Below are 72,089 nucleotides of genomic sequence, written 5' to 3'. Positions count from 1 at the left end.
GTGAGAAAAAAATGTATACATGTATGTGTGACTGGATCACCTTGCTGTATAGTACAAAACTGACAACACTGTAAACTAGCTATAATGGAAAAAATAAAAATCATTATTAAAAAACCCCCAAAGGTATATATGTACTTAAATAGCTTATGACTAAAATAGTTCTTTTGAAAAATGATCTCATGCAGGAAAAAATTTCCTCCTAAATAATCCTAAGAATCTGCCATATATGCAAATTTCTACTTTCAAAAGAAATATGCCTTAGTCTTGAAAAATATTTTATTCAACCTGCATTAATTATAGAGAGCTGAAAAGGACTATTGCAGGAGGTCATTGAGAGCATGCAATTGCTGGTTGACCCATGAGGTGGACTTGGTCTCCTCACCCTCTCTCTGTGCTTGGAATGTATACTCTGTGCATGATTCCCACAGTGAGAGCTGTTCCAAGGACACAGCCTTGAGAGAACATGGTATTGTTGAAACCATCTAGACTGAATACATCACTAAACCCAGTTAAGGCTTCTCTTTATTTTTTTAAGATTCTGGAGTGTGGGGCAGATCCACTCATCTTGCAGCTGAAGAGATAAGACTTGTATGCACATTCCATTGCTTTAAACCTGTCACCTACCAATCTGGAGTGGTCTGTATCTTTCCTCAGTTTCTCCTTGTCCTCTGTGTCCAGTTTGCAAACCAGCAAAAACCAAATCTAAAAACACAGCCTCTAGAGCCAGACCACCTACGTTTCAACCCCTCAGCTCTGATGCTCACTCTCTGGGAGATCTCAGGCAAGTTTCTTAACTTCTCTACACCTCTGTAATTTTTTTAAAATATAGAATGGTATCTACCTCATTGTTCTATTCTGAAGGATAGATGAGTTATTTTATGTTATTGAATATCTGCCAAACAGATCTATCTCTTACACTAAAAATGATCAAATACCATGGTTGGGTGAGGTTATGTGATTTCTGCAAAGTCACAAAGTTAATAAGCATCAAGGGTGGGCTCAGTGGTCAACTCACTTTGTGTTGTGTCATCTTTGAGACTATAATTTTAAATTATACAATTGTTGATAATATCAACTTTTGCATACATTTTCTAACTATATGCAGAGGTAATTCCTCCTTCTTGGAAAATATGATTTTCTAAAATGGGCAGAGTAAAGGGCCTTGAGTCTGTGATAGTGCATTGGTTCAGTCCATGTTCAGTATATGGGCTGGATGACTGAACAAGGACAAGTAAAGGGGAGAAGCAAGAGGCTAAGAGCTTCATGATTTTAAATTATGAGACTATTTACTTTCTATTCAATGTCAAATATTGCATAAATTCTCGGTTATATCCAGAGGTAACGTCTATGTGTAAACCACATGCTAATTACTCCATATTAAAGGGCAGAGAGGAGACAAAAAGAGTTGCATCTCATCCTAAAGTCTTGCAATAACTTCCTTCACTCTTACTGTCCACATACTTGCTATCCCCCCATCCTTTTATTTTTTTTTCAATCTAACTTTTCCTCAGTGGATTTTTCCTCCCACCTTCGTCAAAATTTTGTACATGAATGAGATCTCCTGGGAAAATCTTCCTGTAAGTCCTCACAGAATGAATTAGCAACTCCAAAGAAACTTCTATTTTGATACTTAGAAAATATATGTGGCCTCCGATGTTTTATAACAGTTAAATGTGCCCAAATGGCACAGAGAGGTGAGTTCCTGCTGTAGCACAGTGGGTTAAGAATCTTGGAGTTCCTGCTGTGGCTCAGCAGAAAGGAACTCCACTAGTATCCATGAGGATGTGGGTTTGATTCCTGGCCCCACTCAGTGGGTTAAAGATCTGGTGTTGCCATGAGCTGTTGTGTAGGTCACAGACATGGCTCAGATCTGGTGTAACTGTGGCTGTGGTGTAGACTAGCACCTGTAGCTCTGATTATAACTCTAGCCTGGGAACTTCCATATGCTGCACTTGAAGCCCTAAAAAGGAAAAAAAAAAAAAAAGAATCCAATGTCAGTGCCTCAGTTCCCTGCAGATGCCTGGGTTTGATCCCTGGCTCAGCACAGTGGGTTAAAGGGTCCAGTGGCTAAGGTTGCAGTTGCAGCTGGATTAAATCCCTGGTATGGGAACTTTCATAGGCCATGGGTGGGGCCATAAATTAAAAAAAAATGGCACAGAGAGGAAATGACCAACTCAAACCCCAATTTTCTCCACTTTTTCCCTCCCTGTTGCTCTGCTCCTAACATCAGGTCCTCTGTTACCATAGCAACAATGCTGGCAGAAGTTGTATGTACTTAAAAAACTGACTGTCCAAGTATTTAGAGAATGGAGAAAATGAGAATAATCTGGAAAACATAAAGCTGAATCCCTTTCAGCAAGTGATGGGCTGGATTCCCCAAGCACCAGATTTAATTTTTATCTCCCTCTCTTCTCTGTTAGCTCCTAACAGTGAGCTTGGCAAAGAGGAAGCCCTTAGATACTATCTCAAAACAGGCACAGTTCCTGCCCCAAGATGGGCTTCAGGGAGTCCACAGCCCTTGAAGTTGATAAGTAATACATTGCATGTATTTGCATTAATACGTCTTTCTGAGATAAAAATCTAGTTTGATTTTCAATCTCAACATAATCTGTGAGCTCAAATTGCCAAAAACATGCCAAGAATCCTCCTCCCCTCAGCCTAGGCTCCCTACAGGTATTGTTTTTAGGTCAACACCACAAAGACCAAATTCTGGCTTTGTGGGATTAAAAGAAACAGCAGGAAGGGAGAGAGACTGACAGCATGGAGAAGGTACTCAGGAGGCCAGAGCTGAATGGAAAAGTTCTGAAATCTCATTTTCTCCACTTCTTCCTCCATTTGTTAATTTTAACATAGCAGTTGAAACGAGAAGTGGTTTCTCTTTTCCAAAACAACAAACTCCCTGTTTGGTGATTTATTTTAAAAGGTCATATTGAGGTAAATTTCTTATATTCTGGTTACCTGAAAGTGTATTAAGGTGTTGTTTTCAGGTGTTTTATTTGTGAGGCTCTCCCTTGTTTGTCAATTCTTCCTCCATGAAAAAATTCCATTTCTTCAAGAAGAGGATCTAAAGAGATCAGATAATTTACTCTTAATTAAAAGTTGATTTCTCATAGCAATGAGGGAGTAGAAAAATTAGGGGTTAAAGAAATGACCTCTTGGTCAAGTTTTCTATTTATCTTTGTCAACCCATAATAAAATAGAAAATAAGCCAAAAACAATATGTTCCCCCACTTCTAGAACAGAAGCTGAGATTCATAAATCAAAGCAGAGAATACTCTAGGAGTTGAGTTCTCGAAATCTCTTCCTTTGCCCCTTCACTCCTATAAAAATGGCCTGTGGAATTTTCCTCACCAGTCTATTATATATGATCTGCAGAACCGGAACTTAAAAACAAAACCAATAATAATAATAATAATAAAATTTGTATGTGCTAGATATTAGTGTCATTCGAATATATTAACTCATGCAATTATAATTCCAGGGGGAAAATCATTATAATCCTTATTTTATAGATGAGGAGAACAAAGAACAAAAAAATAGTACTTAATCATTATATCAGATTTTCTGAACTACTTAAATAAATCATGAGATAAAGATTGTGCTATGTTGCTAGGAACATAAATTGGTACAGCCACTGTGGAGTTTCCTAAAAAAACTGACAATAGAGTTGCCATAAGATCCAGCAATCCCACTCCTGGGCATACACCCAGATAAAACTATAATTCAAAAATATACATGAACCACTATGTTCATTACAGCACTATTTACAATAGCCAAGATATGGTAACAATCTAAATACCCACCAACAGAGAAATGGATAAAGAAGATGTGGTACACATATGCAATGGAATATTATTCAACCATAAAAAAGAGTGAAATAATGCCATTCGCAGCTACATGGATGGATCTAGAGAATATCATGCTAAGCCAAGTGTGTCAGAAAGAGAAAGATGGGAGTTCCCTTCGTGGCTCAGTGGTTAATGAATCCAACTAGTAACTATGAGGTTGCGAGTTTGGTCCCTGGCCTTGCTCAGTGGGTTAAGGATCTGGCGTTGCCGTGAGCTGTGGTGTAGGTTGCAGACTCAGCTTGGATCCTGCATAGCTGTGGCTCTGGTGTAGGCCGGCGGCTACAGCTCCAATTGGACCCCTAGCCTGGGAACCTCCATATACCGTGAGATCGGCCCAAGAAATGGCAAAAAGACAAAAAAAAAAATGATATCACTTATATGTGGAATATAAAATACAACACAAATGAACATGTTTATGAAACAGAAAAAGACTCATGGATATAGAGAACAGATTTGTGTTTGCCAAGGGAGGGGCAGCGGGAAGAGAAGGATTGGGTGTCTGGTGTTAGCAGATGAAAACTATTATATACAGAATAGATAAACAACAGTCTTTGTATAGCACAGGGAACTAACTATAATGGAAAAGAATATGCAAAAGATATATGCATGTGTGTGTGTATAAAACTGAATTAACACAATATTGCAATCAAATATACTTCAAAAAATTTACAAAAAAGATCATGCTATGTAAACATAAGGCACTATAAAAATGACATTGGTTACTTTATATTTCAGTTAAATTCTTAAGATTTTCTACTGTAAAGTTAACCAACATGCCAACAATAAAAGCACCTCAAATTCTCTGAGTATTAACATCCACCTTCTCAGTTAATCCGATCCAAAACCTCAAAGCCCTAAATTGCTTCTTCTTAAAGTTCACCCTCCGTAGTTAATTAGTCCTTCAACCTTGTTGATTCTGCCTTCATAAAGGCTCTTCAGTCTGTCCTCCCTTTTCTATTTTCCATGGGATTTCCTTATTTCAGGCCCCTGTTATCTCTCCCCTTGATTATTTCAAAGGCCTATGTCACTGGTCTTCCCAAATCCAGACTTTTTCCTCAATTCCATTTACTCCAGGAGCGGTCCCTCCTTAAAAAAACAGATCTAATCATCTACCCAGCACCTTCAGTAGTACTCACTACAGTCACAGGTAGCATCTTGGTTAAGACATTTGTTTAGGTCAAAGGATTTTAGACCCAGTTTTAAATCAACCATGTACTGTTTCTATGATCCAGAACAGGTTGTTTAACCTCTTTGAAGCTAAATTTCTTTAGGCATATAATATGATTATGTGATATTTGCCTGACCAACATATAGGCTATAATATTTTTTTAATGTTTGAGAAGACTCTTTGAAAACTATGAAATTTATTTCAGATATGTAGCTCTTCCCAAAGTTAACATCCAGGTTTCTTGACCTGGCATTCGAAGCCTCCAAAATCTGACCATGTGCTACATATCCAGATGACCTCGCACTACATACACACCCAGTCTCCTCTCCCCACCCCACTATCCCCCCACAATGCTCTCTAGGTCCTTCATCTATACACTTTGAAATGTCTAAATACACAGCTTCCTCTTCTCTGAATTCCTTTCCCTCCCATGGCCACTATCAGACACTTGCTCAGTATTTAAGACCAAAATTAAATCTCACCTTCTCCAAGAGTGTGTCAGCAATTCTCCAGGCAGGACTTGATCTCTCCCTCCATGGATTCACAAACCACAGAGTTACCATTTTGTGAACTTTTGCTATATGTCTGATATCATGCTAGTGCATATAGCTAATTATGGATTTAATCCTCTATGCATATAGTGCTATAATCCTCCATGCCTATGATCCTCACACTGACACTTAGAGGTAAATATTATTATATCCATTTATAGATAGTGAAACTGGGTCTTTAGAACAGTCAATACATTGGCCAAGGTTACCAAAAATATAAAGGGCAGAGCTTGACTTGGCCAAGTCTATCTTCCTTGGGAGCCGCTGATCCTAACTTCGTGTATACTCACCCATAATAACCCTTACCAGAAGCAGCCTGGAAGTAGTAAAAAACTGCATGTATCCACCTCTCTTACAAGTTTGCAATCGCCTGGATAATGAGGGAATTTTCTTTCTTAGCCTTTTGTACTACAAATGACAACTATATACCTTACATAGAGCAAGATGATCAATGAACTGGGCTGAAATGAACATATAAAACCTTTATTATTCCTCCAGTTAAAACTTTCTCTCCCAACCCTTGCTAACTCTCTCACTCTTTCTCACCCTCTTGCTCTCCCTTTTTATCTTCTTACCATCTAGTGCTAAACTAGGGTGAAAAGAGAAAATACTCACCATTTGGGATATGGATAGCAGGATGGAGGAGAAGAACCACTTGGAAATTATCATTTTCCCATCGATTTTCTGATGTTTTAATTGAAAATAAATATCCTACTGGGGTCCCAAGCCCTTCATATAATACATAAACACTTCATAACTTAACACTGGCTCTAGAGACCAAAATATTTACATTGCAAAGAATTGTTACTATTTTACATTATACCCTTAAAATGAAAAGAGCTTTATATAAAATTTCTTCTAAAACAGTAATCATACTAAGATAATTTTCCCTCTTCTACACAATAAAGAAGAAGACAGACTCACAGTTTCAAGAAACAATTTGAATTCACAGTTTTTAGAATAAAAGTTCAAAAATCCTATTTCCTTTTGAACAACAGGAGAAAAGATTTCTCAGCTGACGGAAGTAGAAAAGACACAGCTCACATTAGAAAAGATTACAGTTTAACAAAAACGACAGATAGAATTTGTGTCTATGGGTTCTCTCTGGAATGCACTCCCTTGAATGAACGAAGTGCTTCATGTAAACCTTAATAACCAATGGCAGTCTACAGAGAGACAGAACAAATTTTGATGTCTCCTTTGATATTCTAACGCAGATTCTGAAGGAAGAAAGCTGTCCAATCAGTCATAAAAAGCACTCACAAATATCTCCATTGTACCAAGTCTCAAATTAATCTTCAATATCCATTCCACAGCCTCAATAATTTTTTTTTTCCTCCTGGAAGTTTAAACTCCTATTCTAGCATGTTACTTACAAATAAAGGATCATGTACAAGAAAATATTTCCCTTTATGATTCTAGGAAACGTAGAAAAAGGGAATATGAGAGTCAAAGAATATGATTTCAGTTTTCTAAACCAATTTGAAAATCATTAAAAAGATGACAAATGTCTAGTATACAAAGTTCTAGTATATTTAGAAGGGGCCATATGAGCTCTTGTAGTTTTACAGATAAGCAAAATGAAATCACAGATATCAAACAACTGACATAAAGCCTTAGTTATTTAATGTTAAAATGTCAAAGGCCAACTGGGGTTCAGGTTCTTTATGTTTATTTCAGTGTTTTTATCAATATAAAATACCATCGATTTAGTCAGAGACTTCAGAATCATAATATCTATTTCATATACAATTAATAAATTTTAATCAGTTTTGGTGCTATCAATGACTTCTGTCATTAAAAGTCTCAGAGAAGGATCCTGTCAAGAGTCTCAGAGAAGGAGTTCCTTTGTGGCACAGTGGATTAAGGATCCAGCATTGTCACTGCAGAGGCTTGGGTTCCTGATGTAGTGTGGGTTCAAGCCCTGGCCTGGGAACTTCCCCATGCCATGGGTGTAGCAAAAAAGGTCTCAGAAAAGTTTCAATTTAATAATAAAGGCTGATCTTCAGTGTGTTTACTAGCTGCTGGTCCCTGTGCAAAGCACATTCCATGTTTCATCTTGCTGAATCCTTAAAATAACCGTCAGAGCCATAACTCTTTTCTTACAGATGAGGTTGAAAAACTTTCTTATCTAGGCACTCAGAGTTGGAAAGGGTAGATTCAGGGCCCAAACCCGAAATGAATGCAATTAACTAATTTACACCCCATACGAATAACATAAAGTTTTGTTTATCCAGCATGTTTTCTTTTATCACGTTATCTTTTATTCACTGTGTATCTGAAGTCTGCAATCAATGATTTTCATTTGTTTGTTTTAATGGAAGTACAGTTTATGTACATTATTATAAAAGTTCCGGTATAAAATATAGTGTCACAATTTAAAAAAATTTAGTATAGTTGATTTACAATGTTCTGCTGTATAGCAAAATTACACAATTATACATACATATGTATATACATATACCCATTTTTTTCTCATAATTATCTTTCATTATGTTCCATCACAAGTGATTGGATATAGTTTCCCATGCTATAGAGCAGGACCTCATTGCTTATCTACTCCAAATGCAATAGTTTGCATCTGCTAATCCCAAACTCCCAGTCCATCCCACTTCCTCCCCTCCATCCTTGGCAACCTCAGGTCTGTTCTCCAAGTCCATGAGTTTGTTCCTGTTCTGTAGATAGGATTATTTGTGCCATATTTTATATTCTACATGCAAGTGATATCATGGTATTTGTCTCTCTCTTTCTGACTTAACGTCACTTAGTATGAGAATCTCTAGTTCCACTCACGTTGCTACAAGTGGCATTATTTTGTTCTTTTTTATGGTTGTGTAGTCTTCCATTGTGTATATGTATCACATCTTCTCAATCCATTCATCTGTTGATGGACACTGAGGTTTCCATGTATGTCTTTGCTATTGTGAATAGAGCAACAATGAATATAGGGTTGCATATATATATATACATATATATGTTTGGTTTTTTTTTTTGTCTTGTCTTTTGAGGGCCGCACCCATAGCATATGGAGGTTCCCAGGCTAGGAGTCTAATCAGAGCTATAGCTGCCAGCCTATGCCAGAGCCACAGGAATGCCAGATCCAAGCCACGACCTACACCACAGCTCATGGCGATGTTGGATCCTTAACCCTCTGAGCAAGGCCAGGGATTGAACACATAGCCTCATGGTTCCTAGTCAGATTCATTTCCACTGCACCATGACGGGAACTCCTGCATGTATATTTTTGAATGAAAGTTTTGTCTGGATATATGCCCAGGAGTGGGATTGCTGGCCATATGGTATTTCTTTTTTTTTCTTTTTTTTTTTTTTTGTCTTTTGTCTTTTTGTTGTTGTTGTTGCTATTTCTTGGGCCGCTCCCGCGGCATATGGAGGTTCCCAGGCTAGGGGTCAAATCGGAGCTGTAGCCACCGGCCTACGCCAGAGCCACAGCAACGTGAGATCCGAGCTGTGTCTGCAACCTACACCATAGCTCACGGCAACGCCGGATCCTTAACCCACTGAGCAAGGGCAGGGACCGAACCCGCAACCTCATGGTTCCTAGTCAGATTCGTTAACCACTGCGCCACGAAGGGAACTCCTGGTATTTCTATATTTAGTTTTCTGAGGTACCTCCGTACTGTTTTCCATAGTGGTTGTACCAATTTACATTCTCATCAACAGTGAGGGAAGATACACTTTTTTCCGCATCCTCTCCAGCATTTAATTTTTGATTTGTTAATGAAGGCCATTCTGACCAGTGTGAGGTGATACCTCATTGTAGTTTTGATTTGCATTTCTCTAATAATCAGTGACTTTGAGCATTTGTTCCTGTGCCTCTTGGTCATCCATGTGTCTTCTTTGGAGAAATGTCTATTTAGGTCTTATGCCCGTTTTTCAATTGTTTGTTTTTTTGCTGTTGAGTTTTATGAGTTGTTTGTATATTTTGGAAATTAACCCCTTTTTATTGCATCATTGGCAACTATTTTCTCCCATTCTATAAGTTGTCTTTTTTGCTTTGTTTGTTTTATGGTTTCCTTTGCTGTGCAAAAGCTTATCAGTTTGATTAGTCTCAATGATTTACTTTTGTTTTTATTTCTATTGCTTTGGGAGACTGACCTAAGAAAATGTTTGTACAGCTGTTGTCAGAGAATGTTTTTCCTATGTTTGCTCCTAGGAGTTTTACGGTGTCATCTCTTAAGTCTTTAAGCCATTTTGAATTTATTTTTGTGCATGGTATGAATGCATGTTCTAGTTTCATTGATTTACAGGCAACTGTCCAGTTTTCCCAGCACCACTTTGCTGAAGAGACCACCTTTTTCCCATTTCATATTCTTGCCTCCTTTGTTGAAGATTAATTGACCATAGGTGCCTAGGTTTATTTCTGGATTCTCTATTCTATGCCATTGGTCTGTATGTCTACTTTTGTACCAATACCACACTGTCTTGATTACTGTAGCTTTGTAATATTGCCTGAAGTCTGGGAGAATTATGACTCCTGCTCCCCCTTCACCCAGGATTGCTTTGGCAATTCTGTGTCTTTTATGGCGCCATATAAATTTTTGGATACCTTGTTCTAGTTCTGTGAAAAATGTCATGGTTAATTTGATAGGGACTTCAGTAAATCTGTATATTGCTTTGGGTAGTGTGGCCATTTTAAGGATATTAATTCTTCCCGTCTAGGAACATGGAATATCTTTCCATTTCTTTGAATCCTCTTTAATTTCCTTGATGAATGTTTTATAGTTCTCAGCATATTAGTCTTTTACCTCCTTGGTCATGTTTATTCCTAGGTATTTAATTTTTTGTGCTGTAATTTTAAAAGGTATTTTATTTTTATATTCATTTTCTAATATTTCATTGTTAGTATACAGAAATGTGACCAATATTTGAATGTTCATCTTGTATCCTGCTACTTTGCTGAATTCATTGATCAGTTCGAGTAGTTTTTGTGTTGAGTCCTTAGGGTATTCTGTATATAGTATCATGTCATCTGCAGAGAGTGACAATTTTATTTCTCCTCTTCCAATTTGGATACCTTTTATTTCTTTCGTTTGTCTAATTGCTATGGCTAAGACTTCCAATAATACATTGAATAAAAGTGGTTAGAGTGGGCATCCTTATCTTGTTCCAGATTTTAACAAAAGTCTTTCAGTTTTTCTCCATTGAATATTATATTGGCTGAAAGTTTGTCATAAATGGCTTTTATTATGTTAAGGTATGTTCTGTCTATAACCACTTTGGTAAGAGTTTTGATCATAAATGGATATTGGACTTTGTCAAATGATTTTTCTGCATCTATTGAGATGATCATGTGATTTTTGACTTTTCTTTTGTTAATGTGGTATATGAAGTTGATTGATTTGCATATGTTGAACCATCCTTGTGAACCTAGGATGAATCCCACTTGGTCATGATGTACAATCTTTTTTATATGTTGTTGGATTCGGTTGGCTAAAATTTTGTTGAGAATTTTTGCATCTATATTCATCAAAGATATTGGCTTATAATTTTCTTTTTTGGTAGTATCTTCATCTGGTTTTGGTATCAGGGTGATTGTGGCTTCATAGAATGTCTTTGGAAGTGTTCCTTCATCCTCAACATTTTGGAAAAGTTTAAGAAGGATTGGTATAAGTTCTCTGTATGTTTGGTAGAATTCACCTGTGAAGCCATCTGGTCCTGGACTTTTGTTTGTAGGGAGTGTTTTTATTACATATTTAATTTCATTTCTAGTGATCAGTCTGTTCAATTGATTTATTTCTTCTTGAGTTAGTTTTGGTGGGCTCTGTGTCTCTAGAAAGTTGTCCATTTCTTCCAGGTTGTCAAATTTGTTGGCATATAATTGTTCATGCTATTCTCTCTCTCTCTCGCTCTTTTTTTTTTTTTTGCATTTTTGCAGTATCTATTGAGAGTTCTCCTTTTTCACTTCTTATATGGTTAATTTGTGTTCTTTCTCTCCACTTCTTAGTGAGTCTGGCCAGAAGATTGTCAATTTTGTTTACCTTTTCAAAGAACCAGCTCTTGGTTTTATTTTTTTCTATTATTTTTTGAATCTCTATTTTTTTTTTTTAATGGCCACACTTAACGGCATATGGAAGTTTCCAGGCTAGGGATTGAACTGGAGCTACAGCTGATGGCTTATGCCACAGCCACAGCAATGCCAGATCCTAGCCACATCTGTAACCTATACCACAGCTCACAGCAACACCAGATCCTTGACCCACTGAACGAGGCCAGGGATCGAATTTGCATCTTCATGGATCCTAGCTAGATTTATTTCCAGTGAGCCACAATAGGAATTCCTGAATCTCTATTTTGTTGATTTCCCCTCTGATCTTTATGATTTCCTTCCTTCTGCTGACTTTAGGTTTTATTTGTTTTTCTTTTTTCTGATTCTTTTAGGTGGTAGGTTAAGTCTTTAATTTGAGATTTTTCTTCTTTATTGAGGAAGGTCTTTATCACTATGAACTTCCTCTAAGAACTGCTTTTGTGGCATCCCCTCGATTCTGAATTGTTGTGTTTTCATTATTATTTGTATCAAGGTATATTTTAATTTCCCTGTTTGACCCATTGGTTTTTTAGCAGCATGTTCTTTAGCCTCCATGTAGTCAGTTTTTTTCATTTCTTTCCCTGTGGTTGATTTCTAGTTTCATGCCATTGTGGTCAGAGAAGATGCTTGAAATATTTTCTATACTCTTAAATTTGTTGAGGTTAGTTTGGGGCTCCAATATGTGGTCAATCCATGAGAATGTTCCACGTGCACTTGAAAATGCATAATCCGGTTATTTTGGATATATGTCCTGAAAATATCAATTATGTCTAAATGTTTTATTGTGTCAGGATCACTGTTGCCTTACAGATTTTCTGCCTAGAGGATATGTCATTGATGTGAGTGGGGTTTAAAATCTCCTACTATAATTGTATTTGCATCAATTTATCCTTCTATATCTGTTAGTATTTGTTGTGTGTATTTGGGTGCTCCTATATTACGGGCATATATATCAATGAATGTAATATCCTTTTTTTGAATTGATCCTTTTATCATTAAAAACTATCCTTCTCTGTCTTTATGGCCTTTGTTTTAAAGTCTATATGTTTTCTGATATGAGTATTGCAACTCCTGCTTTCCTCTTTTCCATTCATATGAAATATCTTTTTCCATCCCCTCACTTTCTGTTTATATGTTTGCCCTAAGGTGCATCTCTTGCAGGCAGCCTATTGTAGGCTCCTGTGTTTTTAATCCAATCTGCCACTCTATGTCTTTTGACTGGAGCATTCAGTCCATTGACATTTAAGGTAATTATTAATAAATATGTATTTATTGCCATTTTAAACCTTGTTTTCTAGTAGGTTCTCTTTCCCCTTTGTTCCTTTCTTTTTTTGGTTCAATGATTTCCATTTGTTTTATGCTTGTGTCCTCTTCTTTTTAGTTTTTATGAATGTATTGTTTGGTTTTGACTTGCGTTTGCCCTGTTTTTTCAAGTCTGTTAACCCCTTCCTGTAGCTGCTTGCTTCAGTCTGATAGTCATATAGGCTCAAACACATTCTAAAAAAAAAAAGAGTCTAGATTTTCTTACTTCCCTTCCCCAAATTTCATGATTTTGATGTCCTTTTTTTTAAACATCTTCATGTTTATCTTGTTGCTGTTCCTTGTGCTTACCTTCACTTTTACAAATAGCTTTTTTTTTTTTCTTTTAGATCTGTATACTGGCTTAATTAAGTGATTACTTTCCATTCCCCCAGCCTATGTCTTCTTACTTCTTTCCTATTCCTTCCTATTTATGTGATTTTTTTGTCTTTTTTTTAAAAAAAAGGGCTGCACCAATGGCATATAGAAGTTCCCAGGCTAGGGTCAAATCAGAGCTTCAGCTACCAGCCTGGCTGCAGCCACAGCAACTCAGGATCTGAGCTATGTCTGCAACCTACACTGCAGCTCACAGGAATTCCAGATCCTTAACCCAATTAGCGAGGCCAGGGATCAAACCTGCATCCTCATGTATATTAGTCAGGTTTATTATCTCTGAGCCGCAATAGGAATTCCCTTCTTTTCCATTTACTGGAGACTGTTCATTATTTCTTTTAGAATGGGTTTAGTTTAAGTTTTTGTTCTTGGAGAAATACTTTATTTCTTCTATTTTAAATGATATTCTTTCTGGTAGAGTATTCCAGGCTGAAAAAATTTTCTTTTTAGAACTTTGAATATATCTTGCCCCTCTCTTCTGGATTGTAGTGTTTCTGTAGAGAAATCAGCTGAGAGCCTTATAGGCATTCCCTGCTAATTCACTCTTTGTTTTTCTCTTGCTGCCTTTAGAACTTCTCCTTATCTTTAACTTTTGCCATTTTTATTTTAATATGTCTTTTTGTAAGTCTATTTGAGTTCAACTTGTTTGGAGCCTACCATGCTTCCTATATCTTGATATCTGTTTCCTTTATATTTGGGAAGTTTTTGGCCATAATTTCTTCAAATATATGTTCAGTCTACTTTTCTTTTTCTTTACCTTCTGGAATCCCTATTATATATGCATAAAATGGCCAGCTATATATGATCCCATAAATCTCTTATACTGCATTCATATTTTTCATTTGATTTTCTGTCTGCTGTCCTGATTGTATGATTTTGATGATTCTATCTTCCAAGTCACTTATTCTTTCCACTGAATTATTCATTCTGCTCGTCAATTCCTTTAACTCAGCTTGCATCTTTGCAATGAATTTTCTAATTTTTCTTGTCTCCTCTCTGTTTGCTCCCTCGGGAGAGTTCTCCTGTTCTTTTAACTGGGAATGGTTCCTGAGCTTTTTCATTTTTTCATATTTTTCTTATTCCTAAAGGCAAAACAACTGCATTAGTCTTGTAGGGCTATTTGTATGTGAGTGCCCCTGGGTAGTTTGTGAGGGCTTACTGTGTGTGTGTGTGTGTGTGTGTGTGTGTGTGTGTGTGTGTGTGTGTGTGTGTGTGTAAGGGCTGCTTTGGGTTTGGATGCATGCTCTCCCTTTTCTAAGTGTGGTAGGCTGTTATCCCCTTGATAGGGGGTGTGCTGGTATATAGCCTGTTGATGCTTCCTGGAAGATGGAGGCAATGGACTGGGTTGTTGGGTCCTTGATAGTGGGAAAGACCCATGGGGAGGTGGCTCATGCTGCCCCTGTTTGCCCCCACCACCTGTGGCCCATGCAAGAGGTGCCCTGCCACCTGTAGCCTGTGTAAGAGGTGTCCTGTGGACCGAGAGCCCACTCATGTGCAGAGAAAGATATTCCTATGGCAATACTGCTCCTCCTCTTCTTGCCCTCCCCAGCAGTGGCATCTTCCTTCTCCTGCAGGCCCAGGCCTCCTACTTTACTCCCTCAGCTGTGGCACTCTGCTTTCCAGCCATGTTGCACTGCTCCTTAGCCCCTCAGCTTCTCTCCACACAATCAACCCTAGTCCTTTCCCCAGAACTTACCTCCAGAGCCTGATTCTCATTGCACAATCCATGCCTAGCATCTCAGGCTGTGGCGTTTGGGGGAATGGTACTGATGGCCTGTGTGGCTCTCTCTCTACTTTGCCCTCTTCAGTCCAGCTGCTATGCTTTTCTCCAGGGCTTTGAGAGTCCCTCTCCATCTTGGCTGATCTCCCAGTCAGTGAGGTGGGCTCCCAGTTTGTGGATTCCTTTCCTTTTTCAGAGCTCCCTCTCAGGAGTGCTGTTCCTGTCCTGATTCCTTTTTCTTCTCTTCTCTCTCTCTCCTTTGTTTCCCCCCTTGTGTTAAACTACAGCTAATTATGTGGAGGGTTTCTTTTTCTTTTTGGAGATTTAAGGTCTTCTGCCAGTGTTCAGCAGATGTTCTCTGTGAACTCATCTCCATGTAGATGTGTTTTTTTGATGTGTTTGTGGGAGAAAGCTAGTGCCACATCTTACTCCCTTACCATCTTGATCCCATTCCTGATTCACAATTTTTAAAGGTTATACTCCATGTAAAGGTACAGTAAAATATTGGCTATATTCCATGTGCTATACACTATATCCTTATATCTTATTTTATACATAATAATGTGTATCTCTTAATCCCCTTACCTATATTGCTCCTCCCCACTTCCCTTTCCCTACCAGTAACCACTAGTTTTTTGTATTTTTTATATTGCATATATAATTGATATTATACAGCATTTGTCTTTCTCTATCTGACTTATGTCACTTAATGGGATACCCTCTGAAACCATCCATGTTGTTGCAAATCAACAACATCATTCATGTATCTTTGGTATCTTCTTAAATTAGAATCATTCCTGACAAAGGGTTGGTACAAAATAAATGTTCATCCAGAAAAGAATGAATGTAGGCAGTATGCAGTCCTGAAGCGCCTTCTACAAAATATTTTTAAACATGAATATACTATTGGGTACTGAAAAGTAAAAGGGAATCCCATGTAGAACAGGCTTATTCAGAAACCCTAAGTGAAAACAGCTGATCCCAGAAAGAGGGTAACACAGCTGAGAGGGTAAACCCTAGACCAGCCAATTCTGTGTTTGCAATTGGATGAGTAACATAGTCTGGGGCTGTATCTCTACTCTCAGACATCTCAGATTTAAAGCAGAGGAAAAGAAGCCTCACTTAAGCCTTTAGCCCAAACCAATTTCATCAATGCAGCTTTGAGGAGAGGGCCCCGAAAACCAGGGATATTTCAGGTGTTCTGAAGTCCAGTTCGCTTTGTTCTTTATATTTACCTTTGTTAGCCAAAAATCCCACCTAGGGGAAGACTAAGCAGAAGGGTAAAGAAGTATCCACCTTCTTATGATTCCTCCTAAAACCCAGAAACACCCAAACATTCATCAGCAGATAAATAAACAAATTGTAGGGTATTTCCAAACTCAGCAATAAGAGGAAATAACTACTGTTACCACCACATGGATGAATCTCCAAGTAACTACTGATTACAAAAAGCTAGACGCTGAAGCATATACCCTGTTATGATTCCACCTATTTTATTTTATTTTATTTTTATTTTATTTTTGTCTTTTTGCCATTTCTTGGGCCGCTCCCGCAGCACATGGAGGTTTCCAGGCTAGGGATCTAATCGGAGCTACAGCTGCCAGCCTACGCCAGAGCCACAGCAATGCGGGATCCGAGCTGCATCTGAGACCTACGCCACAGCTCATGGCAATGCCGGATCATTAACCCACTGAGCATAGGCAGGGATCGAACTGCAACCTCATGGTTCCTAGTCGGATTCATTAACCACTGCGCCATGACGGGAACTCCGATTCCACCTATTTTAAATACTTGAAAAGACAGGTCTCATCTATAGTGAGAGAAAGCAGATCAGTGTTTGCCAGAACAGCAAGTGGATAGAAGACTGACTAGGAAGGGACACAACTCACTTTGTGGGGTGATGGAAGTATGAGGAATTCTTTGGGCATTGGTAAAAAAGTTCTACTTAATTTTGGTCCTGGTTACATGGTATATACTTTGGCCAAAATTCATAGAAATGTATGCTTAAGATGGGTGAATTGTTACTTGGGATTTTGGGCTGGATCTTGGGCCAGAGAAAGGACATTAGTAGGAATAGTGGCAAGTTTTGAATAAGATTTGCCTATTAGCTAATAGCATTGTATCAATATTAATTTCCTAGTTGGTACAATTTCTTTTTCATTTTTTTCTCTAAGTTTAATTAATTTCAAAATAAAGAGTTTTTAAAAAACTAAAGTCCATGTGTTTCTTGAACAGAGTTCATGCAGAGGCCAAGAAAGACATTTTGCAGCCTCAGCTTCCCACAGACCATAGCTTGTCCTCAAATAAATCACCTCATAGTTAAGGTCAAAGTCCTTGGGCAGAGTAGGTGGCCCTGGTAAAACATGGCACAATTTAAAGTGTATAAATTGGGTTGATACAAAAGAAAACAAATCTTTTTTTTAGGCCAAGCAAACTCATCCAAAGAACAGGTCACTTTCCTCTTCCTGCTCTCAAGGTGGCTTTAAGATATTGAAGATTTGATTATCATTGCAGATGGGGCCAGCAGGTGGAGAAAAAGTCATTCTCTGCACAGTCTTGACAACACCTCCTGGGCATATCTTAACCTGAGTCCCAGTTGGTTACAGTGGCCAAAGACAAAAGGGCATGGAGAGGGCAGAGATGCCTGGACAAAGCGTTCTGTGGGTCTTCACCTGTACTTCAGATTATCTTTACTTTGAGGACAAAGAATTGTTTTATGTTTAAAATAGCCTGTAGATTTTAAGACTTCCATTCTAAAATATTTGATGTGTATTTCTTTTGATATTTTATTTTGAATTTTCACTCACACAGAAAGCTAGCTCCTTAGGAGAGTGCCATATAAAAAATAAATAAAATAAAAAAAATAAAACATTTTGGAGTAGAAAGAAGAACCATATTGACCTCACCACCGAACATTTAAGATATACATACAAACATTCGTGTCTGATTAATACATCTATCAGTAATGCAGAAGCAATGCACGTAGCGTAATCATGGTTTATGTAAAATAATATGCTTCTTTTCGTTACATAATTTGTGATACTTCCTATTTCCTCCATAGATCTATTAAGTCTATGTTGAAGACATAGAAAGGAAGTTTATGTTGGAAAGCTGCCTAAAATCTAGAAATTCTCATCTATTTTATTATGCAATATATTTTGCATAATTGCTTTTAACTTAACATTTCTAATCAAATCAACCAAAGTATAATATATTTCCAATGTAAAAATCAGAATTCAGTGGAAAATTCCCCAGTTTTCCGGCTATAATGTTCTATATCTATGATGTATCCTGAGAATGAGGAAGTCTGTCTGCAGAGCCCTACCCTTGACCCTGGTCTTCAGGTGGTTGGATGTGGGAGCAAACAGTAACTACACGGCCACATAGCCTGAGGGCACACACTAAAATATAAATCTGGATAAAAACAAACAACAAAGGCCAAATTTATCCCTCAATCTATCCTTATCAGAAATTGCTTTTGGGTTTTTTTTTTAATGCAGACATTATCTCTAGATTTCCAGATGACTTACATGTTGAAGGACCCAAGTGATCTTCACTCTAACCACATGGCAGATATTATCCCATTCTCTACTGAAAAATAGAGAGTGGTCATGCAACCCAAAGTTACATGGTACACAAACAGTAGATTAACATGTCACTCTGGTCTAGTTGATCCCACAATCCAAGCCTTTATCTATGGAAATGGTCTGTCTCTTTCTAGCCCCTATTAAGTAACTACAAACTGGTCCAAGCTATTCACTCACTGGCTTGCCTAATGATGGCTGTGTTCTGATCTTAAAATATTTTAATCAGGACTCTTTCAGAAAACTTTTTAGTTTTTTTCTTTTTCTTTTTTTTTTGGAGAATAGTTACAATATTGTGTTAGTCTCATATGCATAGTAAAGTTACTTGATATACATACACATCCTTGTCTTGTTCAAGAATTTAGCAGGAAGGCTTTCAATTTTTCATCACTGAGTATTACATTGGCTGTAGATCTATCATAAATGGATTTTATTGTTTTGAGATGTGTTCCCTTTATATCCACTTTGGCAAGAGCTTTTATCATGATTGGACATTGAATTTTATCAAATGCTTTTTCTGCATCTATTGCAATGATTATGTAGTGTTTGTTTTTTCTTTTATTGTGGTGTGTCGCATTGATTGATTTGTGTATGTTGAACCATCCTTGTGATCCTGGATTTAATCCAACTTGATTGTGGTGTATGATCCTTTTTATGTATTGTTGGATTTGGTTTGCTAACATTTTGTTGAGAATTTTTGCATCTATATTCATCAAAGATATTGGCCCATAATTATTTTTTTTGGTAGAGTCATTGTCTGGTTTTGGTATCAGGGTGATTGTTACTTCATAGAATGAATTTGGGAGTGTTCCCTCATCTTCAATCTTCTGGAAGATTTTGAGAAGGATACGTGTACATTCTGTTTGTTTGGTAAAATTCTCTAATAAAGCCATCCAGTCCTGAACATTTGTTTGCAAGGAGTTGTTAGTTTTTAATTACAGATTCTATTTCACTTCTAGTAATTAGTCTGTTCAAAATATATTTCCCCTTGATTCAGTTTTGGAAGGCTCTATGTTTCTAAAAACTTGTCCATTTCTTCTAGGTTGTTCATTTTGTTGGCATACAACTGTTCAAAATATTTTCTTTTTTTTTTCCAAAATATTTTCTTATGGTATTTTGTATTTCTATGGTGTTGGTTTTTATTTATTCTCTTTCATTTCTAATTTTGTGTATTTGAGTCTTTTCTCTTTTCTTCTTGGTGAGGCTGGCCAGTGATTTCTTGAATTTGTTTATCCTTAAAAAACAAAACAAAATAGCTCTTGATTTTATAGAATTTTTCTATTTTTTAATCTCTAGTTTATTTATTTCATCTCTGATCTTTATTATTTACTACCTTTTTCTGACTTTAGGTTTTATTGGCGCTTCTTTTTTTTCAAATTATTTTAGGTGGTAGGTTTATTTGTGATTTTTCTTGCTTTATGAAGAAGGCCTCTATTGCTAACTTCCTAATTAGGACTGCTTTTGATGCATCACATAAATTTTTATGGTTGTGTTTTCATTGTCATTTCTTTGAGATTTTTTTTTTAAATTTCTTCTTAGATTTCTTCATTGGTCTATTGATTTTTTGGTAGCATGTTTAGTCTCCATGTAATCATTTTTTCTCATTTCTCTTTGTGTAGTTGATTTCTAGTTTCATGGTATCATTGTCAGAAAGGATGCTTGAAATTATTCCTATACTCTTAAATTTGTTGAGGCTTGTTTTATGTACTAACATGTGGTCTATCATAGAGACTGTTCCATGTGCACTGGACAAGAATATGTATTGTGGTGTGTTTTTTGTTATTGTTATTATTGTAATGCCCTGTCCATATCAATTAAGTCTAACTGGTCTATTGTGTCATTTAAGATCACTGTTGCTTATTATTTTCTGCCTGGAAGATCAGTCCATTAATATCAGTGGTTTGGTGAAATCTGCTATTATTGTATTTCTGTCAATTTCTCCCTTAATGTGTGTTAATATTTTTTTATACATTTAGGTGCTCCTGTATTGGCTGCATATATGTTAACACGTGTGAGATCCTCTTTTTATATTGATCATTTTATCATTATGTAATGTCCATTTTTGTTTCTCTTTATGGCTTTTGTTTTAAAGTCTATTTTGTCTGATATGAATATTGCTATCCCCACTTTGTTGTCATTTCCACTTCCAGAAATATCTTTTTCCATCCTTTCACTTTTAATCTTATGTGCTTTTCACCTTAAGGTGGGTTACTTGTAGTCAGAATATTGTAGGTTCTTTTTTTATTATCCAATGTGCTATTCTATGTCTTTTGATTTGAGCTTTTAGCCCATTGACATTAAAGTAATTATTGATAAGTGTGTATTTATTGCCATTTTGTACCTTATTTTCCAGTTGATTTTGTATTTCTTCTTTGTTCCTTTCTTCTCTTTTGTTTTTCATTTTGTAGTGTGAAGGTTTTCTTCTTATTAACCTGCTTAAATTCCTTTCTTTTTTAGTTTTTTGAATCTAATGTATGTTTTTGATTTGTGGTTACCCTGGTTTTTAAGAATGTTAACCCATAACTATATCTACTTGCTGTAGACTGGTAGTTACATATGCTCAAACACATTTTAAAAGAGTTACATTTTCTTTCTCCCTCCCCTAGATTTTGTGATTTTTTTGGTGTCCTATTTTACATCTTCATGTTTATCCTTTTGCTGTTCATTGTAGTTATAGTCAGTTTCACAGGTCTTTTGACTGTTTTTTAATCTATGTAATGGCTTATTAAAGAGATCTTCATTCCTTTTATACATTTGTCTTTCCTATTGTGATTTCTACTTACCTATAGAAGACTTTTTAATATTTCTTTTCAGATAGGTTTAATGTGCTATATTCTTTTAGTTGTTGCTTTTATGAGAATTTTTTAAAATGTCTCTTTCTATTCTAATTGATAATCTCACTGAGTAGAGTATCCAAGTTTGCAGGTTTTTTCCTTTTCAGGACTTTGAATATATCTTGCCACTTCCTTCTGGCCTGCAAAATTTATTTAGGGAAATCAGCTTTAAAGCCTTATGGGGAATTAATTGTAACTGATTCTTTGTTTTTCTCTTGCTGCCTTTAGAATTCTCTTTTTATCTCTAAAGTTTGCCATTTTAATCATGATGTGTCTTGGAGTAGGTGTATTTGGGTTCATCTTGTTTGAGACTCTCTGTACTTCCCTGTCTACATCTGGATATCTATTTCCTTCTTTACATTTCAGCCGTAATTTCTTCAAACATGTTTTCAATCTTCTTTTCTCTTTCTTCCCCTTATGAGATTCCTCGTATTCATAATTTGGCATGCTTTATATTATCCCATAAATCTTATATGTTACTTTGATGTTTTTATTTATCTTTCTGTCTGCTGTTATGATTGGGTGATTTCCATTATTCTGTCTCTCAGATCACTTCTTCCTTCCTCTGCATTATTTAGTTTGCTATTTATTGCCTTTAGCTCTGTTTTCATCTCAGCAACCCTATTGTATAATTTCTATTGGCTCCTCATTATAGTGTCTACTTCCTTTTTAGAATCATCTGCATTTCTATCAATAGACTTCTTCATTCCTTCAGCATTTTTATTACCTCTCTATTGAACTCAGGGTCTGCTAGACTAGAGAGGTCTGTTTCACTGTTCCTTCATTCTTTTAATTTTAAGTGGTTCCTCTGCTTTTTCATTTTACTTGTATTTCTCTGAATCTCTGAATTTAGGAAAAATAGTTATTTTCTCTAGGTCTTGAAGGGTTGTGTTTATGTGGGAACAACACTGTGTAGACTCTGTGAGTCCTATATTTTTGTATGAGGGTTGTTTTTGTTAAGGATATTCACCACATCTCTCTTCAGGATGTGCTGGCCCTTGTCCCTTTGATAGAGAGTGTATTTGGTGTTATGGTGAGCAGAGTCTGCACTGGGTATTTTATGGGGCCTCCTCTTTGCCCCATGTCACAGCCCTGTCAGGGGTAAGGTCTACCCCCCGATTTGTTGAAGTAGAAACTCCCAGATCCAGATCTAAGCTGCAGTGTGAGGTAGGTGAGACTGGAGTCCTCCCTCTGGGAAAGGAGCCATGCATGTTCTTCCCCAGAGCTGTCCAATGGGGCATATGACTCAGTGATACTACCTGTCATCAGGTGTGCATGCCCACAAAGATCACTGTTGCTGTCACTGCCTTCAGGGGCCACCTCTGTGGGGGCACTGGTCATTGGGACAGATGTCCCTCAGAAAAGTGTGTGTGCTCACAAAGCCACCAGTGTGGAAACCTGCTGAAGCCTGCCCCTGTGCCTTCTGGGAGCATGCTGATGATGAGGCTGCTATGGTGGACTAGCATACTCTGTCTAGTGTGCACCCCCACTCACATCCTGGGCCACATTCCATACCCTTTGGTTTGTCTATGAAGAGCCAAAAATAAGTCCTCTACCCAAGTTTGTTTTCTCAAGCCTGAGTTTCAGCACTCAGTTGCTGCAAACACCAGCAGGTATGCATCTCAGGCTGGGAAGTGCAGGGACTTGGCAAGGACTATTTTTGCTGGTCTCTCTCTCTACACTGAGGGGGCCACAGGCCAGCTTCTACACTCTCCACTTGAGCCTCTGAAGCTCCCTCTCTGTCCCAGAGGGCCTTCCATCCAGTGAAGGAAGTTCCCAGGGCAACGGAAATTTTCTTTCACATCTCCCTCCAAGGGGCTCAGGTCCAACCCCAATTCCTCTTCTGCACCCCTTTCCCTTTGTTCTACCCAGTGACATGGGGCTATTTCTTGAAGCTTTGTTGTATGAGATGTTCTGAAAGCTTTCAGTAGGTATTCTGTGAGAACTCTTCCACATGCAATTGTATACTTAATGTATTTGTGGGAGTGGGCGAGCTTCACATCCCTCTACTCTGCCATCTTGATCTCACTCCCCACCTTTTTAGTTTTAATTCTGCTAGTTTAGGCAAGTTCTCAAACATCCTGGGCCTTCATTTCCAGAATGATCTCTAATGCTTCTTCTCATTCAAAGTTCTCAGAATTCTGATAATTTCCTCTTTACTGAATGGAAAAGGACAAGCATTTTTTAAAAAAAAAAAAAAACTATTGTAATTCAACTATTAACATTTTCCTTGGTAATTCAGCTTTTATACTGAGCTCAGACCACTACAGTGCAGCAGTGCAAGGGTGCCCAGCTGAAGTGACAAATGTGGGCAGAAGATTAAATTAGTCCTGGGAAAGCTTACATACTAATGCACAAAAGTTGCCCTCTGCCCACCAATCAGGGTCTCTGTACCCACACTTTAATCTAAGGCACACACAGGTACACCAACTCTACTATTATTTAACACTTAAATAATAATAGGACCTAAGCTTCATATTACTAATGACTTCATGGAGACTTATTTTACCTAATGTTTCCATTTTGTTTGCAACCAATTTCATTTTCTCACTAATGTGCTACCACATTGTTGCTGTATTTCCATTCACCAAAACATATATAAATTAATGCTTGAATAAAAAAGTCATTTAATTTTTCTAGCTACTTAGGAGCAGTGGGTGTTTCTATCCCAGCCCAGGGTTTTTCTTAGTAAGCATTAATTCATCCAACTGAATTTATGGAAAAAAAAGTTCCATTCTTACCCTATCTTCCAAAAGAATTTTTGGCTAAATCCAAACTAATGCCCAAACCAAATTTCCTATGAAAAATTTCCACCATAAAGTTGTAGTTTCTAAAATTGTGCAAGTGAGACTAAATTTATATCCTCCAACAAATGAGCACAAAGCGAAAGAATCAAGCAATAAAGACTATCCAAAAGAGAAGAACTAACGTTTTTTTCATGTCCTGAACTTGTTTTTGAGATCCACAATTCATCTACTGTCTATAAAAAGTGTATAAAATGCATGTGTTTCTCCTGTGAAAAATAAATACTAACTGGTTTCAGCTTATTCACTCTGAAAATAGAATAACTAGAATTTTCTCATCTACACTTTATTGCTGTTGAACAAATTCTTTCAGCATATTGAAATCAGCCAATATAACATACTTTACACTTAGCAAGAAAAAATGATAGAAGTGGGAAAAATGAAAGTTTAATAACTTCTAAGACTATTTGGAATAAACTATTATGTACAATCCAATAAGTTTTAAGGCTTTTACTTAGTGAACCAAAAATCTGCTTGATTACTTACACTAAAGTTTAATATTTTAAGAGGTGAACTCAAATATAACATACATTATGGGCTAAAATGTGTTTACCATTAATTTTATTTAAAAAAAATTTTTATTTAACATTTAAACTTCATTTATTTATTTTTAATTGTTATTTCCCCATTTTTTTCTCCTACTGTACGGCATGGTGACCCAGTTACATATACATGTACACATTCTATTTTCTCACATTATCATGCTCCATCAGAAGTGACTAGACATTGTTCTCAGTGCTACACAGCAGGATCTCATTGCTAATCCATTCCAAAGGCAATAGTTTGCATCTATTAACCCCAAGCTCCCATCCACCCCACTCCCTCCCCCTTGGCAACCACAAGTCTATTTTCCAAGTCCATGATTTTCTTTTCTGTGGAAAGTTTCATTTGTGCCTTATATCAGATTCCAGATATAAATGGTATCATATGGTACTTGTCTTTCTCTTTCTGACTTACTTCACTCAGGATGAGAGTCTCTAGTTCCATCCAGGTTGCTGCAAATGGCATTATCTTGTTCTTTTTTATGGCTGAGTAGCATTCCATTGTGTATGTGTATCACATCTTCCTAATCCAGTCATCTGTTGATGGACATTTGAGTTGTTTCCATATCTTGGCTATTGTGAATAGTTCTGCAATGAACATGTGTCTTTTTTAAAGAAAGTTTTGTCTGGATATATGCCCAAGAGTGAGATTGCTGGATCATATGGTAGTTCTATGTATTTTTACAATTAATTTTAATTATGTCTCTCTTTTTTTTTTTTGTCTTTTTGCCATTTCTAGGGCCACTTCTGTGGCATATGGAGGTTCCCAGGCTAGGGGTCTAATGGGAGCTGTAGCTGCCAGCCTACACCACAGCCACAGCAAGGCGGGATCCAAGTTGCATCTGTGGCCCAAACACCACAGCTCACGGCAACACTGGATCCTTAACCCACTGAGCAAGGCCAGGAATTGAACCTGCAATCTCATGCTTCCTAGTTGGATTCGTTAACCACTGAGCCACGACAGGAAGTCCTTAATTACATCTCTTTCTGTACTGGACATTGTGCTACCCATGTAACATTAATCCTATTTTAAAAGACAAAACCAAACCAAACCACACAATTTGTAATGTATATACATATGTAACTATATATATATAATATATTTTTTTACTTATGAATCAACTCTATTTGGTATAATTTAATGCACACATTTAATACATTCATTTAGGTTCATTTAGACAGATGTATACATTTTCATCTCCCGCAAAAGTGTCCCCTATGCAGTCATTCTCCACCTTCCCCTGCATGAGGATCAGCACTCTTGTCTCAGACGTGGACACTCTTGCACAGACCTCTGATATTAACCTTCACTGTATCACCAAATCCAAAGAAACATCTCATTCTTGCCACAGTCTTTCACTATCATGAAAATCTGAATACCTCTGTTAAAACTTGTTGGAGGCCACCTCCTGTCTGTAAATTCAAGAGGGAAATGAGGAAGGAAGGGATTAAAATCTTATCAATGGTATGAATCCTCCACACTCCAGCTGTGAAAAAACTCCACACTCGGCATTCTCTTCAGGAAATTTCTGCTGCTTTATTAGGACTAATAGGATAAAGAATTTTGACTTTTTGTTAGGTGGGGATATAAATATACCCTTAAGACTGGAAATAATAAGCTATGTGCACCAGTAGAATCTTTATGGACCTCACAAGATGCTCAACCTAAGAATGTCCTATTTGTTCCAAGGTGGGAGTGAGAGGAGATGGAGGAACAGATCTATGGACTAAGTAATTATTGTATTTTAACCAAATTTATAGTAGGGCAGTTAACAGCTGTACAGAACAAAATCTGCAAATTTCTCTGGTGTGTCAAGCAAAGAATCTTTGCTTGCATGAAATTCTTCCCTTTATGGTTTAGATAAGATTTTATTACTTTCATTGAATTTTATGAATTTTGTTTTTCATACATTCATTTGTATGAAAATGAATACTTCAACTTGTGGCAGAAAGCACCGTAAAGATGAAGGAAACAAATGAAATATTAATGTATCTTATAATAAGAATCTATGTGAGAGACAAAAATTGTTCTACTACATCATTAAATATTTTCAACTCCCTTTCAATTTTATTTTATTTTGAAAGGCTCCACATTTAATTCAACAAATTAGATAATTGAACAAATTCTCTTTGCACATAGTTTAATTTTAAAATGCATATAATTGTAACTGACAATTTTATTTTCAAAATTAATTTCTTTTCAAAAGCCAAGAGGTCCCTAGTTGTTTTAATTCATGTCAGAAAAGATTTTAAACTGGTAGGGTATTCAGTAAGAAATATTCCCACTCCCTTAGTTGGTTGTCAAGACATCTTTGTGTTTTTTTTGTTGTTTGCTTTTGTTTTTGTTTCGCTTTTTAGGGCCACACCTGTGGCTTGTGGAAGTTCCCAGGCTAGGGGTAGAATCGGAGCTACATCTGCTGGCCACAGCCACTGCAGTGAGGGATCCAAGCCACATCTGTGACCCGCACTGCAGCTCATGGCAATGCTGGATCCCCAACCCACTGAGCAAGGCCAAGGATTGAACCCGCATCCTTATGGATAGAAGTTGGATTCATTTCTGCTGCACCACAACTGGAACTCCAAGATACCTATTCTGAAAGAGTTCTGTTTGGGGAAATTAATCTTAAATATCTAATAGTCCTTTTCTGATCTCATATCTAAACTTGCTCTGCCACATCTTTAGCCTGTGATTATCTCAAAAATTCACAGAAAAATCTTTCTGGAATGTCAATCATTCTCACTACTTCCATGCTTAACATCTTTAGTGTTTTCCCATAGAATTCAGAATAAAATTCAAATGCCTTACCGTGGCATACACAATCCTTCATGATTTGGTTCGAACAGCATTTCTGTCTTCCTACATTTATAGAGGCAGCATTTTCATGAGGACAAGAATCCCATCCATGAGATTTTTTATCTAATGTCCCACACCTAGCAATAACATTTAATGCCCTTAAATAGATGAATGGGTTAAATGAATGAATGAATGAGTGAATGAATAACTAATTTTACATCTTTCAGGCTTCTGTTGATTGTTTATTGGTGGTACTCTCATTGGAAATTATTAGTATGATGTTTATTAAAATGATTTCATACTTCTGGATTGGATCCTGGGAAGTTTGATGTATTTGCATATCTATATAGTTTCAATAGCATTTTAGGTAAGAGCAAGAGCTTCAGATTGTTTTAAATTAATTAATGATGGGGCTTTAAAAACAATAACTTCTCAAAAATTATTGAACAAAAATAAATGTTGCTCATGTTTTCTACATATCCTCTTCTTACGCTTTCTAGAAATAAAACCAATTTATGAGGCTGTTTTGTGTGTGACATTATCAAAGAGGAAGACTGAATTGTGACATGAAACATTAACTGAGTTTTTGGTGCCCAAACAGCACCCCCACCACCACTACCTTTCAGAGAAAGGTGTGTTTAATGGTCAGGAAGAGCTTCATGGAGAGACTGGAGCCTGATCTGATACTTGCAGGAAAGGAGGGGCTTAGATGAGGAAGGAGGTGTGCATTTCCAAAAGGGCAAGAGCTAAAGCAGCCAGGAATGTTAAAGGCAGAGACTAGAGCAAAAGTAATACAATCCTATACACCCCTCATCGCTATTCCCTTTATGTTGAGACATTAGTATAATAGAATTACATATTCCTTCTGCCCAAGGATTCTACTTTAATTTTATCACCATTCTAAAGTCATTAAAAATGCACTCCGGCTCCTCAACTGAGTCACAACACTAATGAGGAAGTCCCATTAGCATCAGGGCTTAGTCTGAAGTAATTACTTCAAGCTACATTTTGGCTTTTTTACTGAAACATGGGGAGGTGAAGAAGCAATTCTGAAAGTACTTTAACGGGATTTAGGACAGATGCTTTCATCTGGAACACTCACTCCAGGAATTGTCAACCACATGGGAACGGTCATCCATAAAATTGATTATTTCTGTTCAAAATGAGGTGACTAAAATCAGATTCACAGTTCCCAAGATTTTGTTGACACTATTGATAACCCTTTTCAAGGGTATTTTTGGTAAACTTAAGTTTCTTTGCTGTGGTTTCTCACTCTACAAAGCACTCCCTGATCATTTTCTGTAAACTGATGGGATTTTAAAAAAATTATCTTCCTTGTTTTGTTTTTAAAATTGTGGCAAGAAGAAGAGGAAGAAGGAGGAGGAGGAGGTTGTGGAGGAGGAGGAGGAGAGGAAGAGGAAGAGGAAGAAGGGTAATGGAATTGAAGCCTGTAGATCAAGTTTTCTTTATGATATGTGATGTGGGAGGAAGAGCAATGAGGGACAACATCAAACTGTTAATAGGAAAGTGAGCTTTATTATGTGTGGAAAAGTTTGTGACTAGGAGTTGTGGTGGATGAAACTGTCAGCATTTCTGCCCTTGAGAGGATGAAATAGTCATATCTGGGGTCCATCTTTGGTCTCCAGACAGATATATATGTGGGATGGTGGGATTAGAGGGAAAACAACTACTGGGCAGAGGGCACAGTGACCCCAAATAAACACAAAGTGGTTGCTTAGGGGTTTTGCTGGGATGTCTTGGTTTAGTTACATTGCTGTATCAACCACATATGCAATCCACCCAACTCCAAAGGGCCTCTCTCCCTTAATGGGCCAGTGGTGGTCCTTCCTTGGCTTGGCTGCTTCCCCAGCCATCCTTTCTTCCATTTTGATGAGGTTTATGAGACACTTAGATAATGCTTGGATCATAGATATCCTGTCTCCTAGAATAGAGCTTGCCTAGCTGTCATTACACATTTCTTGTAACATCTCACCCTTATGCTCCCACATGAGTCTCACTCTCCTCTGCTCTCCATCCTGGGCATCCTGTGCTCCAAAGCAATCATTCAGAGCCCTGCTCTTGCTCCCAATCATTCAGAGCCCTGCTCTTGCTGTCCTTTCTTCTATTTGAAAACCTTGTCCCATCACAAACTTCCAACAATCCCCCAGCCCTGCCAGGGCTCCAGCTCTTTATCTACTGACCTAGGACAAAGCACTTGTTTCTACTGCCTGAGGAGAGAGGCAGAAAGGGCACAGCAATTGGGAAAATTCCACAGGCTCTCATGTTATCTTTGCTGTGTTTTCAACATCATTTTTCTTACTTATCCTGCTCTTCGGGTGACCTTGACATGGTCTCTCTCCACAATTCCTTCTCCATGTCAGACCTCCCTCCACTGAGAAGCCTTCCTTTCTAGTGGCCCACTCTCCCTTCTGCTTCTCTCCATCCCCTATAGCACTTCACTGAGAGATATGTGTTTGATACTTCCTTTTCCTGGGCTGAACTTTATAGTTGAACTTTATAGAGTGCAGCAGCTCTCTGGGGTAGCATATGTTGTATTTCTTCTTTTCCTACCCCTCCAGCACTCTGTAGTGAGTGCTTGTTTGCAGCAGATACAGAATGAGTCTCATTTTCATACTGGACACTGTTAGGAGATGCAGAGACATATTCATTCAACAATGATAAGGGGAAGGATCAAGATGGTAGAAGAGTAAGACATGGTGCTCAGCTTCTCCCACAAACACATCAAAGAAACACATCTATATGTAGAACAATTCACACAGAACATCTACTGAACACTGGCAGAAGAACACATACCTCCAAAAAGGGCAACAAACCTTTGACATAACTGGGTAGAACAAAAGAAAAAAAGACAAAATAGAGAGAGAGAGAAGGAATTAAGTCTGGACTAGCATTCATGAGAGGGAGCTGTGAAAGAGAAAAGGAACCCACACTCTGGGAAGCCACCTAACCAATGGGGAGATCAGCCTAGATGGACGGACCTCAAAGTCACTGAGAAAAGTGCAGCAGCTGGAATGAGGAGGGCAAAGCAGAGCAAGAGCAACACAGATCATTGCACCACTGCCTGGACACCACAGCATGAGATGCTTGGGCAGAGGCTGGGCACTGAGACTCAGGCTCTGGAGATCACTTCCAGGAGAGGACTAGGTTTGGCTGTGTAGAGACAGCCTGAGGGGCTAAGGAGCAGTGTGCCATGGGCTGGGGAGTGGAATACCACAGCAGAGGCAACTCAGGAGTAGGTTTGGGTCCACAGGAGAAGCAAGGCCCCTTGTTGGGGAGGGTGAGAGGAGGAGGGGTGGACCACCATAGGATCTCAAAGGGTGGGGTACCTCTGGTGCAGGCTAGGTGTGGTGAGAGGCCACTTGCTTGAGCTATGGGAGACCAGGCACTTCTTGTGTGGGCTGAGGGTAGCAGAGAGCTAAGAGCGACATGGTACCTCTTGTAACATCTACAGGTGGCAGGGACAAGCTACAGCTGTCATTTCAGAAAACAGAGGGAAGCATGGTCTGCCACCACTAGGGGTCTGTGAACAGGCTCCACCTACAACCCAAGTTAACTCAGAGGCAGGCAAAAAAGAGGGTGCTGCAACCAAGCACCACCCTTTGCTGCTCTCACTCCCCTGGGAACACACCTGCCCTACTGCAGCCACTCCCAACACTCTGAGCAGTACCCACATGCTTGATCACTGTCCCTTCCCAGGACCCTACAACTAGGAGCAGCCTGTGAAGCACCCCCTACATAGACTAAGTGGGATGGAGTGTTTCTTGTATGGTCTGTGGGTTGTAGAAGCAAACTACTGCAGTTATCTCTAACTCCAGAGGTGGGCATGGCCTGCCACCACTAGGGGTCTGTAAACAGGCACCACTTGCGGCCCCAATCACCTCAGAGGGCACCATGGAGGAGGGCACTGTGACTGAACATGACCTGTTGTTGCTCTCACATCCCTGGGAACTCACACACCCTTCTGCTGCCACTGCCAACTGCTCTGGGCACCCCTTAAATGTGCCTAAGGCTTATTACCACTTCCCAGGGTGCTGCAACTAGAAGTAGCCCGCACCACCTTCCTGCAGGTCCTTGCTGCTGTTAAGAGCCCAGCAACCAGGCACTGACTGGTAGCCCTACCCATTGCCTCCTTCTCCCTGGAAACACACTCAGCACCCTGGAGATAATAGCCTGCTCACACCAAAGAAAAAGAAAATATGCAAACTCCTATACCAAAAATAATTAGTAACCCCAACAAAATTAAAAGGGGTGCTCTTACATAGAAGTAGCCCTCCCAGACTACAGTTTGGCTTCCCTAAACTCACAGAAAAAGAAAAATGTAAGTGAGATGAAGAAGCTCAAGAACCATTCCCAGTTAAAAGAACAGGAGAATTCACCTGAAGAAGCAAACAATGAAACAGACATCTGTAGTCTGATAGACACTGAGTTCAAAAGGGAGATAGTAAAAATACTGAAGGAGTTAAGGCTGAACCTCAAGGAATTAAGAGCGGATATGAACAGTAATGAATATTACTTTAGAAAAGAACTAGAAAATATAAGGAGACACATAGAAAAATTAGAAAATGCATTTGCAGAGACATAAACTGAGCTAAAGACACTAAAGAGCTGAATGAATAATGCAGAGGAATGAATTAGTGACTTGGAAGACAGAATAATGGAAATCACCTAATCAGGACAGCAGATAGAAAACCAAAGGAAAAAATATGAAAGCAACATAGTAGATCTATGAGATAATATAAAGTGGGCCAATTGATGCATAATAGGAATTCCAGAAGGAGAAGAAAAAGAAAAGGGGATTGAAAATATATTTGAGGAAATTATGTCTGAAAATTTTCCAAATTTAAAGGAAACAGATATCAGGATATAGGAATCACAGAGGGCCCCAAACAAGTCAAACCCAAATAGGCCCACACCAAGACATAATAAAAATGGCAAAAGTTAAAGAGAGGATTCTAAAGGTAGCAAGAGAAACACAAAGCATTAATTATAAGGGAACCGCCTTAAGGCTAGCAGCTACTTTCTCTACAGAAACACTACAGCCCAGAAGAGAGTGGCAAGATATAGTAAAAGTTCTAAAAGGGAAAAAGTTGCAGCCTAGAAAACTCTACCCAGCAAGAATATCATTTAAAATAGAAGGATGAATAATTCCTACAATAAACAAAAACTAAAAGAGTACAGCAATACAAAACCCATTCTAAAAGAAATACTGAAATGGCCTCTCCAAATAAAAAAGTAGTGAGAAGAAATAGGATGTAGGATATCACAATGGGAAAGCAATCACTTAAATAAGCCAGTGTACGGATCTAAAAGGAAAAACAAAAAAACAAAAAACCTGCTCTAAAAGAGATGAGAAACACAAGGAACAGCAAAAGGACAGATATGAAGATGTTAAAAAGGGACTTAAAAATCATAGAATGTGGGGAAGGAAAGTAAGAAAATCCAGACTCTTTTTTTTTAAATAATGTGTTTGAGTCTATTGACTATCAGACATAAGCAAGCTGATATAGGAAGGGGTTAACATACTTAAAAAAGAGGGCAACCACAAATCAAAACACTGCATTCACAAAAACCGAATAGGAAAAGTACTCAAGCATAAAATAAATGGAAATCATCCAACCAAAAAAAAAAAAAAAAAATGAAGAAAGGAGAAACATAGAAACAAATGGAGAACAAGGTTTAAAATGGCAATAAATACATATCTATCAATAATTACCTTAAATGTCAATGCACTGAATGCTCCCATCAAAAGACAGAGTGGCAGATTGGATAAAAAAGCAAGAGCCTAAAATAATGCTGTCTACAAGAAACTCACCTTAGGACAAAGGACACATATAGATTGAAAGTGAGGGGATTGGAAAAGATATTTCATTACAATGGACAACACAGGAAAGCAGGAGTTGGAATACTCATATCAGACAAAATAGACTTTAAAATGAAGGACATAAAGAAAGACAAAGAAGGACACTATTTAATGGTTAAAGGATCCATTCAAGAAGAGGATATTACAATTGTCAATATATATGCCCCTAATATAGGAGCACCCAGATACCTACAATGAATACAAACAGACGTAAAAGGAGAAATTGATGGGAATAAAACCATCGTAGGTGAATTTAACACCCCACTCATATCTATGGACAGATCCTCTAGACAGAAAATCGGTAAGGCAACAGAGATCCTAAATGACACAATAGAGAAGTTAGACTTAATGAACATTTTCAGGACATTACATTCAAAAAAATAAAAATATATATTCTTCTCAAGTGCATGTGGAACATTCTCAAGGATCGATCACATACTGGGGCACAGAGCTAATCCTCAACAAATTTAACAGTATAGAAATTGTTTCAAGTATCTTCTCTGACCACAATGGCATGAAAGTAGAAATCAACCACAGGAAAAGAAATGAGAAAAAACTAACTACATGGACACTAAACAGCATGCTACTAAAAAAACCAATGGGTCAATGAGGAAATCAAAAAGGAAATTAAAAAATGCCTTGAGACAAATGACAATGAAGACACAACCATTCAAAATCTATGGGCTGCTGCAAAAAGCAGTGCTTAGAGGGTAATTCATGGCGTTATGGGGCTTTCATCAAAAAAGAAGAAAAATCTCAAACTGACAACTTAACCAACACCTAAATGAATTAGAAAAAGAAGAACAAACAAAACCTAAAGTCAGCAGAATGAAGGAAATCATAAAAATCAGAGAGGAAATCAATAAAATAGAGATTCCAAAAAAAATAGAAAAAATCCATAAAACCAAGAGCTGGTTCTTTGTAAAGATAAACAAAATTGACAAATCTCTGGCCAGAGTCATCAAGAAGAGGAGAGAAAAAAACCCAAATAAATAAAATAAGAAATGAAAAAGGAGGAGTTCCCATCATGGTGCAGTGGAAATGAATACAACTAGGAACCATGAGGTTGCAGGTTTTATCCCTGGCCTTAGTTGGTTAAGGATCCAGCATTACTATGAGCTGTGGTGTAGGTCACAGATGTGGCTTGGATCTGATGTGGCTGTGGCTATGGTGTAGGCCAGCAGTTGTAGCTCCGATTCAACCCCTAGTCTAGGAACCTCCATATGCCACAGAGTGTGGCCCTAAAAAGCACACAAAAAAAAAGAGAGAAAAGAAAAGAAATGAAAAAGGAGAAATCACAATGGATATTGCAGAAACACAAAAAACCACAAGAGAATACTATGAACAAATATGCCAACAAATTTGAAAACCCTAGAAGAAATGGACAACTTTCTAGAGAGTTATAGCCTGCCAAAACTTAATCAAGAAGAAATTCATCAACTGAACAGAGGGATCACTAGAAATGAAATTAAATATGTAATAAAAACACTCCCTACAAACAAAAGTCCAGGACCAGATGGCTTTACAGGCAATTTCTATCAAACATACAAAGAAGAATTTATACCTGTCCTCCTTAAACTTTTCCAAAATGTTGAGGATGAAGGAACACTTCCAAAGACATTCTATGAAGCTACCATCACCCTGATACCAAAACCAGATGAAGATACTACCAAAAAAGAAAATTATAGGCTAATAGCTTTGATGGATATAGTTGCAAAAATTCTCAACAGAATTTTAGCCAACCAAATCCAACAACATATAAAAAAGATTGTACATCCTGACCAACTGGGATTCATCCCAGATTCTCAAGGATGGTTCAACATATGAAAATCAATCAATTTCATATGCCACATTAACAAAAGAAAAGTCAAAAATCACATGATCATCTCAATAGATGTAGAAAAAGCATTTGACAAAGTGAACATCCATTCATAATAAAAATTCTTACCAAAATGAGTATAGAGGGAACATACCTTAACATAACAAAAGCCATTTATGACAAACCCACAGTAAATATAATACTTAATGGAGAAAAGCTGAAAGCCTTCTGCTAAAATCTGGAACAGGACAAGGATGCCCAATCTCACCACTTTTATTCAACATAGTATTGGAAGACCTAGCCACAGCAATTAGGCAAACAAAAGAAATAAAATGTGTCCAACTTGGAAGAAAATAGATAAAATTGTCACTCTATGCAGATGACATGATATTATATATAGACTATCCTAATGACTCAACGCAGAAACTACTCAAACTGATCAACAAATTCAGCAAAGTAGCAGGATACAAGAATAACATTCAGAAATTGGTCACACTTCTGTTTACTAAAAATGAAGTATTAGAAAAGGAATACAAAAATACAATACCTTTTAAAATTGCACCCCAAAAAATTAATTATTTGAGAGTAAACCTGATCAAATAGGGAAAGACTTATATGCTGAGAACTATAAAACATTAATCAAGGAAAATATAGAGGATTCAAAGAAATGGAAAGATATTCCATGCTCTTAGGTTTGAAAACTTAATATTGTAAAAATGACCATGCTACCCAAAGCAATCTAGAGATTCAATGCCATCCCTATCAAATTACCCATGATATTTTTCACAGAACTAGAACAATCCAAAAATTTATGTGGAACCATAAAAGACCCAGAATTGCCAAAGCAATCCCAAGTAAAAAAAAAAAAAGAGCAATCAGGAGGCATAACTCTCCCAGACATCAGGCAATATTACAGAGCCACAGTCATCAAGACAGGGTGGTATTGGTACCAAAACAGACATACAGACCAATGGAACAGACTAAAGAACCCAGAATAAAACCCAGACACCTATGGTCAATTAATCTTTGACAAAGGAGGCAAGAATATAAAATGGGGAAAAGACAGTCTTTTCAGCAAGTGGTGCTTGGAAAACTGGACAGCTGCATGTAAATCAATGAACTGGAACACACCCTCACACCATGCACAAAAATAAACTCAAAACAGCTTAAAGACTTAAACACAAGACACGACACCATCAAACTCCTAGAAGAGAACATAGGCAAAACATTCTCTGACATCCATTGCACAAATGTTTTCTTAGGTCAGTATCCTAAGGCAACAGAAATAAAAGCAAAAATAAACCAATGGGACCTAATCAAACTGACAAGTTTTGCACAGCAAAGGAATCCATAAAAAAAAAAAGGACAACTTACAGAATGAGAAAAGAGTTTCCAACGATGCAACAGACAAGGGCTTAATCTCTAAAATATACAAACAACTTATACAACTCAACAGCAGAAAAGCCAATAATCCAATGGAAAAAAAGGGGCAAAGACCTGAATAGACATTTCTCCAAAGAAGATATACAGATGGCCAACGAGCACATGAAAAAATGCTCAACATCACTGATTATTAGAGAAATGCAAATCAAATCTACTATGAAGTACCACCTCATACCAGTCTGAGTAGCCATCATTAATAAGTCCACAAATAACAAATGCTAGAAATGGTGTGGAGAAAAGGGAACACTCTTACACTATTGGTGGGAATGTAAATTGGTACAACCACTATGGAAAACAGTATGGAGGTGCCTCAGAAAACTAAATATAGAACTACCATATGACCCAGCAATCCCACTCTTGGGCATATATCCAGACAAAACTTTCCTTGAAAAAGACATATGCACCTGTATGATAATTGCAGCACTATTCAAAACAGCCAAGACATAGGAACAACCTAAATGTCTATTGACAGATGATTGGATTAAGATGTGGTATATATACACAATGGAATACTACTCAGCCATAAAAAAGAACAAAGGAATGCCAGTTGCAGCAACATGGTTGGAACTAGAGACTCTCATACTAAGTGAAGTAAGTCAGAAAGAGAAAGACAAATACCATGTGATATCACATATCTGGAATTTAATATATGACACAAATAAATCTTTCCACAGAAAAGAACTCATGGACTTGGAGAACAGTCTTGTGGTTGCCAAGTGGGCAGGAGAGGAAGTGGGATGGACTGGGAATTTGGGATTAATTATTGAAAACTATTGCCTTTAGAATGGATAAGAAATAAGATCCTGCTGTGTAGCACTGGGAACTATATCTAGTCATTTATGATGGAGCATGATGGAGAATAACGTGAGAAAAAAAATGTATGTACGTATGTGTGACTGGGTCACCTTGCTGTACAGTAGAAAATTGACAGAACACTGTAAACCAGCTATGTGGAAAACATAAAAATCATTAAAAAAAAACAGCAATGACAATATAATATGAATTCCGATTATGTGTCGCATAGTATGCTCAATGGTAAGAGATGCTGGCCTCCTACGATGGAGACATCATACAAGTATTTAACTTACAAGCATGGTAAGATTACCATGGAAAACTACAGAATACTGTACTTTATAATGAGGTCATCTAACTTAGTTTGAGGTACATGATTTTGCTTTTGCACAGTGTGAATTTAATAACCAAAGGAGTGAATGAATTAATACAGCTACGGGAAGGAAGAAATATGTGCAAGGAAGCTCCCAACAAATTTAACACACTTTATTACTAAAAAGATCCATATGAAATACAAAAAGAGGAACAGCTAATTATAATCAATAAAAATCAAAATATATAATTTTTATTGAAAATTTAGAGATCATCCAAAGCTGTGTTCTTAATGTTTCAGGGACTCCCCTGGAACTCTGAAACCAACAAATATTTGCAATGAGACAACCCCCCTCCCAAAGCCCAGGAATGCCATGATGAGCTAAAAGAATTTTTCTCATAATACTTTTAGATATATGATATAATCAATAGTCAGGGTATATTACAATTTTCCAATCAAAGCTACAGCATACCCAGAATAGCAAACTTTCATTTGTTCAACAAATTCCAAATAGAAGATGCTTTCCTTAAAAAAAATCCACAAGGGTCCAAACACAAATCTAGAAGTATTCTCTTAAACCTCATTTGGGGGGAGATGCAAAAAAGGAGAAAAAAACCTTTTAAAAAAGAGATTGAGGATGTTCAGAACACTTGCAAATCAAATCCATACCTTAAATAGGAACCAAGTCAAAATAAAATGTTATTGTGGTTTTCTTTTGAGTAAAGTGAGTTTTTTCTCTTGTAAACTTGAGAATTAAATAAAGTGCTGTATCCACCAAGTGCATGTGCTTCCAGACTAGTTCTTTCTAGTAGGAGAAAAAACAGCGAGAAAAGATACTGAACAAGTGCAAAACAGCAAAAAACAGAGAAAAGGAAGAAATCGTGTTCCTTTTTACACAGTATAACAGAAATAATAGGTTTCAATTTCAGAAAAATATTTCAGAATGTAGGGAAGTCATCTTATAGAGTGGTTTTAAAGACCTAGACTAGGAAGTCAAAATGCTGGATACAAATCAATCTAAATCCCTTTTGAATTGAGCAGCCTTTCATAGCCTATTTTTCTCTCTGTAAAATAAGGGAAATAACAATAATAACAATAGTAATAATAGTAACCTCACAGGGCCATGTAAACGTTAAGTAAATTAATCCACAGAAAATATTTACAATGATACTTGGCCCCCTTTAAAAAAAAAAAGTAAGAAAGAAAGTAGAAAAAAAAAGGAGGAAGAAAAAATATTTCCACATTAAAGAGAGGTGAGTAAAAACAGAATAACTGTTTTTCTGTTTGTCCCAGAAAAAGTTATTCTGTTTTTATAGTTCTTTTCCCCATACAACTCCTGTCTCTTAAACACACTTTTAAAATACAATAACAAACAAAAATTGAGAAAAGAAAATTTCATAGGTGTCAAAAGAAAGAAGCAAAATATGGAAAAGAAACCAGAGAACCCCTTTGGCTGAGCCTCTTTATCCTTCTCTGTTCTTCCTTTGGAACTCAACTCCCAGATGGCACCAGAGCCCATCATGACTATATAACAATCTTCCAGCTGGATGTCTGCTTAAAGAACTTTGCATTAAAAACAAAATATGCCTTTATGTCTCCATTTTAAAAAATAATTTTAATAGCAATGTTATTGATGCTGGCCTGTAAGATAGGTTTATAATGTACATAAATGTATATAAAACACAACAAAAAGCAAAAAATGCTGTCGAATGCCTCACCAATACAGGAAAATATAAGCAAAGAGTTATGCACAGAAAGGCACTCAAACCATGAGGCAAGTTATCTTGAATAAGTCTGAAACTGCAAGTTTGCTAAGAGAGGGACCAACATTACAACAGAACCAACACTATGGCATTTTTTTGGACAGCTTTGCACTAAACAAGACGGGTCCCTCACTGGTTTGCTGTGCACTGAACATTTTTTCCTTCTCAGAGAAGAAAGCAGAGTTGACTGATTTCTGTTCCCATTGATTCTATTGAATGATGTTCTTTAATCAAGCAGCTGCTTTGCTGCTAGCTGGCTTACAGACCCAACTACTCTAAATACAGCCTGCACGTCTGCAGGAAATCTTTAGGCCTGTTAGGACACGGCGGATGCCTTGTGTAAGACATTTAGCTGCCGGTACTCCTGTGCTCCTGCCAATTAGTCTGCAGGCTGCTCTTTCTCCACAGTCATCCCTCTTCCAGGGATCTCTCAGAATCCCATGAAGGAAAAACCAATGATACTGATGCCCTGTGTTTGGCTGGACCTCAAACGTCCTTGGAAAAACACTGAACCCTTAGAAGACAATTTTCAGAGTAGGAAATATGAAAGTTAACTATTTTATAAGGTAAGAAGGGAAAGTATTCACACAGGAACTAGATTTATATAATGATTATGAGGGTGGGGGTAAAATGAAAGAGCATTTTTTTTTTTTGGTTCAAAATGTTGTTTTACTATTCCCTCAAATCTATTGAAATATTTTAATGCATTGTTCCATAAGTTCTTTTTCCTTTAAATGGCCACACCTGTAGGCACATGGAAGTTCCCAGGCTAGGGGTCCAACCTCAGCTGCAGCTGCAGGCCTACACCACAGCAACTGGCATCACCTGATTAAGCCACATCTGATCTATGCTGCAACTTGAGGCAATACCTTGATCCTTAACACACTAAGCCAAGTCAGGGATTGAACCAGCATCTTCATGGAGAGTATGTCACATCCTTAACCCACTGAACCGCAATGGGAACTCTTGTAAGTGCTTATGCCAAAAAATGAAACACATTGAGCTAGAGTTTGGTCATTTTTTTTTTACTTTCATATCATTTCTAGGAACTGCAAATGACAGTATATTCCTAACATGGCTACAGTGAGTGAAATTAATGGAGTAGGGGCAATATATATGGGAAATACCTGGGGATATGGGGTCCAGAGAGGCAGGGCATGAAAGAAAAACTGATGAGCTTCTGCACACACTTGGCAAAATGCTCTCAAAGCCACCTAACAGAACTGCACTGTGTCTTCTGGGTCATCTCAGATACTGTATTCATGAGGCTCCACCTCTTTCAAATGTATTACAGACTTCCCTGAATGAAATACTACTAAGAATGAATGTCATTTTTAGATCATTCATTTTACAACAGACAGAAAACACACTAAGAATATCCATAGTGTAGAGAGACATATATTATATGATCTCACTTACATGTGGATTCTAAAAAAGTGGGGCTCATAGAAGCAGAGAATCAAATGAGGCTGGAGAGATTTTGGGCAAAGGGCACAAAATTCCAGTTATAAGATGAATAAATTCTGTGGCTCTAACATACAGCATGGTGACTACAGTTAGGAATACTACCTGTATTCCTAATTATATATTTAAAATTTTCTAAGAGAACAGATCTTAAGTGTTCTCATTATAGGAAAGAAAACTGGTAAATTTGTGAGGTGATAGCTGTGTTAATTAGCTTGATTGCGGTAAACATTTCACAATGTATATGTTTACCAAATCATCATGTTGTATACCTCAAATATATGTTACTGAGTAGGATACTATAGGGCCTTCCCAGGATAGCATCTTCCTCCACCCTACCTCATGTCCTCTGCTTACCTTCCTTTTTTTTTTTTTTCATAGCAGCTGCTCCAGTGGCATATGGAAATTCCTTATGCTAGGAGTTCAATTGGAGCTGCAGCTGCAGGCCTATACCACAGCCATGGCAACATTGGATCTGAACCACATTTGTAACCTATGGCACAGCTTGCAACATGCGGGATCCTTCACACACTGAGCCAGGCCAGGGATTGAACCCCCATCCTCACAGTCACTGTGTTGGGTCCTTAACCCACTGAGCCACAACAGGAACCCCAATGTGCCTCTTGTTTGTAGAGAAGCTTTAGTCTCCCAGGCCTCCCCTAAGTCATAAAACTCTGTCTCAAGAGTTAATGATTGGAAGAATGTGAACATGTAATAGCAAAAGATAGTGGTTGGGCCAGGAGAAATGATAAATTAGCCATATAGTAGAGTCACAGAATCTTTAGTTCCTTCCTGAAGGAGGCAGATTACAGTGTCTGACCCACATTTCTCAGTTATTTTTAAGATACTAAAAGCCCACAAGATAGAAGACATTGACTGCATGGTGAACGTGAACATGTAGCCCCAACACAGGCTGAGGCCTGAGAATTGATGATGTTCACCCCCAAGACTTCACCATCCATCAATCAGAGAATGGTGCAGGATCTGATCATTCACCCTGCAAGGCCCTTCCCTTATCTGGCCTTTCAAAATGTTTCCCTGAAATCCATCAGTGAGTTAGGGTCTTTTGAGCATTAGCCACCACAGCTCCTTGTTTGGCACTTGGAATAAATACACTTTTCTCAGCTTTACTGCACATGGGCAAGAAGACCCAAGTTTGGTTTGGTAAAATATATATACTGTTTTTATTTGTCAGTTATATCTCAATAAACCCTGGGGGAAAAACATTAGGGTGAAAAGTATATGGAAAGGTATATGGGAACACTTTGTATTGTCCTTTCAACTTTCTTATAAATCTAAATTATTCCAAAAAAGATTTTAAAAATTAAGATTATGAAAAAAAAATATACTGTGTAAATGTAACAGAAAAATTGGCATCTTTCATTTAGGGTAATAAGATTATAGGTGACCTTTTTCGTATAAAAAAGTAAATTTACTTTTTTTGCTGTAATGTAATATTGTTTCTATCAGTAAATAAAATAATCCAAATAATATACACACAAATAAAAAGAGTATCACTGGAATTCCCTAGTGGCCTAGCAGTTAAGGGCTCAGAATTGTCACTGCTGTGGCTTGAGTTTGATCCTTAGCCCGTGAACTTCCACATGGCATGGGTGCAGTCAAAAAAAAAAAAAAAAAAAAAAAAGAGTATTGCTTTGTGTAAGCAACTAGTTTTATATATAAACATAGTTTTATATATAAACTAGTTTTATATATAAACAAATCCCTAAAGACAAGATTAAAAACACAATATGTTCTCAGTTATAATCTCAATTCTTTTCTTCCCAACTAAGTTTCCTCCTGTTTATTAATAGCCCACACACAGTGGGGATGACAAAAGAGAGCTCAAGTTGGCAGATGCTGGGGATGATATATTCCTGGTTCAACACAGGATAAAAAGAGACCCCCAGAGGTGGTCCTTAAACTGAAGCCTTAGTCCCTAGGCCACACGTAAAGACTTTTTGCACACATCATTTCCTTAAGTTTGCTCAAGATGGCCAGCAGTCCATATGTCACATTATTTCTCTTTTCCAATAACTATTTCTACTGCTTTACAGGGAGGAGAGGACCTTTCCTAGTCCTAGAACTTCACAAAGATCCACTGCCCTGCAGGGTAAAAACTGATGAGACACCCCACAGAAGTGTGACCCAAAAATGGCTGTTGTGGTCACAAAGGAAAGTGACTGGAACCACAGAGGAGAAACAATTTTACCAGTCAGGTGGTCTCTAAATCCTTGCTTTCAGTAAAATTGAACCAGGCCATCCAGCAAAGGACCATTTTAAAATATTTGAGGAAAAACTGGAAAGTGATTTTTTTGCATGTAACTTCAATAAAATGACTTTCACATTAAGAAAATTTTAAAAAACCATCTACTGATTTATGTAAAGAAGTTTCTCGGAGTTCCTGTCGTGGCGCAGTGGTTAACAAATCCGACTAGGAACCATGAGGTTGCGGGTTCGGTCCCTGCCCTTGCTCAGTGGGTTAACGATCTGGCGTTGCCGTGAGCTGTGGTGTAGGTTGCAGACGCGGCTTGGATCCTGCATTGCTGTGGCTCTGGCGTAGGCTGGCGGCCACAGCCCCGATTAGACCCCTAGCCTGGGAACCTCCATATGCCGCAGGAATCGCCCAAGAAATAGCAAAAAGCCAAAAAAAAAAAAAAAAAAAAAAAAAAAAGCAGTTTCTCTCTGTCTCTCTGTAATATTGCAATGGAAAATAGGGATAACAGTGATGCAGGGAATAACTGATATTTACCTACATTTCCAATAAAATTTTATCTTCTATGTAAAAGTATTAACATAAAAATAGCAAATACATATAAGATGCTTACTCTGAACCTTAAGTGGTATACATTTTAACTCCCTTATTGTCCCTTATATTACTTTTGCCACATTTTACACTTGAGGCAATACCTAAACAGACTTGTTAAGAAATTTTTCCAAGGCTACACATCTGTGCAGAGCTGGGTTTTGAATCTAGGCAGACTGACTCCAGAGTGTATGTTCTTAACCATAACCGGTGTTGCATTTTTAATAAGTATATTCAGGTTGTTTGCATTAATAATCAAATCTAGAAACATTTTAAATATTTAGAACCTTCTAGTAATAGTCAATTTAAAATTTCAAAATGTATATAAAACTTTTATTGTGGGGAAATATAGAATAATCAGTGGAAGCCATTTGATTTTAATTTTAAAAAGTATTATATTAGGATAAAATATTGTAATGGAAGTGGAATGAAAATACACATTCAAGAAGAAAAGGGGAGATAAAAATTTGAATTGTTAAATAAAATGCTTTTGTGTATTTTTCTATTTTCATTTTTGACCACCCAGTGGCATGTGGAGTTCCCAGGCCAGAGATCAGATGCCAGCCACAGCCGAGAACTGAGCTGAAGCTGTGTAAATGCCAGATCCTTAACCCACTGTGCCTGGACAGAGATTGAACCCACTTTCCAGTATTCACAAGATGCTGCCAATCCCACTGCATCACGGTGGGAGTCTGGGGGTGTACTTTTAAAAAAATTTTATAGTGAACTTTTTCATTAGCCCACCACTTAGCCTCTCCATTAACATTTTATTTGTACTATTTTTTTTTTTTTGTCTTTTTAGGTCCATATCTGCAGCATATAGAAGTTCCTAGTCTAGGGGTTGAAATGGAGCTACAATTGTAGGCTTATACCATAGCAATGTAGGATCAAGCCACACCTGTGACCTACACTGCAGCTTGTGGCAATGTGGGATCCTTGGGTTTTTTTTGTTAGTTTGTTGTTGCCTTTTGCATTTTTTAGGGCTGCACCTGCAGCACATGGACATTCCCAGGCTAGGGATGGAATCAGCTACACCTGCCAGCCTACACCACAGCCACAGCAACTTGGGATCCGAGCCACATCTGCAACCCACACCACAGCTCACGGCAATACGGGATCCCCAACCCACTGAGTGAGGCCAGGTATTGAACCCACATCCTCATGGATACTAGTCAGATTCGTTTCCACTACACCACAGCAGGAACCCCACATTGTGGGATTCTTAACCCACTAAGCGAGGCCAGGGATTGAACCTGCATCCTCATGGTTACTAGTAGGGTTCCTAACCCACTGAGCCACAACAGAAAACCTTTATTTTTTTTATTTTTTTATTTTTTTTTGTCTTTTTGCTATCTCTTGGGCCGCTCCCGCGGCATATGGAGGTTCCCAGGCCAGGGGTTGAATCGGAGCCATAGCCACCGGCCTACGCCAGAGCCACAGCAACACGGGATCCGAGCCGCGTCTGCAACCTACACCACAGCTCACGGCAACGCCGGATCGTTAACCCACTGAGCAAGGGCAGGGATCGAACCCGCAACCTCATGGTTCTTAGTCGGATTCGTTAACCACTGCGCCACGACGGGAACTCCCCAGAAAACCTTTATTGTACTTTAAAAAAATCACATATCCACTAATTCAATTTGTTTTTTAAAGCTCTATTGAATATCATAATTTATATGGATAATAGGAGGATGTTTATTAAATTTATAACTATTCTGTGACCATTTTCACAATCCAGTTTTAAAATATTTCCACTACCCTCAAAAAGTTCCCCGGTACAGTCTGCAGTCAAACCTCAGTTCCACTCCCAGGCCCTGGCAACCACTAACATATTTTCTCTCTGCATGATTTTTCCTTTTTGATAAATCTCAATAAATTTTGCTCCTCTATTATGCATATTTCACAGCTGGTTTCATTAACTTACATAGTGTTTTTCAGTTTCGCCCAAGTTGTTGCATGTTCAGTGGTTCATTTCTTTTTGGGGCTGGGTAGTACTTCATAGAGCAGATGTTTCATACTTTGTGTACCCATTCACCAAATAATGGATATTTGGGTCATTTCTAGTTTTTGACTGGGAACAATGAATAAAGCTTCTAGGTACACTTATATGCAATTCTTATGTGGATATATATTTCCATTTCTCTTTGGATACCTAGGAGTAGAATTGGCTGGGTAGAAATGGGAAATCTGTATTTGTCTTTTTAAGAAACTGTGTTTTCCAAGCAGCTGTAGCATTTTACATTACTTCTAGCATGCAGTAGAATTTCTCTATGTTCTCACCAACATTTGGTATTGAAAGACTTTTTAATTTTGGCCATTGTAGTAATGCGTAATAATATCCCATTATGGGTTTCATTTTCATTTCCATAATGACTAATGATGCTAAGCATATTTTCACATGCTTATTAGCCAATCATATATTTTCTTTGACCTGATATAACATTTGACCTACATTTAATGGACTTTTTTGTACTCTCCAGAGAGAGTTTTAAGAGTTCTTTATATAGACTGGAGTCCTTTATCAGATAAATTATTTGTAAATATTTTCTTATAGTCTTTGTCTTGCTTTTTCTTTTTAATGCTTAATGGTTTCATTTTCTTTTCTTTTTTGGGAGGGATTTAAGGGCTGTGCAAGTGGCACATGGATATTCTCAGGCTAAGGGTCAAATCAGAGCTTTAGCTGTTGGCATATGCCACAGCCACAACAAGGATCCAGGTGGCATCTGCTACCTTCACCTCAGCTCATAGCAATGCCAGATCCTTAACCCACTGAGTGAGGCTAGAGATTGAACCTGCATCCCCATGAATACTAGTCAGATTCGTTACCCCTGAGTCACAATGGGAACTCTAATGGTTTCATTTTCTTAAAATTAAAAAGCAATACTTTTTCTTTTAGTTTTGTATTTTTTCTATTATAGTTGATTTACATTGTTCTGTCAATTTCTGCTGTATAGCAAAGTGACCCAGTCATATATATATATACATGTATATATATATATGTATGTATATATGCACACACACACATTCTTATTCTCACATTATCCTCCATCATGTTCCATCACGAGTGACTATAGTTCCCTGTGCTATACAGCAGGATCTCATTGCTTAACCCACTCCAAATGCAATAGTTTCAATCTACTAACCCCAGACTACTAGTCCCTCCTACTCCCTCCCTCCCGCCCTTGGAACCACAAGTCTGTTCTCCAGTTCCATGAGTTTGTATCTTTTCTGTAGAAATGTTCGTTTGTGCTGTATATTAGATTCAAGATATAAGTGATATCATATGGTATTTGTCTTTCTCTTTCTGATGTACCTCACTTAGTATGAGAGTTTCTAGTTCCATCCATGTTGCTGCAAATGGCATTATTTTGTTCTTTTTTATGGCTGAGTAGTATTTCATTGTGTATATATACCACCTCTTCTTAATCCATTCATCTGTTGATGGACTTTTAGGTTGTTTCCATGTCTTTAGCTATTGTGAATAGTGCTGCAATGAACATACAGGTGCATGTGTCTATTTCAAGGAAAGTTTTGTCCAGATATATGCCCAAGAGAGGGAATACTAGATCATAGGGTAGTTCTATACTTAGTTTTCTGAAGAACCTCCATACTGTTTTCCATAGCGGTTGTACAAATTTACATTCCCACCAACAGTGTAAGAGGGTTCCATTTTCTCTACACCCTCTTCAGCATTTGTTATTTGTTGATTTGTTAATGATGACCGTTCTGACTGGTGTGAGGTGGTACCTCATAGTAGTTTTGATTTGAATTTCTCTAATAATTAGTGGCATTGAGGATTTTTTCATGTGCCTGTTGCCCATCTGTAAATCTTCCTTGGAGAAATGTCTGTTCAGGTCTTCTGCCCGTTGTTTGATTGGGTTGTTGGGTTTTTTGCTGTTGAGTTATATAAGTTATTTATGTAGTTTAGAGATTAAGCCTTTGTCAGTTGCATCATTTGAAACTATTTTCTCCCATTCCATAGGTTGTCTTTTGTTTTGCTTTTTTTATGGTTTCCTTTGCCATGCAAAAGCTTGTCAGTTTGATTAGGTCCCATTGGCTTATTTTGTTTTTTATCTATTGCCTTGGGATACTGATCTAAGAAAACATTTGTATGATTGATGTCAGAGAATATATTGCCCATGTTCTCTTCTAGGAGATTTATGGTGTCATGTCTTATGTTTAAATTTCTAAGCCATTTTGAGTTTATTTTTGTGTATGGTGTGAAGATGTGTTCCAGTTTCATTGACTTACACGTGGCTGTTCAGTTTTCCCAGCATGATTTGCTGAAAAGAATTTTTCTCACTTTATACTCTTACCTCCTTTGTGAAAGATTAATTGACCATAGGTGTCTGGGTTTATTTCTGGGTTCTATATTCTGTTCCATTGATCGGTATGTCTGTTTTTTTTTGTATCAGTACCACACTGTCTTGATCACTGTAGCTTTGTAATGTTGTTTGAAGTCTGGAAGAGTTATGCCTCCTGCTTCCTTTTTTTTTTTTCCCCCCTCATGATTGCTTTGGCAATTCTGGGTCTTTTGTGGTTCCATATAAATTTTTGGATTGTTTATTCTAGTTCTGTGAAAAATGTCATGGGTAATTTGATAGGGATGACATTGAATCTGTAGATTGCTTTAGGTAGTATGGCCATTTTAACAATATTGATTCTTCCAACCTAGGACCATGGAATATCTTTCCATTTCTTTGAATCCTTTTTAATTTTCTTAATTAATGTTTTATAGTTCTCAGAATATGTCTTTTACCTCCTTAGTCAGGTTTACTTGTAGGTATTTAATTTTTGGGGGTGCAATTTTAAAATGTATTTTATTTTTATATTACTTTTCTAATATTTCATTGTTAGTAGACAGAAAAGCAACCAATTTCTTAATGTTAATCTTGTACCATGCTACTTTGCTGACTTTGTTGTTCAGTTCAAGGAGTTTTTGTATGGAGTCCTTAGGGTTTTTTATATATAGTATCATGTCGTCTTCATACAGTGACAATTTTACCTCCTCCAATTTGGATATCTTTTATTTTTTTTGTTTGACTAATTGCTATGGCTAGGACTCTCAATACTATGTTGAACAAAAGTGGTGAGAATGGGCATCTTTGTCTTGTTCCAGATTTTAGCAGAAGGCTTTCAGCTTTTCTCCTTTGAGTGTTATAAAAAAGCAAAAATTTTTAATTCTGATGAAGTCCACTTTACCAAATCTTTCTTTTCATGCTTTAGATCATATCCAAGAAACTTTTGCCTAATTGAGGTCATAAAGATTTTCTTATATTCCTTGTACAGATTTATAGTTTTAGTTTTATATTTTGTACTATTATCCCTTTAAATTTTTTAAATTTAACTTATTGAACAATAGTTGATTTGCATTGTTGTGTTAGTCCCAGATGTACAGCCAAGTGAATCAATTATACATATAAGTATGTCCATTATTTTTTTCCCATATAGGTTATTACAAACTATTGAGTGTATTTCCTTGAGCTATACAGTAGCTTCTCATTAATCATCTATATTTTATATTGTAGTGTGTATATGTTATTTCCACCCTCCCAATTCTTCCTCCCCCCCCAACGGTTTTGCCTATGATAACCATAAGATTGGTTTTGGAATCTGTGAGTTCATTTCTGTTTTATAATAATTTCTTTTGTTTCATTTTTATTAGATTCCACATATAAGTGATAACATGTATTTCTATTTCTCTAACTTACATAACTGAATATAATAATCTCTAGGTCCAACCATGTTGCTGCAAATGGCATTATTTCATTCTTCTTTATTGCTTAATAATAATTCCATTTTGAATTAATTTTAAGTATTTAGTAAGGTACAGAATTATTTAATTCTTTTGGAAGGAGGAGGTATGTTTATTCAATTGAATTTCTTGAAAAACCCTTCTTTTCCCAATTGAAATCACTTGAAAACTCTGTCACAATTCAATTCACCATAGATAAGTCATTTTTTTTTCTGGACTCTCCATTCTGTCTTGATCTATACATCTCTCCTTATTCCAATAATACATTGTCTTGATTGCTATGATGTTATATAGTAAATTTTTAAATCAGGTAGGTTTTCAATAGTTTGACTATACATATCTGGGTGTGGATCGTTTTCCATTTTTTTTAACTTGGGTTAATTGAATCTGCATATTAATACTTTTCATCAAATTTGGGAAATACTGAACCATTTATTTTTAATTTTTCTTTTGTCCCTTTCTCTCTCCTTTTCTTCTGGAATTCCCGTGAAACACATATTAACAGACAGGACAGTTTTATATAAATCCCCAAGGCTCCATGCATTTTCTTCAATCTTTTTTTCTCATGATCTTTGGATTGAACAATTCCTATTATTCTGTCTTCAAGTTCAGTGATTCCTTCTTCTGCCATATCAAATCTGCTATTAAGACCATCTAGGTCTTTTAATTTTAGAAGGAAATCCTTTGGTTCCTTTTATAGCTTATATTTCTCTAATGTATTCCCTATTTTTTGAGTTATTGTCATCATGTTTTATTTTAATTCTTGGAGCATAGTTTCCTTTAATTAAAGAACATATTTGTAAGCACTTCTTTGTTGTGTTTGTTTGATAAATCCAATATTTCGGCCTTCTCAGTGTTACTTCCTTTTTCTCCTGAATGTGAATCAAATTTTACTGTTTTGTTCTTGCTTTTAACATATCTCCTAAATCTTGGTTGAAAATTGGACATTTCAGATGATAAAGTGTAGAAATTTTGAGCTCTATTTTATTTTTCTGGAGGTTCTATTATTTAAACTTGGCTGAATGTAAACTTTGGAATCTGTCTCCCCTGCATATAAAGTCACTGATGTCTTTGCTTAATTTTTAATTCTTAACTTTATTTTTTGGTTTTGTTTCCTAGGAGTTGCTTCTGGGTCTGCATACTTAAGAAGTTAGCTAATGGCTTGGATAGAAATTGCCTTACCACCTTGAACTGTATATCTTCCATCTTCTGCATGTCAATTTATGTGTGGTTTGGAAGCACATTTGAATTTACAACTCATTCTTATGTCTGCCTTGTCTTTTACTGTTTGTTTGCATGTAGTGTTTCAGTCTACTGGGTACAAGTACAAGATTATCTCAGTCCTTCTATGACAGTCTCATTTGGAGAATCTCACTGTTGATTATCTGTCTGATCCATAGTTCATCTCCAACAGGATTTGGACCATCAAAGTTTCCACTGAGCCTGTAAGTTTCAGTTGACAGTGATTTTTTTCCCCACCCCAAATTGTTTGCCCCTTCTAGCAGCAAAGCAGTTTAGCAGTTTGTTTTGCATCCACATCTACTCTCATAAGATAGCAAAATAACAGCTGGGGTGGGTGGCTGGGAGCAGCCCAGCTGCCAGTATCCTGATGTTATTACCTAAAGCTCTAGAATGATTTTAGTAGTAAATATTTCTCAATTTTTTGTCTGCTATTATTCAGTTTGCACAGGCATGAAGTGGTTGTTTTTGACAATTTTGCACAGTTTTATTCTCTCTTGTTGTGGAGAGCATTCTCTATACTCTCCACTTTGCTGTCACTGGAAATCCCTCTTATTTGTGTGTTTTTTAAATGGATGGTGATGAATAACAAATCACTCCTGTATTTATATTCTATTAGGTATATTTTAAAATGAAATAAAATGGTTTTGTTTTGAAGCATCAACATTTACAGTATATAGGAAATTATATATTTTGTTAGTTCTTAACATGAATAAAACTTTAAGATACCAATTAAAAAATGCATGAGGGCATGTGTAGTTTGTAAAAATTTAGTAGGTACACAGACTGAAATTTTAAAAGTTTAAACTCCCAGCCCTAACAGGAAAGTTAAAGATCCAACTCATGTCTAGAGAACCATCCATAATTGTTTGAAACATACCAGGTCTGAGTGGAATCATGCCTGCCAACCTTGCCTAGAATGGCTCGGTTTTAATAAAAATGACTGTGTCTGTATCCTATTACACCCATGAATTTCCCATATACAAAGTAAGCACTAAATACATTCAACAATTTCTAAGGGTTAAAATTAGGCTAGCAATTGTATTCTTTAGTTTTGATGCTTTGTATTAGTTATGAGAGTGTTCTTACATATGCCATATGACATCCACTTATAATCGGAAAGTAGAAGGTAACAGTCATTTAGCAATTATTCTGGAATTTTCAAAATTTTATGATGTAAAGGTTTATAATTATTTCCAAAATATGCATTTTATTATAATCTAATAGACCAATAATTGCACTTCAGCAATTTTCCTCCTCAGCTTTCAAGAGACTTGTGATAAAGTGATAACAGGCACTTACCAAAAATAAATACAAAACATTACAGATCACTTACAATGAATTAAACTTCTCAAAATAAAAATTATTTCACTAGTCACTGTGCATGAGATATGTAAAAATAGCAAAACGAATAGAGGGCAATAATTTAAAAGCAACCAAAACCTAAGCTTCCAAGAGGGACAAATGTATTTCACAAAGTAGTGAATTTCTCCTTTCTATATCTCAATATAACCCAAAACCTGGCCTAAGTAACTCTCTTTATGGAGAGAAATGGTAGTTGGAGGACAGAAACCCAAAGAGGGACTCACTTTTTACTTACTATTTTTTGGACATTTAGTATTTGACTTCTAAGGTCACATGCATCTATTACCTCTTGCAAAAAAAAAAAAAAAAAAATCCTAAGGTATAAAATGATGGAAAATATCCTCCATTATGTAAAACACATTTCTTAATTACTCAGCTATTACATTTCTAATGAAATTACCCATTGTTCTTTGAATACACAATAGTAAATCAAATGTTAAGGAAAACTAGAGATAAATAATTGAATTCAGAAAGAGCAAAAGAAAAACAAAGATGGTGAGAAAACTAGGATAAGCTTTAGGGTAGAAACAGTAAGTATCAAAGAATGAATTAAAGAATGGAGAATGGAGAATTAAGGAGGAAATCTGAGTTTTTATTCACTGTTTACATCATTTTCTACTTTGAGAGTATGTGGCAGGCTGACTAGGGAAAAAAAATGGTGATTTCAGAGCTAAAAGATACAATTTAATTCTCTGTCATTCTATTTTTTCCCAGATGATTATCTTGCAAGAAAAGCAGGTGTAGAGGTTAAGAACATTGCCTCTAAGTTCAAGTTAAGTCTCTGCCAATTAATATAGTTTTTATTAACATATAGTTGACTTACAATGTTCTGTCAATTTCTGCTGTACAGCAATGTGATCCAGGCATACGTGTGTGTGCGTGTTTGTGTGCATATATATTCTTTTTCTCATATTATCTTCCATCATGTTCTATCACAGTGTTTGGATATAGTTCTCTGTGCTGTACAGCAGAACCTCATTGCTTATCCATTCTAAATGTAATAGTTTGCATCTACTAACCTGAAACTCCCCCTCCATCCCATTCCCTCCTCCCTCCGCCTGGCAACCCAAAGCCTGTTATCCATGTCTATGAGTCTGTTTTTGTTTTGTAGCTAGGTTCATTCATGCCATGTTTTAGGCTTCACATATAAGTGATATCATATAGCATTTGTCTTTCCTTTTCTGACTTATTTCACTTAGTGTGAGAATCTCTAGTTTCATCTATGTTGCTGCAAATACCATTAGTTCATTCTTTTTTAAGCCTGAGTAGTATTCCATTGTGTATATGCATCACATTTTCTTAATCTATTCATCTGTCAATGGACATTTGGGTTGTTTCCATGTCTTGGCTATTGTGAAATAGTGCTGCTGTGAACATATGGGGACGTGTATCTTTTTGAATTGTATTTTTGTCCAGATATATGCCCAGAAGTGGGATTGCTGTGTCGTATGGTAGTTCTATATTTAGTTTTCTGAGGAACCTCCATACTCCATGTATTTACATTCCCACCACAGTTTAGGAGGTTTCCATTTTTTCCACACCCTCTTCAGCATTGGTTATTTGTAGACTTATTAACGATGGCCATTCTGATTGGTGTGAGGTGGTATCTCATAGTAGTTTGATTTGCATTTCACTAATAATTAGTGATGTTGAACATTTTTGGTGTGTGTGCCTGCTGTCTGCCACTTATTATTAAGTAACCTTGGGCACAGTACATAACTCTCCTCACCTCCATTTCCACATCAGGAAAATAGGAAAATGACAAACACTACCTAATATGGTTGCAAGATTCAACAAGGTAGTCCCCACAAAATGCAAAAGAGCCTGGGCACACAACAAGCAGTTGATAGCTGTCAGCTATCACTGTTAAGTGTTAACAGTGGTGATTTGAATCCCATGGCTTAAAAACAGTGATACAATTTGCTGCTGTATAAAAGATCTTCTGCTGTTCTGTTATTATTTATGTGCATTTGATTAGACTTGACAAATAGAAGTTAATTGATAAAATTAAAAGCTGGTAGATTTTAGAGTGTTTGTGACTTGCTGCTCAGGGTAAAAGCAAACAAATTGCCCTGGAGTCTATGTACATGGTTCATGATGCCCAAATTAAAAGACTAAGGAAAAAATACATGTGGTATATTTAAAGAAAAACAATTTAAAATTTTGAAATGGATGAAAACTCAGTGGGAAAAGTACCCAATTCCAAAATTAAAAGTTTGATTTAAAAAAGATACTTACTGTGCATTACACAGATACCCTGTCATCACAATGACTCTCTAGCTTCATGTTGAACAAAATATAAAATACTTTAAAAGGCAACAAGCGATAGGGAAACATGAAATAATTTGTTAGCTAGAGCACATGATTGTGTTTCATTTCCAGGCCATCAGTCAGCTTGCTGAGTCATCAAAATGGGAGTGTCATTTAAGAAACATATGCCTGCTTCAAGAGCTATTGACTTGGCTGTCATTTAAAACAGTACATGTTGCAGCCTATGCTAGCTCTGCAGTTGTAGAAAGACAGAATATCTTAATAAGATCAAGTCTCCTGAAATGATATATAAATTCAATGTGATATTAATCAAAACCACTAGAGACTCTCACACTAAATGAAGTAAATCAAAAAGTGAAATACCATATGATATCACTTATATATGGAATCTAATATATGGCACAAATGAGCCTATCTACAGAAAAGAAACAAACTCATGGCCATAAAGAACAGACTTGTGGTTGCCAAGGGGGAGAGGGTGGGAGGGACTGGGAGTTTGGGCTTAATAGATGCAAACTATTACATTTGGAATGGATAAGCAATAGGTCCTGATGGATAGCACAGGGAGCTATATCTAAGCACTTGTGATGGAACATGATGGAGGATAATGTGAAAAAAAGAATGTATATAAATGTATAACTGGGTCACTTTGCTGTACAGAACAAATTGACAGAATATTGTAAATCAACTGTAATAATTTTTTAAAAAAACCTTATAAATTTAGAATATTTAATATCCAAGGATTGCTAGGAACCCATAGAAAAATAGGAAAAAATTAGCTAATTGAAAGAAATGACTATATAGAACATCCAGAATGATTATAAGACTATAATACTTAAAATTGTGGGGGCACAGGGAAAGTAAAATCAGACTCATAGATATATAGACACTTCAATGGGGAAAGCTGGACGGACTTTTTTTTCTCTTTCTTTCTTTTTTTTTTTTTTTTTTTTTTTTTGCTTTTTAGGGCTACACTAATGGCATATGGAAGTTCCCAGTTCCCAGACCAGGGATCTAATGGGAGCTATAGCCACTGGCCTACATCACAGCCACAGCAACACGGAATCCAAGCCATGTCTGTGACATACCCCACAGTTCATGGCAACACTGAATACTTAACACACTGAGCAAGGTCATGGATTGAACTTGCGTCCTCATGGATACCAGCCAGATTAGTTTCTACTGAGCCATGATGGGAATTCCTGGACTTTTTTTTCTAAGTCATGTGCTGATCAGTGGTTTGGTAAAAGGAGAACTATACTGCCATGGTACACTGTACACATACACTTAAAAAAAAAAAGTCTCTTATAGGTTCTTTAAAGAAAAAAATTAAAATTAAAAAGTTAGAAAATAGGAGGATTTTCACAAATTTGGAATGGAAAAGGAATTCTTAGATAAGACACAGTAAGTGTAAACCATGGAGGAAGTTGTTAAAATTAATAACTGGGTTAGTCTGCCTGGGCTGTCAAAACCAAGTACCACAGACTAGGTTGTTTCAACAATAGAAATGCATTTCCTCACACTCCTGGACCCTAGAAATCCAAATCAAGGCCCTGCAACTGCTGGTTTCTTCCAAAGCTTCCCTCCTAGGCTGGCAGATAGCCGTCTTCTCCCTGTGTCTTCACATCGTCTTGAATTTTGCATCTGCATCCTAATTTCCTGTTCTTATTAGGGCACTGTTTGTATTGAATTAGAGCTCAGCCTAACAACCTCGTGTTAACTTCATTACGTCTTTGGGGATTGTATTCCATATACAGCAACACACTGAAGTAGTGAGTTTTGGAGTGACATAATTCAGCCCATAAAAATGGGCCAAGACATAAAATAAGCACTGCACATAAAAGGAAACCCCAATGGCCAATAGTACACTATAAAAATATACTGAATCTCATTAGTATTCATAGAAAACCAAGTTAGAAAACACAGTGACATTCCATTTCACACCCACCAGTTTGGTCAAAATTTTAAAGTTTGACAGTATCAAGTATTGGAACAGATATGGATCAATTGGCTTGCATAGACTTCACGGATGGAGCTGAAAATTTATCCAATGACCTTAAAAATTTTTTTGATTCATCTAGTAATGTTGATAGTGTCCATGCCTTAACTTTCAGAAATGTCAATCCTAAGAAAATTAACTAGAGAAAGTCTTATGTATTTATCCCCAATAAGCATGTAAAAATGTTTTTATACCAGGACTGTTTGTGGTAGCAAAAGAGTGGAAAACCAAAGTCTATCAATAGCATTATGAATATATTAATGGTATTATCCTATAATGAAGTATTCTATAGCTACTGAAGAAATCAATTACAGTTAAAAGCAAAAATGTAGATGAATCTCAGAATACAAAGGTGAGAGGAAAAAAACAATTTCAAAAATAACAACCAAAGAATGATGATTTGATTTATATAAATTTCAAAAACATGAAAAAGCCATAAATAAAAAATGGAAAAATAAACGTAAAATTCTAGATAGCGGTACCTCTGAGACAGAATGGGTTGAGGGAGGAGCACACAATATAGAGGTACTCACTGAATTCATTTGAAACTCTAAACTTTATCAAATGTTTTATTTAATTAATTAATTAATTTATTTTGTCTTTTTTAGGGCCTCACCCACAGCAGACGGAAGTTCCCCGGCTAGGGGTCAAATCAGAGCTATAGCTGTCGGCCTACATCACAGCCACAGCAACACGGGATCTGAGCCACATCTGCGACCTACACCACAGCTCATGGCAAAGCCAGATCCTTAACCCACTGAGCAAGGCCAGGGATCGAACCCACTTCCTCATGGATACTAGTCGGGTTCATTACTGCTGAGCCACAACAGGAATTCCTATCAAATGTTTTATTAAAACTTTTTTTATGTATTCCCTATTTAACAAGAATATTGTAAAGGAAGAAATTAGAACACATAATACATCTACTTCACAATAGCCTATTATGTGAAACTATATTCCATCTTACATGTATAATATTTCAAAGCCATCAGAACTATGCTAGAATTGATGTGGAGGTAGGGAGCAACGTACATGAGTCCCAATTTTTTAAACCAAATATTGAAATCCAGAATGCTTGCCGGTTTATAAACATGGAAGTGATATTTCAGAAAAAGGAATCTGAATCCAAATTATAGGCTCTCTGGCAGAGAGAGACAAACTCCATTATGGCCTCTTACTTTTTTGCAAGACCCAAGTCTTCCTACACAGAGCCAGGATTCCATAGTCTGAGTTACCAATTATTGCCTCAAAAGGAAAAGGAAAATTATATGTGATGTTTTGATTCATCAAACACTGCTCCAAAAAACACAGGACAGTTTCAGGGGATGCCAGCCAACCCCACATGCCTGGGAGAGCTGCTGTCTGAATTCCCAGGCTGCGAAGCTAGAGGTGGGTAGAACATAGGCGATGAGGTCTAGGAGGGAGAAGCAACCTGTCTTGTGAAATTGCCCAGATTTCTGACCTAACTTCTGACTGTTCAATAGATATGTTTAGTATTTTTACTATATATAATTCAAAAGCAATTAACATGAAAGTCACTTTCAGAGACACAGGGGATATTTAAATACAATACTTACTCTGTTAGTAACAAGGACTCCTCCATTTTCTCAATGTTAAGAAAATCCCAAAGCAGTACTTTCCAGGTTTTCACAGCTCTCTTCTGTCTATTCCAGGTCTTCGGCACAGTTGGGGAGGGAGAATTTAGCCAAGACATACATATGGACAGAGATACGAACAAACTGTGTTTCTCTCCAAGAGTTTTTGGAACCATCATCTCTATCTTACCATACTCATCGAAAACTTTAAAATAATTTATGAAATTCTCTGCCTTGTATCATAAAAAGCCCACCCTCATTAAGTATCAGACACACTAATCCTAAATCATGGATGGAATAATCATTGAGTGTCAATGGCACATAATAAAAGCATGTCTAATCATGGGTCAGGAAAAATTAGAAGGCAGATCGCTGGATACCTCCAACAGATATATCTAATCTTTTCTTTTTTAATGATTTTTATTTTTTCCATTATAGTTGGTTTACAGTGTTCTGTCAATTTCCTACTGTACAGCAAAGTGACCCAATCAAACATACTTATATAATTCTTTTTCTCACATTATCCTCCATCATGCTCCATCATAAATGACTAGATATAGTTCCCAGTGCTATACAGCAGGAGCTCATTGCTAATTCTTTCCAAAGGTAATAGTTTGCATCTATTAACCCCAGATTCGCAGTCCATCCCGTTCCCTCCTCCTCCCCCTGGGCAACCACAAGTCTGTTCTCCAAGTTCATGAGTTTTTTTCCTGTGGAAAGTTTATTTGTGCCATATATTAGATTCCAGATAAAAGTGATATCATATGGTATTTGCTTTTCTCTTTCTGACTTACTTCACTTAGTTTGAGAGTCTCTAGTTCCAACCATGGTGCTGCAAATGGCATTATTTTGTTCTTTTTTATGGCTGAGTAGTGTTTCATTGTGTATATATACCACATGTTCTTAATCCATTCATCTGTTGATGGACATTTAGGTTGTTTCCATGTCTTGGCTATTGTGAATAGTGCTGCAATGAACATACAGGTGCATGTGTCTATTTCAAGGAAAGTTTTGTCTGGGATATATGCCCAAGAGTGGGATTGCTGGGTCATATGGTAGTTCTATATTTAGTTTTCTGAGGTACCTCCATACTGTTTTCCATAGTGGTTGTACCAATTTACATTCCTACCAGCAGTGTAGGAATGTTCCCTTTTCTCCACACCCTCTCCAGCATTTGTTATTTGTGGATTTGTTAATGATGACCATTCTGACTGGTGTGAGGTGGTACCTCATAGTAGTTTTGAGAGATCATTCTAAAGACTTGTTTCTTTACTTGGAAATTGAACATATCCTTAAAAGATTACCTTGTCCAAACATCTTCATGACTTGTAACTAACCCTTGATGTAGTTAAGAGATAGCGAATTATATAAACATGGCAACAGGACAGTAAACACCCTTCTTCACAACCTTCCAGAAGGCACTGCTGAACCCAGCAGGGGTGTAACACAGCTGTTCTGGCCTGGTTAGGCTGAGAGCATCGTCAAATGCAATTAAATTTCACAAAATGTCAAAATGCAGCAAGGAAACCATGACACATAATGTCACAGAAGCTCTGCATCTGGAGAAATTTGTTGCATAATTTATTGAGTGTGTGCCATAGCACTGCATGATCAAAGCAAAAGGAAGAAAAAGAAAAAAGCCCTACTACTGTGGACCCTGACTGATGATCTGAAACACAAATCTGTGATTTGCATAGTAAGTACAAAATTGGGGATTACGGTGACACAGAGCCTTAAATCACAGCTACAAGACTTGGAGATTAAGGGAAACATAACAATGAAACTTTCTTTGAAGCTTAAGTTATAAGAGGGTTTAGGGTTTATCACTTTCTATTCATAGACCCTCACGGCTATTACAAAAGCAGAAGGAGTTTGAAAAGTTTTAAAGCAGAGCATAGGCCAGCCACACTGAGAGTTAAGTATTTTCTGTTAATCTAAAAGTAGAAACCCTTCTAAAAGAAGGAGGAACTCCCACTGTAGCTCAGTGGTAACGACCCCGACTAAATATCCACGAGGATGTGGATTCGATCCCTGACCCTGCTCAGTGGGTTAAGGGTCCGGCACTGCTGTGAACTGCAGTATAGGCTGCAGACTCAGCTCAGATCCCATGTTGCTGCAGCTGTGGTGTAGACTGGCAGCTACAGTTCTGCTTTGGCCCCTAGCCTGTGAATTTCCATGTGCTTCAGGTGCAGCCCTAAGAAGACAAATAAATAAGGAGTTTTATTAAAATGCTAGAGGTTTCTTCACAGGAATATTACAATGTGGGGTCCAATTACAGGAGCAACCCAACTTCATGGGTTTATGTTCTGACCCTCGCCCAGAGTCTGGTGCTTGTTTGCATGGATGAATATATTACTTTTCATATTAAAACTTTCTCTTTTTTCCCTGTATGAAGAGACTTTTTCCAGGTGGGTGGGAAAGAGGTGGTGGGTTATGTGTGGCAGATTTTCCTGAAGGACTCAGGGAAGAATGAGGACTATGCCACACAAGGGAAATATTCCTGGAATCAATGGCTGGCGGGGTGGGGTAGGGGGTGTAACTGGACAGAATGGGGAGGAGGAATGAAGGGTAAAATAAATTGAAAAAAAAACTATAATTATTTCCATCTAAACACACTTATTCTTATCTAATGGATTTGAAGACACAAAATATTTTTCCTGGGTAAATGAGATTTTTAAATGAACATAGAAAGGAGGTTTTAGGAGCTTGCCTATCAGATCCAAAGATTTTTATTCAGCATAACCCACTATCTTCCCAAGAATTATCCCCTACAAAATTTCGAGGTGTCTTTTTCAAAATGCATTTTGTAGAAAACAACCACATTTCTTCACAAAGGAGGCAGAGGGATTACACTAAAGGTATTATTAGTAACACGCATGACACAGTTCTGGGCTTGAGTGCCTTACAAAACCATCTTCCACATCTGTCTGCAATTTCAACAAAATAATACCCATACCTAGATATGAGAAGTTGCTATTGTGGCCTTTCTCCATGTATCTTTTAAAATAAAGTCAGATTGCTACAATCAAGCAGAGATGCTGCATCTAGAGCCATTTCTGAGAAGGATCACTGGAGGGTGACAGCATTGCCATCTGCAACAGAGAATGGTGGGTATTAGCGTAAGGATGATTTAATTATTTCTTGATGCCAACAGGGGTTTCACCTGATTGTTCTCCAGCTGTTCTGTATTAAAATAAATTGCACGCATTTAAAAGAGCTGGTAAACAGGTTAATAATGCTTTATATGCTCTCACATCTAAATACTCAACTTTGTGCAGAATTATGAGGGGTATAAATAAAGCAGGCACACTGAGAAATACTGCTTCAGACTGGTCCAAAAAGGGGAGAAAAGTCTCTTTGAAAATGATATTTCTTTATTCTCCATTTTATGTAAGTTGATATAACAATGATACAAAATCTCTACATTTTGTCCTCTGAAGATATTAAAAAAAGAAGGTCATAGAATATTGAGATCTCAGATTCTCTTACAAATATGTTAGTATACGAAATAGAAACAGATTCTATATATTCCTAAGGAAGGTTTGGATAAAGGAGTGAAAAATAGGAGTTCCCGTTGTGGTACAGCTGAAACGAATCTGACTAGCATCCATGAGGATGCGGGTTTGATCCCTGCCCTTGTTCAGTGGGTGGGGGATCTGGTGTTGCCATAAACTGTGGTATAGGTCGCAGACGTGGCTAAGATCCTGCAATTATGAGGCTGTGGCCAGAAGCTGTAGCTCTGATTCGACCCTTAGCCTGGGAACTTCCATATGCTGCAAGTGTGACCCTAAAAAGCAAAAAAAAAAAAAAAAAAAAAAGTGAGAAATAAAGTAAAACTAATCATGAGAATCTGATTTTTGTGATATTCTATCAGTGAATTATAGTTCCTACTAAGAGATTTAATTCAGCAAAGACAGAAATGGATTTAATATAGCCTAAATGTCTAGCAAAGCAGGTATATTTTTTGAAACACACATATGTTTAAAACCTACATATGCACAATACAAAACAATGTGATGATAAAATATCAGAAAATAAATATTAAGTTCTTAAAAGAAAAAAATTTTATACCAGATAACTGTTTAAACTTATCAGTACAGAAATTGCTTGCTTTTTGTGGTACCAAATAATGCAAGAAGATACATAAAAATTCCTAAATCTGGAGTTCTCTTGGTGGCTTAGCAGGTTAAGAATCCAACATTGTGTCTGTGAGGATGCAGGTTTGATACCTGGCCTAACTCAGTGGGTTAAGGATCCGGCCTTGCTGCAAGCTATGGTACAGATCACAGATGCAGCTTGGATCTGGTATTGCTGTGGCTCTGGTGGAGGCTGGCAGCTGCAGATCTGATTCAGCCCCTAGCCTGGGAACTCCCATACGCCACAGGTGCAGCCATAAAAAGAAAAAAAAAATTCCTAAATCTATCTAATACCAGCTTTAATTCTAAATCATTTTTCCCTCATTTATATGAATGAAGTCAGATCATTACATTCATACTATTCAAAAAATTTTAGTATTATTGTAATTAAAGAGATACGTAAAATAAATGAAATGCTACAAAAACTACATACATATCGATTTTTCCAGTCACATTAGCTGTTGTGTTTGGGGCACAGGGTTGATCAGTCTTCCAAACTGGTGGCTAAACTCCAACATGACTCTGGAATGTTCCATCTATTTCTGGCTTTTTTATTATAGTTTCTTTCTTGGCTATGATTTTCTCTATTCATTCACTTTATTGTCATTGGAATAATCAGGATGATGAAAGCTCTTTATTCTAATATCCATAAGCTATGACTTATGCTATAATTCTATAATAGATATTTTCTTTTTTTTTTGGTGTTGGGGGCTCACCCTTGGCCTATGGAGTCTCCCAGTCTAGGGATCAAATTGGAGCTGTGGTTGCCGGCCTGCACCACAGTCACAGCAATGCTGGATCCGAGCCACATCTGAGACTTATGGATCTTTAACCCACTGAGCAAGGCCAGAGATCGAACCTGCCTCCTCATGGATACTAGTTGTGTTCTTAACCTGTTGAGCCACAACAGGAACTCCTTTTTTCTGTTTTAAAATTTTCTCCCTTATAAGTATATTGTTTTCCTGAAAAGAGTGAATTGGTTGATATTTATTAAGTTAGATGATATGCAAAGCAAAGATTTCTGGGGCTTTAAAAAAAAAGGGTATGAACTTCAAGGGCTTGGTAACCTATTTGAAAAAGGCATAGCAAAAGGCAAATTAAGATACAAACTAGCAAATGGTAATTGCTGAATAAGTAAATCAGTGATAAATGCTATGTGTTTTCAGATAAGCTGCAACCAAATTAGACAGGGTGTTTGAGAAAGTATTGTTTTATGACAAATGAAATTAAGGGGAAGAAGATAGGGAGAGAGATGACAATACAAGAAAACCATGGCAATCAGAAAGCACGAGGTGCATTTCATGGCAACAGGGAGAGGGATTTGGGGAGCAAACTAGCTCAAAAGAGTAATGGGGATGAAGCCAGAAATGTGAATATGAGGCCAATTAGCCTATAGCTGCAGAGCAAGACAGTATGGGGGGGGTGTTAAGTCATATCTTCTGAGACCAGACAGATGTCCTCCCCAATTTTGATTCAGCCACCTACCAGCCTCATTTCCTCATCTGCAAAATGGTGATGATAGTTGTAGATACCTCAGAGAATTCTTGTTAGTATTAAACAGGAAATTTCCTTTCACCGTATGTAGCACGTATCAAGGGGTGAATTCCGGAGTTCCTGCTATGGCCCAGTGGGTTAAGGATCCAGCACTGCTGCAACTGAGATATATAGGTCACAGCTCAGCTCAGATTCGATCCCTGGCCCAGGAACTTCTGTATCCTGCAGGTACAGACAAAAAAGAAAAAAAAATTATGAGTTCTCATTACTAGCCACAGTGAGGGGTCTGGGTCTTGGTGTAGAGTGATGTGGTGAATCATTTCATTATAAACACAACCGAGCCTCTTGGCTCTATACTTAGCCATTGGTTCCTGATAATTGCTCCATATCTGCTCTGACAAATGCTAAGCATCATAATACAGGTTAACACAGACTTGGATCAAGAAAGAATTAGACTCACTTAATGGCTCCTGTGTGTTATTCTTGACAAGTTATTTTATTTGAGGTCAATTTTCTTGCAGGTTAAAAAAAAGTAAATAATAAAAGCAACATGTATATGTTATTATAAGGCTTTAATGAGATAACTGTAGCAAAAGCATCTGACCAGGAGAGAGCCTGGCACACAGTGGGCCCACAAAAATGGTGACAACACTAGTGAACACTTTCAGATCCCCACTTCATGCTGGCACTGAGCATTATCTCTTTAATCATCCTAACAACCCTACAGGGAAGATGGTGTGATTAGTCCCATTTTACATACAGGGAAACTGAGATATTTTACTTTCTAGGTTAAGTAAATCAGAAGGTAACAGAAGCTGGGCGTGGCAGAGCTGCATCTGATTCAGGAAATCTGACACCAGAGACATCACATCACCCTCTGCTTCCTACCTCCTCAGGACCCCAAGAGTAATTATTTGGGCCCAGGTCAGCTCTTGCAGGTCCAGGGCCTCTCTGACCTCAATGACTTACCTGTGAGAATGCCTTGGAGTTCCCTGGTGACCTAGCCACTGGGGTACCTGCTTGTGGCTCAGGTATGATCTGTGGCCCGGGAACTTCCACATGCCGTCCGGGCAGAACAAAAAAAAAGAACAAAAAAAAAAAAAAAAAGAGCCTGCCTTGGGTTCAAAGGAAAAGCCACATTAAAAGGAAATCCTTTGTGTTCTCTAGGAAGGTATTACTTATCACACTGTGTTTCATCCTTAAAGTCAGACACTGACAGCCTCTGCCAGTGTACGAAGACTACAAAAGTTAGCTGAGGTCTCAGCTGTTCACCTGTCACATCTCATTTCCTTCCAGAGGACACATTTTGGTCAAAATTACCATCTTCTGAACACAGCCAAGCTTCTCCCCATCCTAGCTGGGAGCTAACAAAATTTGCAATCAGGCTGACTCTGCTTTCATGAGTGCCTGAACTGCTTCTGACCTGCTTCTCCAGTCAAGCCCTTATTCCCCATCAGTCTTTCCTCCATCTCTTTGCCAAAGTCATTTTTCTGCACGCAACACCTCCTGCTTTCCTTCACCTGCTTCAGTGTTGCTTTGCTCACTCTATTATTTACCTTGAGAAGCTTCCCATTTCTTTGCTTTGACAGCACAAGGCCTACTTTTTTTAAAAATGTCAATTTTCACAGACCATTAATGTACCTGAAACTGTTCACTTACATTTGTTTGAAGACCTACATCCAGCACTTTACTGGGGAAAATAAATGTAATTTACTTCTCACAATAAGGTTCAAGTCTTTTAACATTTTTAGAGTACAATGATCAACAGTCTCTTTTATTCTCTCTCTCGTTTTTCTTTTTATGGCTGCACCTGCAGCATATGGAAGTTCCCAGGGTAGGGGTCGAATAGGAGCTGCAGCACAGCAACTCCAGATCTGAGCTGCATCTGTGATCTATGAAGCAGCTCTTGGCAATGCTGGATCCTTAATCCAGTGAGGAAGGCCAGGGATTACACAGGAATCCTCACAGACACTATGTTGGGATTTAACCCACTGAGCCACAATGGGAACTCAGTACTCTCTTAAAATTTGTGTTGAAACATTTGTCACTTGACTAGGCAGTGGTACCCAGTTATACAAGAAAACACTGATCTAGTGTTGCTGTGAAGGTGTTTTGTGAATATGTTTGGCATCTACAATCAGTTGACTTTTCAGTAAAGATTAGCTTCAATAACTTGGGAGAGTCTAATTCAATCTGCTTTCAGAGCAAAACTTAGGTTTCCCTGAGTGGAAAAATTATGCCTCTGGGCTGCCTTGCCAGTCCCTGCCCAGGAATTTCAGGCTGGCTAGCCTGCCCTATAGATTTTGGACTTCCCTAGCCAGACCCCACAATTGCATAAACTGATCATATTCCTTGATGAGGAATGAATTCTCATTATTCACGGCAGTTATTTTCTACAAAGTTGCCAGGAACACTTCACAACTAGTGGATACAGAGCCATGGCTCCTATCGGGGGTGGGGGCTGCAGGGTTAGGTTTCTGTGAGCCTTCAGTCACAATATTTTTGACAAACAATCAACACATACTTTTGTTTCCTGTGTGTTTCTGTTTAAAGACATTTTATTTAACATTTATTATGAAAAGTTAATTGTATGGTCTTGAATGATTTAAAGCCAGGGGATCTGGAAGCCATTTATGTTATGTAGGTTTGCTTGCCAATGTCTTTGTAAAACAAGCCAGTCTCATCAGTGTTGAAAACCTGCCCTGGTTCCTTAGTGGGTTAAAGATCTAACATTGTCACTGCTGTGGCTCAGGTCACTACTGTGGTGCAGGTTTGATCCCTGGCCCAGAAACTGCTGCATGCTGTGGGCATGGCTTAAAGAAGAAAGAAAAAGAAAGGAAGGAAGGAAGAAAGGAAGGAAGGAAACCTGCTCTTTCACATAACCCTTTTCCTGTCAACCATTTATTAGGTATTATTTTATTTTTTCATGTTTCTTTTTCCTTTTTATGGGCACACCTGCTATGGAAGTTCCCAGGCCAGGGGTTGAATTGTAGCTGCAGCTGGGGCCTACACGACTGGATCCAAGCTACATGTGTGAACTACGCAACAGCTTACAACAACGCTGGATCATTAACCCACTGAGCATAGCCAGGAATTGAACCTGCATCCTTATAGAGAAAACAGTGCATCCTTAACCCACTAAACCACAAATGGGAACTCCATAGCAGGTATTTTTAAAATTCTTCTACAGCTTCTTGATCTGCAGAACTTGCCTTTGGCAAGTTATATTTTTTGCCACATCACCTTTGGAAATGTGTCAGCCAGCCAGCACTAGCCTAGAAGGGTTTTCCTTTCCATGGGCAAAATGAACTCGAATTTCTTTAGCTTTTAGCCTTGTAACATTGCTGACCACTATGCTTTTTTAAAGGGGTCATTATCTCATGGATACATTAATTTAATCACTTTGCCATCTTTTACATAGCTGCATCACACAGTCTAGTTTTCTTAGCACTTTCCAGAGTGGCCCTACATGCAGAGCAGTGAATTTCTTCATCTTTCTGGATATACCCTATTTGTATTCATAAATACTGAACTCACAGCCACAGCCCTACAATTCATGGTGGAGTGAAGCTAATCTAGCACACATATTTTCTCCATAAGGCACATCACAGCCTTCTTGTGCTTAAAAACACTGAAAAGCACTTCAACACTATACTTAGGGGTCACTTTAAACAGTGAAATAATCAAATAATAGAACAAAATTATGAAAAATGTGGTACCTTAGGCTGCAAAACAAAACAAAACGAAACCCCTTATGTTTACAGTATAAGAACAAGAAGATAGGGCATTCAGCCTCAGCTGGGAACACATGCATTAGGCAATTCAAATTTTTTGTCACTTTGTGCATGTCCATAAATGACCACGAAAAGCACTGCAAATATCAATTTGGAGGTTATAAAATATTTTAGCAAATAGGTGAATTCACAAATATGGCATCCAAAAATAATGACGATCAACAATAGATGTAGATATAAATATGTTTTAGTTTCTCTGATAGAACTCTGTTATAGCCAGTACTATTAATTATCCTGGATATGTCTAAAATCCCTGGGGTGTTTTTTTTTATTGAATTCAGAATTTCATCTGATTAGTAGGTGTTGAACAAATATGAATAAATATTTGTATAATTAAACTGACAGAACTGAGTATGTTTCATAAAACATTCTGGCATAAAATGTTATGGGAACGAAGGATAGTTAACCCATGGGTAGCTCTAGTGCCTGGCTCACTTGAGTGGGTCTCCTCCAGGCTAGGATCCACCCACCCAGTCCAGACTGAGTGTCAGATGATAAGATTAAAAAAAAAAAAAACCTAAAAGGAAAACAATATCACAGGACATCTCTAATCAACATAACATAATTTAAATATAAAGCAATGCCCATGGGATGAAAGGACAAAGTAGAGAGAATTGCATCACATCGCAGAAGGAAAGGAGATTTGAGGTTAAGGGGAGGTAAGTGGCGGTAGGTGTCTCATAAAGAATCTGAATCTCAAGGTCACTCTGAAGGAAAAGCACAATGATGTGCAAGAAAGAGGAATGATTATTCTGAAGATAAATAATAAAACAAACAAATATAATAAAACAAACAAACAAAAACAGGCTACAGTGATTTTCCAGGAAAAGAAACATTTAAATGGTTGTTCCGCAATGTAGATCCAGGTATAAGAAGAAATAGAACAATACGAAGTTGAGAGCCAGAGTGAGGGAGAATAACTCTGCAGATGAAAAAAACCACAGCAAACAGCATAAATATGCAGGCATCTTTGTTAACACAGGATGCCTTAGACCTGTAGCACCCCAAAGGCATAATTCTCTATAACTGAAATTGCAACCTTCTTAAAATGTAGGCAGATCTGCTTAAACACCAAAAGCAACAAAGGGAATTCAATTCTTTACAACAAAACACATGAAAGGAAAGACAAATGTTAAGCATAAAGAAGTCAATATTTGTCTTACAGGGAGAAGAATGTGCTTCTTTGAGTTATTTTCTCTGGATCAGAATATAGCAAGATTTGTCTTCCAACAAAATAGTTCCTATATATTTTTTTTCCTGATGAGAACCCAAATAGTCCATGGATCTTTCAATCTAAATGATAGGTAATTTAATAAGTGGCCAGTTGACCACAAATCATTATTTCATCCAGCTATTCGGGTTTTGAGCTTTATGAGCCAGGTACTGTTTCACGAACTGGGAATATAGTGAACAAGACATTGGAGGCCTCTGTCTTTATGGCACTTACACTTCTACTGAGGGGTAAAAATAACAGACAAATAAAGAAGCAAGCTACTGCTGGAAGTGTTAATAATTATGCAGGAAATAAAAGAGGGTGATGTGTTAGAGAATGACCTAGAGCTGCTTTAGTTTGGATCAGCAGAATTGCCCCCTCTGAGGTGGCTGAACATGTAAGCTAAGACCTGAAAACAATGATGACACCAAGACCCAGGGGAAGAGCATTTTAGAGTGAAAGCCAGCGCAAAAGGCCATGTGTTCAGATGCACTTGGTGTGTTCCAAAATCAGAAGGTAAGCAAAGGAGTTCCTGTTGTGGCGCAGTGGTTAACGGATCTGACTAGGAACCACGAGGTTGCAGGTTCAATCCCTGGCCTTGCTCCGTGGGTTAAGGATCTGGCGTTGCCATGAGCTGTGGTGTAGGTTGCAGGCACGGCTCAGATCCCACGTTGCTGTGGCTCTGGTGTAGGCTGGTGGCTGCAGCTCCAATTCAGCCCCTAGCCTGGGAACCTCCAAATGCCGCAGGAACGGCCCTAGGAAAAGGCAAAAAAAAAAAAAAAAAAAATCAGAAGGTAAGCAAGTAGGAATGGAATGTTGTAACCAAGGGAAGAAGAGGTAGAAAATGGGGTCAGAGTGGTGTGCGGATGCCACTCGTGCAAGGTTTTTTAGCAGGCTAAGAAAGAAGCTAGGTGGAAGGGGAAGCTGATCGATGTATTTATACCCATTTAAGACATAGTATTGATCTTTTTTAAGGATCACTCTGATTGATGGGTGAATATAATGGGTTGCAGAAGTGGAAAGGCCACTTAGACTAGATGAGAGCTACTGGTAATTTTGGATTAGGAGTGTGACAACAGAGATGAAGCAAAGTAGTCAAATTTGGGTATGGTTTGAAGGTATTGTTAAGAATTTCATCAGGAAAAGGGAAAAATTCAGATTTCTGGCTTTAGTGATGAGCAGACTGGAAAACAAGCAGACTGGAAAACTCAGTAGGATTGAAAGGCAGCCCTGAGTTCCCATTTGAGATTTATATTTATTAATCTGCAAATTATGTGGTTTGTTCATGAAAATTTAGTTATTCATATTCTAGCAGAATATATAGGATAATTGGAATTAAGTAAAGTTGTGGTTTTGCTGGATAAGTATGAAGAAGAGAAAGAGGAGGAGGGGAGTTTATGTTGCATAAGAGGGACTGTGAAGATGGACCATAGATTTTAACACAGGTAAGAAGATAGAGATTATGTGGAGAGTGACTGAGAGTGAAAAGCAGAACCATCTGAAGCTTGGTAGTCCTGGTGGAATGGAAGAAATGCTGGAGAGGAAACCTCAGAGGAAGTGAGCTGAGAGTGAAGGAGGCAGTGGTTAGACACTAGCATGCTTAAAACTGAGATTTTAAGATATATGATAATCACTGATGAAGATGAGCATAGGTGATAATTATTTTTAGAAATAATTTCTCACATTTATTAAGTATATACCATGTGTCAGACATTGTTTTAAGGACTTTTCCTCTATTATCATTTCTCCTCACAGGAAACTTCATTTTACAGACAAGGAAAATGAAGCACAGAAATGAAACAGCATGCCCAAAGTCATACAAGTAGGAGTACTGTAATTCAAACCCAGGCAATCTGTCTCCAAAGCATATATTCTTAACTAGTCTGCCACAACAACTAAGTGTGTGGGTAGTCAATGACAGCAACAGAAAGAGGTATTTGGGGTGTTTCCCTTTTTGAAGAAAGATGGAGGAGAGACAATAGGATGCAAGTACAGGTTACCTGGTCCTTATCTACTCAAAGAGAAAAATTATATGTTACCAAAGAGAAAAAATATATGGTCTCTACTCAAGAGGAATGCAGTGTCTTGAGAGGAAATTCATATTTTACTTAGTCAAAGTAGGTGGAGAGAATGCGGATACAGAGGAGCTGGCTAAACACAGCTCTGAGGTGCATGATGGAAGTGCATGAGGGAGTAATAGGAGAGGTCAGATTACAAGATGTCCAGAATAAGAATGAGAATATGAGCATTGACGCATAAGCTGGGAAGTTTGGTCTTTTGGTAGCAGTGGGGAAAAAAGGAATGCAACTCAGGAAGTGAATGGGTCTTCTCATTCTATTCAAGCTGGACAGCCTAGACCATGGGGCAACTCTTCTCACTTGCAGTTTCCCCATGGCATTATGGCCCAGAGATACATGAAAGACTTCTGGTGATCAGATGTTAGGGACCCAGACAATATAAAATTTAGCAATTTTTTCTGTTATTCTTGCATGAAGACACTGTTGGTGCTAGAACTTTAAGGACAAGTTTAAGAATTCTGAGACCTGCCCTGGGGAGTGAGTAGTTCAAGCCATAGACTGGGTGTCTCAGTCCTGGGTTCCTTGCAGGATAGATGAGCCCTCTTAGATGATGGGAGGACTGCTGAGACAAACAGAAGCATTGTGATAAGCCTGGACTCTGCTAATGAGGAATGTGTGTATGTTGACTTCCCCTCTAAGCAGTGCAGAGAAAAGTCTGCTTTAGCAGCTGCTGGGCTTCCCACAATCACCTCACTATGCACCCCAGTATGAGCCGAGAAATGCTCTTGGCCTGTCCACTCCATGTCAAAATACAGCAGTGGATCCGAAGCAACCATGACTAGGAGAAAGACTCCACTGTGGGATTGAGGCATCTTGGTTCTAGGGTGGAATCTGGGAAGAAAAGCAGCAGCCATTGTTGTCACTTACTCAAGCAGCACTGCAAAGGCAGTCCAGTTCTCCGAGTGGTCACTCCCCCACATACATGATGAGAGTCCACAGGGCCCACCTACCCTGCAGAGCAATTTCACAACAGGGCAGGGAGAGCAGAGGCTAGAAGCAGTGACCAGCTGTGAGAGACAAAGGGAGCTTGAACCTGAAGCTGTGTCTGAATAGAGTCATGGGTGCTGGCACAGGCAATGCATTGGACCTCTGTCTGCTCACAGACCCCACTTGCAGCAGCATTACCTAATCCTGGGACAAGGGATCCAGTATGAGGAGAGGGAGAACACACACACTTAAAATGAATAGACCCAGCTTGGGCCCAAACCTCAGGGCTTCTGCTCCAGCTCTTCAGGAGCAAACCCAATAGGACGGTGACAGTCACTGAGAAGAGGGGAATTCCTACC

The sequence above is a fragment of the Sus scrofa genome, chromosome 5 (assembly GCF_054392235.1).
Source record: "Sus scrofa isolate SSC_HxYL_T2T_F1_AM1 chromosome 5, Sscrofa_HxYL_maternal_Yorkshire_Landrace_v2.0, whole genome shotgun sequence".
In the NCBI taxonomy this organism is placed as follows: Eukaryota; Metazoa; Chordata; class Mammalia; order Artiodactyla; family Suidae; genus Sus; species Sus scrofa.
Note: the sequence above shows the minus strand (reverse complement) of the source record.